The 72,089-nt window shown below is 34.6% G+C and overlaps 5 protein-coding genes and 1 long non-coding RNA gene across 6 annotated transcripts; all 6 read right to left on the reverse strand.

The window, feature by feature from the left end:
* Positions 1-10,280: 10,280 nt before the first annotated feature.
* LOC120191822 lies at positions 10,281-11,695 on the reverse strand. Its single transcript, XR_005522733.1, has 4 exons — positions 11,548-11,695; positions 11,026-11,450; positions 10,834-10,913; positions 10,281-10,354 (listed from the first exon to the last, which is right to left on the reverse strand). It is a non-coding gene; the product is annotated as an uncharacterized LOC120191822 (long non-coding RNA).
* Positions 11,696-13,155: 1,460 nt separating this feature from the next.
* LOC120191819 (protein MSP1-like) lies at positions 13,156-16,686 on the reverse strand. The gene is made up of 14 exons (XM_039194725.1): positions 16,499-16,686; positions 16,159-16,221; positions 15,703-15,810; positions 15,482-15,571; positions 15,305-15,380; positions 15,127-15,220; positions 14,988-15,057; positions 14,668-14,847; positions 14,466-14,588; positions 14,298-14,381; positions 14,018-14,202; positions 13,763-13,901; positions 13,627-13,686; positions 13,156-13,535 (listed from the first exon to the last, which is right to left on the reverse strand). Exons 1-14 carry the CDS (start codon positions 16,649-16,651, stop codon positions 13,317-13,319), a joined length of 1,644 nt encoding a protein of 547 aa, XP_039050656.1. The 5' UTR covers positions 16,652-16,686; the 3' UTR covers positions 13,156-13,316.
* Positions 16,687-17,329: 643 nt separating this feature from the next.
* On the reverse strand, positions 17,330-18,973 carry LOC120192098. The gene is made up of 5 exons (XM_039194948.1): positions 18,875-18,973; positions 18,611-18,768; positions 18,015-18,136; positions 17,827-17,918; positions 17,330-17,673 (listed from the first exon to the last, which is right to left on the reverse strand). Exons 1-5 carry the CDS (start codon positions 18,971-18,973, stop codon positions 17,419-17,421), a joined length of 726 nt encoding a protein of 241 aa, XP_039050879.1. The 3' UTR covers positions 17,330-17,418.
* A 5,841-nt stretch (positions 18,974-24,814) lies between these two features.
* Positions 24,815-26,569, reverse strand: LOC120191910 (60S ribosomal protein L17-2-like). Its single transcript, XM_039194775.1, has 7 exons — positions 26,496-26,569; positions 26,355-26,391; positions 26,098-26,138; positions 25,463-25,693; positions 25,272-25,374; positions 25,114-25,181; positions 24,815-24,999 (listed from the first exon to the last, which is right to left on the reverse strand). Exons 1-7 carry the CDS (start codon positions 26,496-26,498, stop codon positions 24,937-24,939), a joined length of 546 nt encoding a protein of 181 aa, XP_039050706.1. The 5' UTR covers positions 26,499-26,569; the 3' UTR covers positions 24,815-24,936.
* A 1,169-nt stretch (positions 26,570-27,738) lies between these two features.
* Positions 27,739-33,835, reverse strand: LOC120192009. Its single transcript, XM_039194855.1, has 4 exons — positions 33,689-33,835; positions 32,680-32,724; positions 28,119-28,222; positions 27,739-27,954 (listed from the first exon to the last, which is right to left on the reverse strand). The coding sequence occupies exons 1-4, from the start codon at positions 33,807-33,809 to the stop codon at positions 27,850-27,852; spliced, it is 375 nt and encodes a 124-aa protein (XP_039050786.1). The 5' UTR covers positions 33,810-33,835; the 3' UTR covers positions 27,739-27,849.
* A 1,129-nt stretch (positions 33,836-34,964) lies between these two features.
* On the reverse strand, positions 34,965-38,159 carry LOC120191810. Its single transcript, XM_039194721.1, has 5 exons — positions 37,826-38,159; positions 36,602-36,847; positions 36,229-36,310; positions 35,413-35,491; positions 34,965-35,311 (listed from the first exon to the last, which is right to left on the reverse strand). Exons 1-5 carry the CDS (start codon positions 38,114-38,116, stop codon positions 35,260-35,262), a joined length of 750 nt encoding a protein of 249 aa, XP_039050652.1. The 5' UTR covers positions 38,117-38,159; the 3' UTR covers positions 34,965-35,259.
* Between the last annotated feature and the right edge of the window lie 33,930 nt (positions 38,160-72,089).

Genomic DNA, 72,089 nt, shown 5'->3' on the forward strand with positions numbered 1-72,089 from the left:
TGTCCGCGATCCAGTTCTCAAAGGGGGTGCGCAGGGAGGAACCCACCTTTGTGGCTTCATTGGTGGGAACTGAGCCCACAATGACCGAGGAAGTCCCGACTGAAGTGGGACAAGTATTGGCAGAGTTTAGGGATGTGATGCCAACAGAGTTGCCAAAGTGTTTGCCACCGAAGAGAGAGGTGGACCACAAGATCGAGCTCGTGCCGAATGCGGAGCCTCCCGCCAAGGCACCGTACCGTATGGCCCCACCGGAGTTAGAGGAGCTTCGCAGACAGTTGAAAGAGCTCCTAGATGCGGGGTATATCCGACCGTCGAAGGCACCCTTTGGTGCACCGGTGCTATTCCAGAAGAAGCATGATGGCTCCCTTCGAATGTGCATCGACTACCGAGCTTTAAACAAGCTCACTGTGAAGAACAAGTACCCAATCCCATTGATTGCCGACTTGTTTGATCAACTTGGTGGTGCAAGGTGGTTCACCAAGTTGGATTTGCGGTCCGGATACTACCAAGTCAGGATAGCCGAAGGTGATGAACCGAAGACTACTTGTGTGACGCGCTACGGTTCATATGAGTTCCTAGTGATGCCCTTTGGCCTCACAAATGCCCCTGCTACCTTCTGCACATTGATGAATAAGGTACTACAACCCTTTCTTGATCGTTTCGTTGTAGTTTACCTTGATGACATTGTGGTGTATAGTAAGACCTTGGAGGAACACGTTGAGCACTTGAGAAAGGTGTTCCAAGTCTTACGGGAGAACGAGCTCTATGTCAAGGAGGAAAAGTGCTCGTTTGCGCAGAAGGAGGTGCCGTTCCTAGGCCATATCGTTGGAGGAGGCAAGCTCCAGATGGATAGGGACAAGATTCGGGCGATTGATGAGTGGAAGCCACCCACCAAGACGACCGAGATGAGAGCATTCTTGGGACTAGCCAACTACTACCGACGGTTCGTGAAGGGCTATTCCAAGATTGCCACACCTTTGACCGAGTTGCTCAAGAAGGACAAGGTGTGGGATTGGAGCACAGAGTGCCAGGAGGCTTTTGAAAAGATCAAGGAAGCCATGGTGAGTGAGCCCGTGTTGGTGTTGCCAGACTACACCAAGCCTTTTGTTGTTTTCACCGATGCATCCGACGTCGCCATCGGTGGAGTCCTAATGCAAGAGGGACATCCGGTTGCATATGAGAGCCGGAAGCTCAATGAGACCGAGAGGAGGTACTCGGTTCATGAGAAGGAGATGACTGCAGTGGTGCACTGCTTGCGCACTTGGCGTCACTATTTGCTTGGTTCCAGGTTTGTGGTCTTTACCGACAACGTTGCAAATAGTTATTTTCTCACCCAAAAGAAGCTTTCTCCCAAGCAGGCTCGTTGGCAAGAGTTTCTTGCCGAGTTCGACTTTTCCATGGAGTACAAGCCAGGGAAGGTGAACTGTGTTGCAGATGGCTTAAGCCGGAGATATGCCATCGAGACTGTGGAAGGTACTTTGCTCGAGAGGATCAAAGAAGGGTTGCCCCATGACCCTGTGGCTGAGAGAATCATTGATGGAGCTAAGGAGGGGCGAACCAGGGAGTTTTGGCTCGAGGGGGAGTTGCTTTACTATCGAGGACATCGTCTCTTTGTACCTCGATATGGAAAGCTGCGCAAGGAGCTCATGAAGGAATGCCATGATTCCAAGTGGGCGGGACATCCGGGAGTTGATCGAACCTTGGCATTACTTTCGGAGCAGTACTATTGGCCACACATGACTGAGGATGTGCAGGCCTATGTGAAGACTTGTCTTGTGTGCCAACAAGACAAAATCGAGGCAAAGAAACCGGCGGGACTGTTACAACCTTTGCCCATTCCTGAGCGCCCATGGGAGAGTATTTCCATGGATTTTATCATTGGTTTGCCCAAGACTGATGGACTTTCGAGTATTATGGTTGTGGTTGACAGGTTTTCAAAGTATGCGACATTCATTCCAGCGTCCAAGGTATGTCCAGCCGTGGAGGCGGCTCGACTTTTCCTCAAGCATGTGGTGAAGTTTTGGGGGATGCCGAAAACCATCATTAGTGACCGGGACACACGGTTCACAGGAAGGTTCTGGACGGAGTTGTTCAAGTTGATGGGATCAAGCTTGAACTTTTCCACCGCAGTTCATCCACAAACCGACGGGCAAACTGAGCGAGTGAATGCTTTATTAGAGATTTATCTGAGGCACTATGTGAGTGCCAACCAACGTGACTGGCCGAAGTTGTTGGATGTGGCCCAGTTTTCCTACAACTTGCAACGGAGCGAGGCAACAAACCAGAGTCCGTTCGAGATCGTGACCGGGCAACAACCGTTGACACCCAACACGGTTGTTACTAAGTATGAGGGGCCAAATCCATCAGCGCACAATGTTGCCAAGGAGTGGCATGAGCAGCATGACTTAGCCCGAGCTTGTTTGCACAAGGCGGGGAAGCGGACCAAGAAGTGGGCCGACCGAAAGCGTAGGGACGTGAACTTTGAAGTTGGTGATCTTGTCCTTGCGAAACTGGCCAACATTTTGCGCCATGCAGATGTGCACAAGGGACTTGTGCGGAGGTATGAGGGTCCGTTCCGAGTTGTGAAGCGGGTAGGCACCATGGCCTACAAGTTGGAGTTACCTCCAACCATCCGAGCGCATCCCGTCATCCATGTGAGTCTACTCAAACCGTACCATCAGGATGCGGAGGATCCAGATCGAGGCAAGTCACACCGAGCACCAGTCGGAGTTGCGGTCTCCTATGACAAGGAGATCCAAGACATACAGGCGGAGAGAGTAATTCGACGACCAGGACACCGCCCAAGGCATGAGTACTTTGTTCTGTGGAAGGGACAACCCGAGTGTGAAGGGAGTTGGGAGCATGCCGAGGGACTTTGGCAATTCAAGACCAGGATAGACCAGTTTCATGCGAGACGAGTGACGAGGGCGTCACCGGAACCAGTGGGGGAGGGTGTCACGGACCGCGAGCCCACAACCAGGGTTAACACACGAGGAGTAGGCCAAGAGCACTTATGTGGCGTGTTGGACCTTTCTGAACCCATGAAGACTGGCCCATTCCATGGAGATGAAGAGCCTTACACGTTTATGGCAGGAGAATCCTTGGTTTAATGCAAAATCCTCATGATTCTTTCCATAAACTTTGTAATCTTTTATCTAAGGCAACATATAGCTAGCTTGATAGAGTTTCCTTAGTTAAGAGAGATTTTGTAATCATAATCCCTTGATTTGTGGGATTTAGGAGATTGTTTTTAATCTAGGCCGTCGATGTACTTAGATCTTAGCCGTTCATTGAGGGGAGCTTCCACTATAAATAGAGGCCTCTCCTCCTCATTTGTACTCACTTCTTCATTTTTGAGAAATCACAGAGCATTCTCTCAAAGTTCTCTTGTCTTGCTTATTGTGCTAAGTTCTCTTGTTTTTGCTTCCGTTGGGAATCTAAGCATCTTTGCTTGGGTTGTTTTCAGGCTGACTTAGCCGCAATCACAAAGAAGGCGACTAAGGCCGCACGTTCGAGGTGTTTAAGTTCCAAGGGCGTGACAATATACATATAATCATATATTCATTCATTAAACATAGGAAATAGACTTGTCACAAGTCTTGTTTCCATTTAGCACCATAAATGAATTAATATGCACTCACCTGGCCTCACTAGTCCATTTCAATCTCTTATCTTCCCTTTTTATCGATCTTACTTGTCAATGATTCCGGAACTCGTTTAGGCTCTGAATCTACATAATTATACAATTTAAGACAATAATTAGATACCTACACCTTTTAATTGGATACTAACAACTTAAACGAACTTATTAAACCAATATTAACATTTTCCTTTAGGGGGGAATCGGTTCCCTCCTGTGGGGGTATCGGTTCCCCTCTGGCATTCTGGAATTCTGTCGTTTGAAGGGGTATCGGTTCCCCTTGAATGGGTACCGATTCCCCTTGCCCAGAAATCATATTTTTAGCTCGAAAATCACTTCATTTTCTCTCAAACACTTCATATATCATCCCCTTTTCATTCTTAACTCTAGTACACATACTTAAACCAATCTATATTCATTTATTTCATCTTAAACCTCAAAATCCTATCATCCATATAAGATTCAAAAATCATACCAAATTTTCAATGTGTTCTAAATCAAATTCTATCACTCCAAATCTCTTAATTTAACCATTGACAAGTCAAATTTAACTTCAAATTCTACTTATCAATTCTTTTCCAAAGTTTCATATAAAAACTCCAAATCTTTAATCTCTCTTAACTCCTTCATTCTTTGATTTTTACTGTAACCCAAGCTTTCCTTATGTTTATCCATCAACTAAAGATCAAAACCAAGCTTAAAATTCAAATAATAATCAACTAATAAAACTCTCACCTTTGCCTTGCTCTCCCACGCATGAAGAAGAAGAAAGGAGAAGAGAACTCTGGATATTTCTCCCATTTCCCACGTGTATATAATTCCTTAAATGATCAAATGACCATTTTACCCTTTATTTCCTTTAACAATTACAAAATAACCTTCATCATATGTATCCACTAATCATTGAACTATTTCATTCTTATACTTTAGTCACCAAATTCTGAAACTTTACAATTTAGTCACTAACCCGATATTGAGGATGTTACACCCATCTTCCAGAAGAAACCAGATAAAATGATATCGCAATTGTATGTACTTCGTTCTGGAATGAAAAGACGGATTATTCGCTAGATGGATAACACTTTGACTATCGCAATACAAGACATTGTTTTCTTATTTATTGCCTAACTCTTCCAAGAAACTTTAGAGTCAAACCATCTTCTTGCTAGCTTCCGTATCAGCGACATATTCTGCTTCAGTTGTGGAGAGAGCAGCTATCTTCTGTAGTTGAGAAACCCAACTCACTGCGGTACCTCTTAGAGTATAGACATACCCTGTAATGCTTCTTCTGATGTCAACATTTCCGTCTAAGTCAACATCTACATAGCCTGTCAGTATCGTATATCCACCTTTAAAACAAAGTGTTTTGTTTGTGATACCCCACAGATATATGAGGATTCATTTGACTGCTTCCCAGTGTACATTGTCTGGATTATTCATGTACCTGCTAACAACACTCACTGCTTGAGCAATATCTGATCTAGTACAAACCATTACATACATCAGACTTCCAATTGCTGAGGCATATGACACCTTTATCATGTGTGCACGTTCTTCCTCCGTCTTTGGTGGCTGTTCTTTGGAGAGTCTAAAATGAACACCTAAAGGTGTACTTACTGATTTAGTATCTTGTATGTTGAACCTGGAGATTACTTTGTTAATGTATTCAGCCTGTGATAACATCAAAGTCCCCGACTTTGTGTCCCTCTTAATCCTCATCCCAATAATCTGTTTTGCATCGCCCAAATCTTTCATTGCAAACTGCTTCGACAATTTTTGCTTCAAGTTTATAATCTCTTGCATGTCTGAGTCTGCAACGAGCATGTCATCAACGTACAACAATAAAATAATAAAGATGTTGTCAAACTTCTTGATGTAACAACAATGATCTGCTTGACATCTGGTAAAACCATTGCTACCCATGAAGCTATCGAACTTCTTGTACCACTGTCTAGGAGCTTGTTTTAAACCATACAAGCTCTTCTTCAACCTGCATACCAGGTTTTTCTTGTCTACCTTTATGAAGCCTTATGGTTATGGCTGCCTCATATAGATTTCTTCCTCCAAATCACCATGAAGGAAAACTGTCTTCACATCTAACTACTCATGATGTAGATTCTCTGTAGCTATAATTTTCAACACCAGTCTGATTATAGACAGTTTCACGACTGGAGAGAAAATTTCATTGTAGTCAATACCTTCTTTTTGCTGAAAACCTTTGACAACCAATCTTGCTTTGGAGCGTTTGCTCCCATCGTGCTCTTCTTTGATCCTATAAACCCACTTGTTATGGAGCGCTTTCTTGCCTGGTGGTAATTCAGCTAATTCCCACAACATATTTGACATAAGCGAGTCTATCTCATCTTTCATGGAAGACTCCCACTTGACTGAATCCTTCACCTGCATTGCTTCATCATAACATTCTGGTTCACCATTGTCAGTCAGCAACAAGTAGTGCAAAGAAGGCGAATAACGCTGGGTTGATTTAGGAATTCTAGAGGAGCGTCTCAGTTCTGGTGTGCTTGATTCTTCTTGAACTGCTTCAGGACTGATCTAAACATCATTTCCATAAATCTCCTCAAACTCAGCAAATTCATTTGTTTCAGCTTCAGTATTGGATCTACTTGATTCTATGGTTGATCTTTGTACATCACATTCTCATTGAAAATGACATCTCTTCTTTTGATGATCTTTCGATTTTCATAGTCCCAAAAACGGTAACCAAACTCATCACCACCATAACCAACAAAGACACATTTGTTGGAATTAACATCAAGTTTACTTCTTTCAGCAGAATTTATGTGTACATAAGAAATACAACCAAATACTCTTAAGTGTGAAAGGTTTATTTCTTTTCTGCTCCAAACTTCCTCTGGTATTCCGCCATCCAAGAGAACTGAGGGCCCACGGTTGATCAGGTAAGCTGCAGTGTTGATAGCTTCAGCTCATAGCAATTTGGGCAAGCCGACATGTATCCTCATGCTTCTGGCACGTTCATTCAGAGTTCTGTTCATGCGTTCTGCTACGCCATGGGAACTATTGTCTCCATCTTGATCCCATTGTTTGTGCAAAATTATCTGAATCTACTATTTCTGTACTCTCCTCCATTATCAGACCTCAACCGCTTGACTTTCAAATCAGTCTCATTTTCCATCACGACCTTCCATTTTCTGAAGATATCAAAGACTTCTGATTTCATCTTCAGAAAATAAACCCACACATTCCTTGTAGAATCATCGATGAAGGTGACATAATATAGTGAGCCTGCAAGAGATGAAACTGGAGATGGTCCCCATACATCAGTATGAACAAACTATAACTTTTCAGCCTTGGGTGTCTTGCCAATTTTTGCAAAACTGACTTTCTTTTGTTTGTCAAAGATGCAATCCTTACATATTCCGACATCTATACTCTTTAGATCCGACACCTTCCCTTTTGAAAAAAGTGTCTTCATCCCTTTCTCGCTCATATGGCCAAGCCTTTGGTGTCATAGGTTTGATTTTCCATCAACATCTGCTACTGCAATGATATTCTTCAAATTTGAAGTTGCATAGAGAGTATCAGTCTTCTTACCACGAGTAATGACGAGTGTTCCTTTGGTAATCTTTCATTCACAGTCTGAAAAGGTTGTAAAATATCCTTCTCCATCAAGCTTTCCAACAGAAATCAAATTTCTTTTGAGGACACGAATATGTCTCACTCCTTTCAGCTTCTAGGTGGTATGGTTTGGAAACTTTAATCGAATATCTCTTTTTCCAACGATCTTCAAAGTTTCATCATCAGCTAGATGAACCTTCCCAAAATCACCACTGATATAATTCTCCATGATTTCTTGGCATGGGGTGGAGTGGAAAGATGCCCCTGAATCCAAGATCCATGATTCAATCGAACTGTTGACGCTTAGAATTATGGCATCACTTGTTTCCTCTGTCACGTTGACAGATTCCTGTGCGCCAGTATCTTTCTTCGGTGCTCGACAATCTTTTTTAAAATGACACTTCTTGCCGCAATTATAACAATTAAAATATTTTTCATGTTCTTGATTTTTTCCTTTTAGATTTCGATCTGCCACGATTTGGATTTCTTTCTGAAGTTCTCCCTCTAGACTTCGTGTGCAAGGCTGAGGAGCTTGATGCTTCACCCGATTCTCTCGATCGAATTTTTTCACTTAATACCAGATCCCGAACATCGTCGAATTTCAATTTAATGTTTCCCGACGAGCTGCTGACTGTTATAACAGTAGCATTTCAACTGTCTGGTAGAGATGATAAGAGAATTAAAACTCGAACTTCATCATCGAATTCAATTTCCACGGAACTCAACTGGGTTGTGATTGTGTTGAGTTCATTTAGGTGTTGAGCCACTGATACCCCTTCCGCCATCCGCAAATTAAATAATCTCCACATCAAGTGAACTTTGTTTGAGGCCGATAGCTTCTCATACATACTGGGGAGAGCCGCGCCATAAGACCCGCCGTGGTCTTTTTATTTGCTATGTTGAAAGCAACATTACGGGATAACTTCAGTCGAATAACTCCGAGGGCTTGTCTGTCGAGAAGAGCCCAATCTTCATTCTTCATGCCCTCTGGTTGCTTTCCTAAGATAGGTTGATATAGATTTTTCTGGTACAGAAAATCTTCAATCTGTATCTTCCAAAAGCCAAAACCCGCACCATCGAACTTCTCAATTTTCACATTCCCTTCGTCTGCAGCCATTACTCCCACTCGAATCTGGCTTCTTTTGGATCGTTTCTAACAATTCTTGCGAACCACCGTGTATTAGAACACCTCCGTCGACAAACTCATATCGCTGACCAAATTTTACTATTCACGAAATTCACTATTCACGTAAATAGTAACCTCGCAGAAAACTGATAAAATTCACCACGAAAAGCTATTGATATCAGTTGTTGGGAAATTAAACGAGTAATTTCCCCATAACCAGATTAGTGAGAATGCGAAATAAAAGCAGAAAAATAATATCCGAAATTGATAACGGAGTTCGCCCAATTTTGCGTACGTCTCCAGACTGCTGCAGATCTTTTACTAAAGAGAGAAAATTTACAGGTGTTTACAAAACACTCACAACCCACAAGAAAACTCTCTAAACTCTTTAGTATTGAGAGAAAAAAATGATTTGGGATGATTTTGAAGCTAAATGGGTTAAGGTATTTATAGTTGAAGCTTATAGACTAATCTTGTAAATACCCTAAAGTACAGAGGCTAAATTTATAATTTTTCCATTACAATTTTTCAACAAAAATCTGTCAAACTTTGAACCATGCACCATTCAATGTCAAACTTTGAACCATGCACCATTTGGTGCCAAACTTTGAACTTTCAACATCTATTTGGTGTAGATGCATGATTTTTCTGCATTGATTCCACCCTTCAGCAGCTCTGTTTCCTCTGAAGACAAATCCCACAACATATTTATAATCATTGACCAACTTATGAGCCTTTAGTATCTTGACTTGTGAAGCAATAATATGCTTACAGTGAAACTGAACAACAAATGGAGGAAGAACGCAATGATGTTGACAATCAAATTGCTCAAAAAATATCAATCTCTCACACCCGAAAAAGCATGGCTATTAAAATTGAGCAATTTCGCCCCAAAATAATTAGCAAGTGCCTTTGCCAACGTCTCCTGATATATCTCAGACCCTGCATAAACATTTGAAGTAAAAAAAATGAAAAACAGAACCCTTAATTTAGCAGTTTAATGCCACAGATACAAAAAAATACATTGTATTGACAAAACAGACCTGCAGGACCAAAGAGTAAAATCCTCGGATTCAAGAGGTTAGCTCTGAAGTATAATTAGCATGCTTTTTGTGCTTGAGGTAAATAAATGAAGCTGCTATCAGCACATTTGTTTGTATTTTCACGGGAAAGATAGAAATTCACCAATTAATGATGCATCATTATGCAAATAAATAACCAAACAACTCTGATCATTTTGAATTATTTGGAGGAAAGTTCAGAATGCATAGAAGAAAAGATAGCATAAAGTTCACTAGTTAAACAATAATAAGAACAGTGCACAATCTGCATAAAGACAAAACAATCTCGAATTACTACTCATCACAGGTTGAATTAAACTTAAATAGCCTGTACCAGAACCATCAGATATGCTATCATCACATGCCTAGATGGTAGCAGACACATTGAAGAAAGGTAATTAAAGTGCCTAATTTATTTATCACTCTTCCTTTCCTTGCCTAATAGTCTCTCATGCTCAATAACAGAGTTCCGCTACTAGATTCAAACCAGAGCACGATTTGGTACCTAATTTAGCTTCTGGCAAGGGGTAAAATATTTCTTTAATAAAAAAGAGACACATGCACAAAGTTCTAGTATACCTCAAATAATATGTGAAGTTTTCAAACGACACTTCTAATTTTCGGCCATCAAGAATTCCTGCATGAAGTTTCGCTTTGAATACTGCTTTGCAGGATGAAGCAATTATTGGTGATGCTGGTTGTGAATCCTTTGTCCCATCATTTCGTTCGTTGAATACCTGTTTACAGATACTTCTGCAAAATTTCAGATCACAACTAGTTGTTGGAGAAAACATCCTCCAGAAATGTCATGGTAAATCATTCAGCCAGAGAGTTACAGGATGCCTGCCTCTGCTTCTGTTCCAGATGGCAATATGTTGGCCCCAGTAACAGCTGTTGGATCTCCTGCATTCAGGACCTTTGCATCCTTAACTGCAACAAAATTCCTGAGTAGCTGAAATATCTAAATCGAGAGAATCAAATCAAGGAGATGACAAAAATAAGCATAGACAAAGAAACACATAATCAGCAACATGAAGATTAAAAGGACAAGCAATAGATTGACTTTAATAAATTGCCAAAAAGGATACATATGCATATTACACCGACAACCCGAAGACAACCTCATCACCCGAGTTAAGCATGCAAGTAGATTACTGCCTTTGCACTGATTATGTCAACAAAAAATGAGTACTCATACTGCATGTACATAATGAGTCTATCTTCAAAAAGCATACATACACACAAATATAAAAATTGAAAGAAAAAAAAGCAGGAAGAAAGAAACACAAAATGTGAAACCCTAAATCCACAGAGAAAAAGCACGAATTCCTCTTGTATGCAGAATCATTCTTGATTTTGTAGCAATCCGACAAAAAGCAACAAATGGAATGTAAAAATTTGGGTGATACCTGAATGTGTTTGATCGTAAAAAGAAGTTGACTAACTGCCTGGTCCATATGTAATTGGAAATTGCAAAGTCCACTCGAGCCTATTGCGAATTTTCATGTGCAAATGAGAACATTAGGGTTCTGCAGGGATATCCAACTCATTACAAATAATAAAATAACTTTTATTTAAGTTAAATATATATGCATACATACAAGTATATATACACAGAGAGAAGATTCTTATCCAAAAGATGATGTTTCAATACCAGCCGAGACTGTGACAAAAGCACGCACCAAGGTATAGGTCTATAACCAACTGGCTGAGAAACTTTAAAAACAAGATTATCCAAATTCAGTATAAAAAAAAAGTTCCACAAAAGCAAATGAACATCCAAACATAACTCGAACACACTTAAGTTCAATAAAAGATATGACGCATCTCAAAACTCTCAAATTCAAATCCAAATTCAAATAACGTAAGGTGCAACAGCCGATGATGCCTCTTCCTTTCTGGCATTCACACTGTCTTCGGCGATCTGAGCCTGGGAGCTGTCACGATCTCCGGGATCCACAACTGGAGTCGTACACTTTTCTTTCGCACTCTCCTCTTCCGCCGTCGGTCTCTCCTCGTTGTTCACCTGATAAAAAAAGGAGCCAAAAAGGTCAATAACTAACTACTCGAATCAGGCATTCTCAAAAAAAAAAAAAAGATTTTGGTGCGTTTCATGCCAACACCTTTTGCCGTTTTCGAGACTTATCTTCAGAAGAAGAATCCGTACTACTGTCACGAGAGCTTAATTTATTTTTTCTTAGTGAGAGAGGTTTATATAGCAATTGAGTTGACTGATCACATTTCTTGATTTTCTTGCTTTCCTTTTCTAAAGAAAATAGAAATGAAAAATTACAAGAAAAAAAGGGGGGGTGGTACTGGTGTGTGATATTATCAAGCGTAAGGGCCAAAATTTATTTTTAATAGATTTTCATTTTTTATGTAGATATAGAAGAGGATAATTATTTAAAATTAATTATAAGAAAATTATTAATATAATAAAAAGGGTAAACTACTCGTTTAGTATATAAATTATCAGTTTTAATCTATTTTAGTACTTAAACTTTCTATTTTTTTAAAAATCATACCTAACATTTAATTTTTATTTCATTTTAGTATTCGTCGTAAAAAACTTAACGCTCACACCCGGACATTCATGGTACTCGAATCTGAGACTTCAAGAAATAACCACAATTCTTTTACCACCAAAATTATTTGCTTTGCGCTATAAAATATTTTTTTTGAAAATTAGAAATGCTGTGGAATGGGTTTCACAGGAATTTACTTCATTTAACATCTTATTAAACGGGATCATACAGATTTTATGAGTGGTGAACGAGGATGAGAATAAAAGTTAAACCAGTCGTGGGTGATAGGTCAAACTTGAATCGTTGTTTGTATCATTACAAATGGAGGTGGAGGATTATGTTAAAACCTGATCAGTTAGAGTGCTAATAAAGATCTTAAACAAGGCTTAAAATTAAAGTAAAACAAAGAGAACATCATTAATAAGTGTATATAATATATCATGTTTTAAATTGGGAAGATTAATTATGATTCATGGGTTAAACTCTGCATGTGAGGTACCAAGAAAATTAGGGTTTGGATTTTATAAAGCTACTCTCTTCTTAGAAAATTCGAGTTATAAAATTATCGAATCGATTTTCAGTTTAGATCATTTAAATATGATATGAGATTCAAATTCTCTCAAATTAAATTAGATTATATTTAAATTTTAAATTTGAATCATATTATATCGATTAAGTTGGAATTAATCATAATTTATAGATTGATCTTTGTTTCTTCTCTGTATTCACCTGAAAGTTAGTTGAGCCATGTGTAAGATTTCTTAATTCTCTCTGTGATTGATGTAGCTAGGACATTGTTTAGGTAGCATAGATGAGATTCAAGGAATGAAGTATATGGTAAGTTTTTAACTATGTCGATCATATATAAAAATGATAAAATATTGAATGGTTGGGTCTGATTGATTTTATTTTTGAAAACAAATCGGTCGAGTTAGTTTAGGATGAAAAATCTTCAATTCGAATCAAAATAATAGGAAAAATAATTATTATAGTACCTCTCTCTATAATAATTTATAAATTAAATATCTTTTTTATCGAATAAAAATATTTTTTCACATTTTTGTTAGATTAAATCGAATGCAGATTTTTACCATAAAATTCGAGTCAAGTTTTTTATATCAGTTAACTATGAGTGAAAAAAATTAAAATAACATATTAAATTCGACTTCGAATTAAACTCAAATTGCATGAACAAATTCTCCCCCAATGAAATTTGTTGTTTCACAAATCCCTTTAGCTGAACTTGGCTAGCGAAGTGAAATGTATGTATATGTAACTGAAAACTCATTTTTTACAGACAAAAATCACTTTCTTGGATGCATTTACAAGTAGAGCATAGTTTTTAGGAAGATATACGAAGAAGGCCTTCAGACGAAGTAGCTGGGAGCCTCCTTTCGTCTCAAACCACACTCGCCGTAGAGCTCGTTCCATTGACGCAGAGTTCTCATGTTCACAGACTCCGACCATATGCTGACATGTACTCTTTCATGAGCATTTTTAAAGTCCTCCATGTTTAAAGGGCGTAGGTCGGAAGTCTTGCTCGAAGGTGGTGCAGGTTTGCCTTCGGCTCGAGCAGCGGCTTGTTCCTGCCATCAATGTTGAAAACAAAGTCGGTTTGACATAAACAACCCGATTGCAATTCCTAATTACTAATTTCATTGACTCAACCTTCATTACCTTTTCCTCCTTTTCAAGAATCTCTTGAATTGGACAGTGCGCAGCAGTCACACACAGATTCTGCAACAAAAAACAAGTAAACAATCAGTCATCTAAATCATCATAAGGAAAAAAGCAGTCTGGAGTTTAATGTAACCTTAAGGTCGCTCCCGGAATATCCGTCCGTCATACTCGCAATAGCATCCAAATCAACATCAGAGGACACGTCCTCTTTTTCTAGAATAGCATTGAGTATCTTTGCTCTATTTGCGCCATTCGGCAGGTCCACCATCAATCTACCAAAATTGAGGAACTATTAGTATATGGTACCCATCAAATTAAAAGAGCAATGTTTAACTCAAAGGTGAATGTCTGTTTCTTTTATCAAAGAAGAACCGAAATGATACTTCACCTGCGTGGCAGCCTTCGAATGACAGCCTCATCGAGGTCATAAGGCCTATTAGTGGCAGCAAGTACAAGAACCCGTTCGGTGTCTTTTGTAAGTAGACCATCCCAATTCATCATGAATTCATTTTTCATCTTACGCATGGCTTCATGCTCCTGGGAAATATCCCTCTGCTTCAACATGCTATCAACCTATATAGTTCAGTGCAGGGATGAGAGGAAAACCACAATGACTTTGGGATAACCCCCGGAATTAAAATTTGAATCAAGTATCACGAATAACCAACCTCGTCAATAAATATGACACAGGGAGCGATTTTACTAGCTAGGGAAAAAACAGCTTTAACATATTTCTCACCATCACCATACCACTGCAGAAAAAGAGATAAAAGTTTCATATAAGATATGACACCATGGGAAAAGAAAATCAGTCGAAAAGGAACAACAAAATCAACCTTCGATGTGAGGCTTGACATTGATATACTGATGAAGTTTGCACCAGCTTCCGTAGCAACGGCCTTTGCCAGCATGGTCTTTCCGGTTCCGGGAGGTCCAAACAAGAGTATGCCCTTGCAAGGCTGATTATTTTTACATAAAAATCAACAAATGACATAAAAAATTGAAATGCAGAAGCGTATTGCTATATGGTAAATAAACCTTGGTTAGCTGCCCCTTGCAGAAGAGTTCAGGCCTCTGTAAAGGAAGCATGACCAACTCCTTTAATGTATCCTTCACCTTTTCAAGTGCTCCAATATTGTTAAAGGTAACTCCAATGTCATCCGGTGGAACGACATCAGCTAAAAGCTTCCTCTCGAATTCATTTTCAGTTACGACATTCTGTTATGAGCAAAACAACCACGATGAAGATTTAATGGTCGGTCACATTCTAGTCAAAGAATACACCATAATTTTGAAATGAAAAGACAAATGAGACTCGATATTGTGCATCTCATTTCGAAGGCAGGTACAAAGAGGACCTTAAGTGACTTCTTCAAGCTTTTAGATTCATTCTTGATAGCCTGGAATATTCCGATGCCATACTGGATGCTGCCAGAATAACAATTAACTATGCAGATAAAAACATTATAACAGAAATGAGAAGATTTTTTCAGGTACCTTTCATAAGATAAAACAAGCCTCGAGTTAGCATCAGCTTCCGGATTCTGCTTTAGATGGTGACTTAGAGCCCATCCAACTACCTTCTCGGCGACTGCAAGGCATACCAAAATATAAAATTTATTGACAATTCCATACTGTTCTGCATTAGATGATGATATGTCAAAAGAAAACTTACTTTTATCTGTAAGGGTCAGATCCTTGATGCACAAACTTTCAAGCCCTTGACATTCCATACTATTCTGAACCAAAACCTACATGAATAACCAAAAGTATTAATTTCACTCAGAGATCTCCTGGGGACATTAAAGCCCCAAATAGAAGATAAAAAGCAACAAAAACGAATGTTGCTAACAGTTCGTAGGAGATCTAAGTTTGTCTTCATTTTCAGAGTTGCTGCATCATGATCCAATTGGAGCTTCCAAGATGTGAGCAGGGGTGCATCCTGCAGTAATACATAAGCTTCCATAGTATGTTCGATTTAAACATAAGCTTCGACAGTATGCTCGAGTTAAAACACATGTACAAGCAGTGCCACACAAACAGAATTTCTTATTTGGGATACACCAAACAAACCTGTGGCTTGCGAATGGTCACTTTGTTTGGAAAAAGCACAGCCAATATTTTTTTTTCCTTTGAAACTTCCTTCCCCTTGTCATGCCCCTTAGCACAGACAAAACGATCCTGAAAATTCCAAAAGAGTAAAAATGCCACGTATGCATTGAGGAAAAAACATATTTGCTAGCATAAAACTGAAAGTAGTATACAGATGAAAGAGCTTAATAAAACTGAAAGTGGACATTCATGTTTGATCCCAAGAACAACATATTATCTATAGACTCCAAATTTAATTCTCATAAGAGAATTGCCAAGAATATTAACTTCGAATTTCATGTAACATGCTCTGGAATCAGATAAATTAAATCCAAAATTTCTTCGACAAGAAAATACCAACCCCATCATTTGAAAACCACCCACATTCGTCATTAGTAAAAAAAAAAAAAAAACTATCTGTAAAGATTGAACCATTACCGGCAATGACAATCCAAAGTGACCAGTTTGAAGTATGTTGCAAGTCAAACCACCAGGATGTGACTACAAGGATAAAATGCCACAACATAAGATACTTCTAAATCTTTTAACGTTTAAATGAATACAAGTCATACTAAAAACACGAAATTGATAAGTTGTCATTAACCACTGATATAGTCTGCTTGCAATTTTGATTTCCAATTCTTTCAGGCATTAATTCTACTATTTTTTTTTTCACACCCAAAAAACAAAAAAACAAGGCGAATTTCCTTACCTTATGTTCAAAAGATTGAGCACGAGAACAAGTCAAAAGAGTTAACAACACAAAAAGCAAATGTACCTTCTCTTTATGATTGTCAGAATGAGTGTGAGAACCAATTACGATGACATTGTCGGGAAGCTTTTCAAGTTTTTCCTTAAACGTGTTACAAGAGTCATTTTCTGCGATAAACTCCTCATCATATTTTGCGAGAAACTTCTCAGCATCTTTCATAAACAAAATAAAAGGCGAAGTTCTGCTCTCATTGTGCACAACCTGATAAAAAAAGAAAGGTTTAGTTATAAAGAAACAAAAAATGGAAGCAAACCGCAAAATCAAGAATGTCACCTCAAACAATGCTTTAATATGTCTTTTGCCAAAGCCCGAGTTCTTCAAACAAAGAAGATCAGAACCTAGAGAGAAATGGAGAAAGACCCTTAATAATTAGAGGTAAGAAAAGCTTAAACATTGGACACAGTCATCAAAATGCGTATAGAACATCACCATTGCAGAAATACCCATAGCCTGGCTCACAATTTTGTCCAAGGTCAACACCGTCGGGAACGGGTTTATCAAACTGTACACCAATTTTTGAGAAAGGATTGTTCTTAAAAAGTAACACGACCCACCCACGAATCCCATAAGGTGGACCGCTGTAGATTGAATTGATAAAGAATGAATTAGAGAGTTGCAAAAAAAAAAAAAAAAAAATACGATAAGAACATGTGAGATAGGATCAAACCAAGAAAACCATATGCCTGTGTCATTGAGATCAGGTGGAAATGCATTTTCATTATAACCTTAAAAGAGAGATTACAAGGGAATTTAAAGGAATTAATTTAAGAACTTGTAAGATGGAAAGAGATTGCAGTACCTAGATGGAGACGCTGCTGGATTCATAAACTTTACTCTGTCACCTGGACGTTCCATGTTAGGGTAATAGTCGAAAAGTAAAAACTTATAAAATGTTAATAACACAAAAACCTTAAGTGAAAGGTCTTTCAGAAACTGTAAATACCTATATTAAACATTTGATTCTTAGATGTCCTAGATGAGGAAGGCATGGTAATAGCTTCTGTCATTGGTTGAGATTCCAGCACACACGCAGGGGCGGCCACAGGGCTTGAAGTTACTGCTTCAACAGTTGGCAAACCCTCGGCCAAATCAGTCGGTCCAGGGCTCTGTTTGGTGTAGATACATGATTTTTCTGCATTGATTCCATCCTTCAGCAGCTGTGTTTCCTCCGCAGACAAATCCTACAACATATTTATAATCATCAATTGACCAACTTATGAGCCTTTAGTATCTTGACTTGTGAAGCAATAATATGCTAACAGTGAAACTGAACAACGGAGGAAGAATGCAATGATGTTGACAATCAACTTGATCATAAAATATCAATCCCTTACACCCGAAAAAGCATGACTGCTAAAAATGAGCAATTTCGCCCCAAAATAATTAGCAAGTGCCTTTGTCAACATCTCCTGATATATCTCAGACCCTGCATAAACATTTGAAGTAAAAAATGAAACTCCCCCCTTAATTTAGCATTTTAATGCCACAAATACAAACAATACATTGTATCGACACAACAGACCTGCAGGACCAGAGAGTAAAATCCTCGGATTAACAGATGTTAGCTCTGAAGTATACTTGGCATGCTTTTTGTGCTTGAGGTGAATAAATGAAGCTTCTATCAGCACATTTTTTGTATTTTCACTGGAAAGATAGAAATTCACCAATTAATGATGCATCATTACAAAAATAAATAACCAAACAACTCTGATCACTTCGAATTATTTGGGGGGAAAGTTCAGAATGCATAGAAGAAAAGATAGCATAAGTTCACTAGTTAAACAATAATAAGAACAGTTCACAATCTGCATATAGACAAAACAATCTCGAATTACTACTCATCACAGGTTGAGTTAAAATTAAATAGTCTGTAGCGGAACAATCAGTTATGCTATCATCACATGCCTAGATGGTAGCAGATACAATTAAGAAAGGTAATTAAAGTGCCTAATTTACTTATTACTCTTCCTTTCCTTGCCTAACAGTCTCCCATGTTCACTAACAGAGTTCCGTTTCTAGATTCAAACCAGATCATGATTCAGTACCTAATTTAGCTTCTGTCAAGGGGTAAAATATTTCTTTAATAAAAAAGAGGCGCATGCACAAAGTTCAGTATACCTCAAATAATATGGGAAGTTATCAAATGACACTTCTAAGTTTTGGCCATCAAGAATTCCTTCATGAAGTTTCGCTTTGAATACTGCTTTGCAGAATGAAGCAATTATTGGTGACGCTGGCTGTGAATCCTTTGTCCCATCGTTTCGTTCCTTGAATTCCTGTTTACAGAAACTTTTTCAAAATTTCAGATCACAAGTAGTTTTTGGAGCAAACATCCTCCAGAAAGGTCATCGTAAATCATTCACCCAGAGAGTTCTAGGATGCCTGCCTTTGCCTCTGTGCCGGATGAAAATATGGTGGCCCCAGTAACAGTTGATGGATCTCCTGCATTCTGGACCTTTGCAACCTTAAATTCAACCACATCTATGAGTAGCTGAAATATCTAAATCGAGAGAATCAAATTAAGGAAATGACAAACATAAGCATAGACAAAGAAACACATAACCAGCAACATGAAGATTGAAATGACAATAGTAACACTGGCAATAGATTGACTTTAAAAAGTTGCCATCGAGCCCAAGAAAAGGATACATATGCATGATTCACCGACAACCCGAAGACAACCTCATCACCCGAGTAAAGCATGCAAGTAGATTTTATCTTCACCACAGTCCCATTTACTTGCACCGATCCCTTGCTCCCGATGCTTTCTAACATGGCTACTGAACTGCCTTCGCGCTGATTATGTCAACAAAAAATGAGCACTAATACTGCATGTGCATAATAATGAGTCTATCTCCAAAAAGCATACATACGCACAAATCTAAAAATTGAAAAAAAAAACAGGAAAAAAAAACAGAAAACCCTAAATCCACAGAGAAGAAACACGAATTCCTCATCTATGCAGAAGCATTCTTGATTTTGTAGCAATCCGACAAAAAGCAACGAATTGAATGTAAAAATTTGGGCGATACCTTAATGCGTTTGATCGTAAAAAGAAGTTCACTGACTGTCTGGTCCTTTTCTAATTGGAAATCGCATAGTCCACTCGAGCCAATTGCGAAATTTCGCGTGCTAATGGGAACATTAGGGTTCTGCAGTAATAACATAATTTTTATTTAAGTTAAATATACATACATACAAGTATATATATACACAGAGAATATTCTTATCCAAAAGATGATGTTTTCAATACCAGCGCAGACTGTGACATAAGCACGCACCAAGGTATAGGTCTATAACCAACTGGCAGAGAACCTTTAAAACAACAATAAGATTCCAATTCAGTAAAAAAGAAAGTTCCACAAAAGCAAAAGATATGCAAGAATTGAAGTAAACAAACAATGAAAAGATATGATGCGTCTCAAAACTCTCAAATGCAAATCCAAATTCAAATAACCTAATGTGCCAATCACGGAAAGTTGAAAAACTAACAACTGACCCTTAGAGTCAGGGCACTTAACGGGAGGTGCAGCAGCCGATGATACCTCTTCCTTCCCGGCATTCACACTATCTCCGACGATCTGAGCCTCGGTGTTGTCACGATCTGCGGGATCCACAACTAGCTTGGTACACTTTTCTTTCGCACTCTCCACTTCCCCATTCGGCTTCTCCTCATTTTCCACCTGATAAGAAAAAGGAGCCAAAAAGGTCAATAACTAACTGCTCGAATCCGTCAATCTCAAAACCAAAAAAAAAAAAAGCGAATTCGGATGCTTTTCATGCTAACACCTTTTGCCGTTTTGTAGACTCATCTTCAGAAGAAGAATCCGTACTATTGCCGCCAGAGATAGATTGATTTCGTTTCGTTGAAACCATGGCTGTCTGCTACCCAATATTTTTTTTTCTTGTGGGGGAGATTGAATTTATAAAATCGTCAGGTATTTATATAAAAACTGATTTGACTAATGATATTTCTTGATTTTCTTTTTTCTTTCTTCAAAAAAAAAATGAAAATGAAAAATAAAAGGGTTTTTGGTGGAGGGAAGTTTAACGGTATTCACTTTGAGCTTTTAGAGAAATGATACGCCGTCGTACTGGTATGCGATATTATCAAGCGTAAGCGCCAAAATTCAAACGAAGACGAGAGTATGGATATTACAGGAATATCGCCTTGAAAATATGGATTTGTTTGTTTCATATAAAATATTTTTTTGATTTTTTTTTATTTTTTAGTGTTTAGTCGGAGAAAAATAGATTGATTAATGTAAAATATTTTTCTGATCAACAGAACCTCATTTGCATTTTTTAAAAAATGAATTACGGTTTGATTTTTCGTAAGTCATTTTTCGAACTTTTTACTTCAAAGCATAAATACTCAAAATAATATTATTTTATATATTTAATATTAATATAATATTTTAGTATTATTTTAATAAAAATATTAAATATTAACGTATTTAAAATATATTTATTAATATTTTTAAGAACATAATATATAATAATAATATTATTATATAGTTAGTTAAATTATAATAATATATGATATTATTATATTCTTATTTTAATAATATATAATAAATTAATAATAAAAGTTATATTATTTATTAATTTCTTAAAAAATATTATTATATTAATATTAATAATAAATAATAATATTATTTATGTATTTAATATTGATATAATAGTCTAGTAATATTTTAATAAAAATACTTAAAATATATTTATTAATAATTTTAAAAATATAATACATTATTCTTGTTTTAATAAATCTTTAATATAATTTATAATTTATAATTTTTTAATTTTAATATAATATACTAATCTTAACATTTTTATTTATAAAATTTTAGAAATAATATTTTAATAATAATATTAGCATAAATAATATTACATGAATTATTCTAATATTTTTAAAATAATAATATTACATTTTTATAATAAATAATATTATTTATTATATTTCATATTTGAATAAATAATTTCTACAAAATTTATCAACTAGTGGAGATGATTTACACATCTTCCAAACACCGTAAAATGTTTTTTAAAAAATATTTTTCAAAAGATGTAATTCATTTTACGAAAAACATTTTCCAAAAAATGATATCATCATTTAATCATTGACGTAATAAAAATAATATTTATAAAAAATGATATCATCGAGTTACTGAAGTATTGATTAAATTATTTTTCATCACATGGCTAAAAATGATATCATCATTTATTCATTTACATAATAAAAAATTAATCTTAAATGTTTATAAATTTTATCAATTTAGTTTATAATTATAAACTATTTAATATTTTTGTGTTAAATTTTATCATCAATCTTTATATTATGTGTAAATTACAGTTTTAATCTCTAAAATCTAATTTGATCAATTTTAAATTTTATATTTTTATATAAAATTTAAAATTGCGATTAAAAACAAAATAATAATTAAATTAAATTAAATTTTAAAAAATAAAAATGATAAAATTTGAAAATAAATACCAAATCTATAACTTTAATGCAATAACTAATAATAAATTTAACTTTGTAAATTTAACAACAGTGATTGAATTACGATTGAAAATTGAAAATTTATTATAATGTAAGGAGTAGTGACCAAACTTCAGGTGGGAATTGCAACCCATAAATCTAAAAATCTAAAGTTTAATTATATTAGGTTTCACATAGGAATTATTGTTTAAGATGAATTCAACGGATTTTGACTCGATCGATTTTATAAGATGATTTTTTTTATAAAAAAGAATTAAATTTAAATCGGATCAAGTTTTGTGAAAGATAAGATTAAATCAGGTCGTGTTTAAATTTACAGTAAAAATCTTTATTTATAATTTTTCTTTATATATTTAAAGATAATTACAATAATACATTTCTTTTTAATTTTTTAAAATAGATCTCTATTTTATCAAATAATTTTTTTTAATATTTATGTCGCAACAGTCAGATGCAGATTTTTAATAAAAAAACTCAAAATGATTGAACAAATCATTCATCGTCTTTATATTATTATTCTCCATGAGCAATTTGTTGTTTCACAAATCTTTTACCATCGAGCAAGAGTTTCGAAATAAGACGCCCTATGTAATTTTTACAGACAAAAGAATGTAGCTTCTTAGTGAGCAGACAGACAAAATCACTTTCTTGCATGCATTTACGAAGAAGGCCTTCACACGAAGTAGCCGGGAGCCTCCTTTCGTCTCAAACCACGCTCGTTGTAGAGCTCGTTCCATTGATGCAGAGTGCTCATGTTTACGGACGCCGACCATATGCTGGAACGTACCCTTTCATGAGCATTTTTAAAGTCCTTCATGTTTAAAGAGCGTAAATAGCAACTCATGCTCGGAGTTGGTGCAGTGCAGGTTTGCCTTCGGCTCGAGCAGCAGCTTGTTCCTGCCATCAATGCCGAAAACGGTCAGTTCGATACTAAACAACACGGTTGCAATTCCGACTTATGTACTAATTTCATCAAGTCTTCCTTCATTACCTGTCTCTCCTTTCAGGAATCTCTTGAATTGGACCGTGCGCAGCAGTCACATACAGATTCTGCAACAAAAAACAAGTAACAATCAGTCATCTAAATCATCAGAAGGAAAAAAGCAATCCAAGTCTAATGTAACCTTAAGGTCTCTCCCGGAATATCCGTCCGTCATACTCGCAATAGCATCAAAATCGACATCAGAAGACACGACCTCTTTTTCTAGAAAAAGATTGAGTATCTTTGCTCTATTTGCAGCATCCGGTAGGTCCACCAGCAATCTACCAAAATTGCAGAACTATTAGTATACGGTACCAGCAAGTTTAAAGAAGCACATCTGTAACTCAAAGGTGAATGTCGAATACAGGAAATCAACCAAGAAGAACCGAAATGATACTTCACCTGCATGGCAGCCTTCGAATGACAGCCTCATCGAGGTTGTAAGGCCGATTAGTAGCAGCAAGTACAAGAACCCGTCGGTGTCTTTTGTACATAGAACATCCCAGTTCATCATGAATTCATTTTTTCATCTTGCGCATGGCTTCATGCTTCTGGGAATTCTCCCTCTGGCTCAACATGCTATCAACCTATATAGTTCAGCACAGGGATGAAAGCAAAATCACAATAACTTTGGCATAGCCCCGAAATTAAAATTCGAATAGAGTTTCACGAATAACCAACCTCGCCAACAAATACGACACATGGAGCGATTTTACTAGCTAGGGAAAAAACAGCTTTAACATATTTCTCAGCCTTACCAAACCAAAAGAGATATAAAAGTTCCATAGAAGATATCACAGAATCTGATATTATTGTAATTATTCCTAAATATATAAGATAAAATTATATATATTTTTTCGACCGGGTCGAATATTTTTCACCATAAACCTAAATCCGACCCGAACATCACATTAAAAAAACCCGACTCAACCCAAAACCCGAATTTTTTAAAAAAATTGACTCGATCGGGTCGGAACCCGTCGGGTTTGAGTCCTATGCCCATCCCTAAGTATCAATGTAAGTAAAAAGAAAATATCATACTTATTTTTCAAATGAAACTTTTAAGTATCCGCCATCAAACAATACAAAAAATTATCAAATGACACTCGATACTTAGAAGTGTCATTTGATAACTTTCGGTATCATTTGATGGGTGATACTTGAAAGTTTCATTTGAGAAATAAGTATGATTTTCTCTTTTCACCGATACTAGAGAAAATCTTCTAGTATACCTCGAGCCCAAGAAAAGGACAGGGCCTCATTGTGATCCAACCTCTTTAACCATCCTTCACCGAGACCGAGTTGGTGGTCTTCGCGTGTTTGTTGACCATGGAATGGCGTTCGATTACCCCGAATTTCGAAGGGTTCGTCGTTAACATCGGAGACAACTTCATGGTAACATACTCTGTTCATTTAATCCATAACATCTTTGAACTGTAAAAATGCTTTGGTCTGATGATTAAGTCCTTCAGGCTTTGTCAAATGGAAGATACAAAAGTTGCTTGCACCGGGCGGTTGTGAACAGCCACACCACAAGAAAATCACTTGCTTTCTTCTTGTGTCCAAAGGGTGATCAAGTGGTTACATGGCCTATGCTGCTTGAATTCACACAAAAGCACTACAGAGCCGACATGAATACTCTTAAAGCATTCTCAAGATGGGTTCAACAGGAAAGCCACTGAACCCACTGTCTTGTAAGGAAAAAAAACCAGACATTGACATGTCAAATAATTTGTTTCATGCACTTGGTATAAAAATTTAACTCAAACATTTAAACACAAGTCCATATTAATATAAGTTAGGAGACCCAATGAACGCAAGTTTCACATACTTCAGGTGGGAATAAACTTCAACATAGATTTAAATAGACACCACGCAATCTCCATCAACAAACTTGAGTCTTGAGCACCTCACAAAAACAATGAAAGAAAAACATGATAGTTTCCGAATTGTGATCCATCACTCAGCACTGCTTCGTATGGATTGACCCTTTGCTTTCCTCGGAGCCAACTGAGTCTCCGGCTGCAAAAACGAAAATCAAATATTATGCAATGCGATGTCACAACTACAACCAATAACACTAATGAAGATTCCTAGCGATACCAATGAAGCTAATTTTCTACTTGAAATGTTTACCTCTTTCTTGACAGGTTCCTCTTTCTCAGACAAAATCAGTTCAATGTGGCACGGTGAAGACATGTAAGCTGCAAAGGAAAAACGACATCAACACAACTCGGAAAATTTAAAACCACAACCCACAAGTAATATAAAGGCTGGTCAAAGAAGTCACTAACGGTTAATTCTTCCGTGTGCACGATATGTTCGACGCCTTTGCTTCTGAGCTTGATTGACTTGAATGTGAGATATGAACAGCGAATCTACATCCAAGCCTTTCACCTAAGAAAAAGTGGAATGACGATGAGACAAGTTCAAAAGTTAGCAATGTGGCCGGAATAGAGTAAAACACATATTCATTGATAGATACCTCAGCATTGCTCTCCGCATTTTTTAGCAAATCAAGAATGAATTTTGCAGATTTCACAGGCCATCGACCTTGTCCATTTGAATGACGATTCTTAGCCTGTGCGGTTCGCCCAACTCCACGACAGAAGCGCCGGAATGGTATAGCTTGCTTGTGCACGATGACATCCTCCAAGTACCTTTTAGCCTTAGTCAAAGGTAGCTTTTGGATTGCAAAGGCAGTTTCCCGTGTATTCTGTTAGATATAAAGTATAAATCATTATTACTGCCGATATATTTGGCACGACGATCGGGTGCCGTCATTGTAATTAGTCATCTTACTAACACCTTAACCATCCTAGGCCCAAGCTATTGGCACCACAAGCCACAGCTACAACCATACTTGTTATCTATAACAGTTATGTACTACTAAAAATGCTTACCTAATACTTAAATTATTTTTCCATACGACCAACCGGTTAAGCCTCGGCAGATCGATCTCCAGTCGAATTTTTAAAACATCGACGTGTCACAGTTAAAGAATAAAGCAAGTAAAGCCGTCTTGTTAACTCCACAATTTAGCAGAAGCATGAATTTTACTAATCTAAATGTAAATTGTTTAAAATTTCACAGATAATCACTAAAATGAGATAAACATACCTTAAAATGAACACGAAGATCTGAGCCCCTAGCTTTGCAAGCTGAAAACACATGTTATAAAATAACCAACAATCAAGCTCCAATCTTATCCAAAGAACTAAACTAACTGCAATAAATGATTTTAAAACAGAAACGAGAACAAAAAATAAAATCGAGTATTGCATTTAGGTTTCCTGCAGTTTTCCCGGCTACCAAATAGAAGATAAAACCTGATCTTAAGTGAAACTGATAAATAAACAACGAAAACAAGAACTTACACTTGGTGGGGTTGTCTGGTTCTCTCGAATACTTCACCTAAGAAAAGGAGAGAAAATGGAAACGGATTTTTTTTTGGAATTAAAGTTGAATATTTCTAAAGAAAAACGGAATATAAGCAATAATGAGGAAGATTGACGAACCATGGCTGCTGCTCCTCTTGAGTGTAACAGTTCCCTGCTATACTACAAGAAAAGAAATGCTGTGTTAGGGTTTCTTTAACAAATAAAAGGATACGAGTTTCTATAGGGCCTCATCTTCTACTCCATATATTAAACCCAATTTTTCTTAATTTATTGGGCAAATTTCAAGACCCTCTATTTATCACCAAAACTAATTTAGATATTTTTATCATTCATATTATGATTGATATTTTTATAGATATATAATTATTTTCAATTATAATTTAATTTAAACATTTTTTGTTAGAAATGTAACAACTGTTTATTCAAAATATAACAATATAATAGCTTTTTTATTTAGTAAAGTGGTTAAGTAAATAAAGAAACTTCTTCTGAATAGTCTCGGGTATAAATGATAAAATTTAACAATGCACAAACACACTACAAACATAGCTTCTTGAACTCAAAACTTTTAAGTAGAACAACATTCTTTTTTACCATTGAGATCTTTTCATGAGTTCATCAGATAATGATTTCTATCCAAAATAGATTATTTTGACTAAAATTAAAATTTTAAGTGTTCATAAAATAAAAAAATTACTCAAACAAACATTTTTAATGAATTTCTTATCTTAGAATTATTCTTAAAATAAAAGATTACATCAAATTAATTAAAATAAGTGGGTTATGTTCAAAAGGTTTTAGCATTCATAATTCTTATATTTATTATAAATTAATCCATTTAAAAAGATAATAAATTTAATATAAGTAAATAATTATTGATTGAACCTGAATTGACATACAAGAGATTTTAAATTTAAATTCGTCAATTTCCTTTAATTTAAAGGTTGAATGGAATTATGACCAATTTCTGTGGGGCCCACACGCTATGGGCTAAAAGAAATATATCTTTTAGTAAAACTCATCAAAGGTCATGACACAATTATCATAGATCTTAAATTAGTTTTTAGGCTGACGTATAAACCTAAATAATTATCCCAACATCAATATTGGGCTAATTTTCCCGTAAATTGTATCTTAAAAAACAATTAAATATTTTATTAATATCAAAATTTGTTTTTTGGTTAATTTTAAATCACCCAAATAGCGAAACTTAACATGACCCTAAAGTAAAATTATCCAATCTAAATCACTTGATTTGAGCTTAAAACGGCCCAAATAAAAAATCGAGCAAAATCCGAAGTCGACATGATTCGAAAATTTTAAAATCATATTAACGAAAACCGGCCCGACGTGCCGATTTAACCGTCAGGCTCAAAGTAATTACACAATCACTGCCCTGAAGAAATTCTAAAATTTCTGGATTAAGCTCCTATTATATACATAGTAAACCATTATTCATTCTTACAAGTTCTCAAAGTTCTAACTCTTCCCTTTTTAGGCCACAACGATTGCTGCTGCATCGATCCAACTCTCGAGCTGATTCGTTAACACATTTCAAGCGCGCAATCAGCTCGTCCTGCATTTAATTAATTAGCTAAGCATGTATTGAGAATGTAGCTTCATTGCACCTAAAAGCAATATGAAGTACGACACGCACCAGTACACCTAAACTTGATCACGATGCTTAAAATATAAAGAAGAATTTAGGAAGCATCAAAGAAAGGTTTCACTAGAACATGCCTTCTTTCCTTTGGGTGAAAGTCCTCTTTCCTTAAGAAGGGCACGAAGCCTCTCAACAGTCAAACTATGGTAGTCCTTATAAGTTGCGCTACTGCTCAATCCCTCTGCATGTTTTCGTGTATTTAGGGGAATTTAAGATAATAATTCTCAGTAGAATCAAAGAGACTGACTTTTAACAGATCATCAACATAATGTTGTTAATCAACTACATGAGGCACAACAGATGGGCCAAGGCTGACATAAAATACAAAGAACAAAATGCACCACTGTTAATTACCATTATGTAGGACAATCGTTACTCGTAGAGAGAATTGTACTATAAACTCATTTTAAGCATGTCAATCGAAATACCAGCTATAAATGACCACGGCGACATTCTAGTTTCTCGGCAATGTTTACTCTCTACAGTGAACCACGCATGTGCAAACACATACATGCTACTAGGACAAAACATCTATTGACTGTGAGAAATACTTCTTGTATTGTCTTTCTTTGCTGAAGTACTGCTATCCATGACTTTTTCAACAGCCCTGAGGGAAAAAATTGGCAGGGACAAAACAATCTAGCCTAGACATCACGTATGACCACATATAAGAAGATGCCTTTTGTTCTAGATCCTACCGGAATGCAATAGAATATGATGCAATCTATGAATGAAGCTACAAAGGATGCTTAGATCCCTATCCCCAAATAAGGATAAAAGGGAATAACAAGACAATTAACCAAATTGTAACAAGCCAAATTAAATACCATTCACTCGAGAAAGATGAAATCAACACCTCTCTCTAGGACCCTCAGCAGCGGCTTTTGAATCCTTTGAACTAGAATCACCCTTCTTGTTATTAAGCATGTGTGACCTAATTAGGGATGGCAACGGGGCAATTTCGAGCCGGGGATTGGTCCCCTCGTCCTCGTCTCCGTTTAAAAAACTCGTACCCACTTAAAAAAGGGCGAGGATTTAAACGGGGATCCCCTTCGAGTAATCGGGGAAAACAGCGGGGAAACAGGTATCCTCGTTTAAATAACCATTTACCTTAGATGGTTATTTTTCACCGCGGGGATCTTCGTTACTGTTTAAATTTCACACGATGACACGAGTTATTTAAAAAATAATGTCATTATCGGATCTAAACTTACTTGAAACGCCAAACACCACCAAATGCATCCAAAATATAAAAACAAAACAATTCAAATAGACATATATAATGACAATGACTAATAATATAATGTTTCAACTTTCATAAACGAAATCATTCTTCCAAAGTTCCAACTTCCAAGTCACGTCAACGACACCACCACTGTCATCAAACAATTGTGACCCCTTGATTGCTACAATTACACAAAAAAAATTATAAAACACCAAAATTTATATAAAAAAGTTAATGATATCATGTATAACTTGTATATTAATTTAGTACCTCGTCACCATCATCACGATCATATTCGATGCTTTTACAATATGCTTCGGACTCTTGTGAACAAGTTGTACTTATTAATTTATATAACATATCATATCAACAATACAATTATATTTTTTTAATTTAAATTAAATTTATTAATATTATATATATATAATAATTATTTTTAATATTTATTGGGCCGAGTATCAGGGCAGGGATTACTAAACCCGTCCTCATCCCCGTTTAAAAAATTCGGTTTTTCCCCGTCCCCTTTATCATCCCCGAACCCGACCCGTTTAATTCGATTTTCGATTTTCCCCAACAGGTTCAGTTTTTTTTGCCATCCCTAGACCTAATAAGAATGTTCTGTTGGCCCGTCTTTATGCGCTGGCTCTCTGGATATACAAGGAAGAGTAAAACCATCTAGCTTGTAAATAAGAAAAATCTCACGGCTATTTTCTTGCGCTCTTCTCATCTTGTTGGGAACCCAAAAGATAACAAGAAGAAAAATGCATGCATGTTCAAATTATAAAACAAGAGGGTGTAATCGAGTTATTGGAAGTTTCCTTTTGCGCATTTATGCATAAAACATAAAGCTATAACATAGAACATTGAAATCAAATTATGATAGAAATTCAATTCCCACTAAACTGGTTAGATGAAAGTTCATTATAAATTCAAGATATAAGTTGAAATAAAAACCAAGTTTCCCTCAAGACATACTTTTTTTTATAGAAATTGGAGGCTTCATTAAAAACTCTCTTCGTATTCGTCCACATACTAAGAAGTATGTTAACGAACATTGAAAGGAAGAAAAGAGTACCTCATAGCTTATTAATAATAGTAACAAATACATATGGAAACACCGAATATTCTCAAATGGAGAAATACACCATTACAACAAACCAGAAACACCTAAATCTCTCACTTCCTTAACCAGAAAATCCCATCGACAATCATCCTGTTTCTACTTTACACCTCCAGCAAAAGGAACAAACCAACGCAAAAGAGCAAAACACAAAAGAAAACCAACACCTGCAACCATTAAAGTAAATCAAAGCCCCAATTGAAGAAAAGAGATCTAATGAGTATCGACTTTGTCAAGGACCCAAGAATTTGGTTTGAAGGAAGGCTCAATTTCATGCACCATGATTTTGAATGAGTTAGCACCGACTTTCAACTCCAACGACTCGTCAATTCTCAATTTTGCCTTTGTGAGGATTTGAATTTTTGCCCGATCAAAAGATGATGGTGATTGACAGCTTTCGTCGATTGCTAATAAATTACCCCACTTGTCTGCAATGTTTTTGAAAATATTCCAATTCCAAGCGTGAAAAGGCACTCCCTCGCAAACTAACCACACTCGATGACATTCCACCACCAGACTTTCTGACCAGGCTTCAACTCTGGAGAACCACTTAGTGAGAGTCTGTAATCCATCATTCTTCACACTTCTCAGTGAAAAAGAGTCTTCAAAAATCATAAGTACTGCATTTCCAACAGCCCTCATCAATGAGAAACCAGTGAGTCCATTGGCTTGCATTTGACTAGCGAGATTACCGATTTTGATAAAGTCCTTGCACCAACCCACTAGACATTTACTCAACACGTGGAGTTTATCCTCGTCCATAACACCTTCAACTTCACTATGAATATTTCTCGAAACAACTTCCATCCCCGACTTATGGTGAATAGTTGTAGAGGACTTTCTAAAAAAAAAATGTCAAGGTTTAAATTTAGCCAAAGAAACACCAATTTTGGTTCCTTCAATATAGGAGACATTCATTTATGAGATTGCTTTCCTTGATTCTTTGATTTTTGCAAAACAAATGAACCCAAAACGAACGCCTTTTGATTTTTTTTTTTGGAATGAAAGCATCAATAATCAGATCGTGGATGCAAAAAAAAGATCCAAACCTCTTCCAATGGATCTTCTCTGGTAAGTTTTCGATAAATAACGTGTAACAACCACTTTTGTACCCATTACGTTTTTTCAGTTGGCCTTCCTTCCACCAATTGTGAAACTCGATTCTCCTCCTTCTTACTTCTTCAGACGACTTTTCATCGGAATACCCCTTCGAATGCATTTCCCCACTTGATCTCGACTTAAACTGACCCCTTCTATCTCCACCACTCAGCGACTGCTTCCGATTACCACCATTAACAATTTCCTTCTCAACAGGAGTATCCTGCCATTCACGGCCCTCGGCGAGACGATTTTTCGGCTGTGATTGGGTAACTCGTTGTCACCCCTACCCTTCATCTTTGAGCCAGAACTCTCGGGCAAAACCATTAATCGAAATCTGACCTCTCCGTTGGCAAAACCCAAAGGTGAGAAGGCCTTATATAACCTCGGAACCAACCTACCTCGGATCCGAGACGATCCAGTGGCTACCGAAGGAGAATACATTATAAGTCGAACTGATGTCGTCCGATTTAAGGAGAAGGAACCCAAGCTCAGAACTGAATTACTGTAGTCAGAAATAGTAATCGTCAACGGCGACAGTATTGAAGAAACACTCGGCTTAGGTTCACTGTGGAAGCCTATCCTTGATGCTGGCGTCGAAGCGAGCAAACCAGGAAGTCCCGGTGTTCAATTGCGGAAGAGAAGGACGGAAAGTAGGATGCCGTCAGGGAAAAGGCTGAAGTAGTGATAATTGGAAAATAGGTTTGGGTTAGCAGTGAAATGGAGGAGGAGGTTGCGTCGGTCGGTGGTGGATAATCTTCTCACAAAGCAACAAACTTGTTTCTTCAGGAAAAGCGGCTGGCAGAATCAACAATCTTCCTCTAGATCTACAACGATCTAATTCAATTTTGAAAAAACCAGTGTCCGATCCATGCTTGGGGTGAAGAGAGGATTCAAATGGTATATTTTCCTTCTTTTTCCGATGCCGGCGAGCGACGGTTGGAGACTATTGACAGTGACTGTTGCGGCAGTGAAGTGGTGGCCGACCACTGGGTTATGAATAGAGTGACGTCGGGGAGTGTGTATGAGATTTTCAAAGAAAGAACTTTTTTGAAAACGCCTGATTTTTAGAGAGAAGCTGGAGCTTCTCTCACTACACCTTTTTGACTTTTTTTACAGTCACTTTCAAATTTCCCTCAAGACATTCTGAAATTAGAAAGTCCATAAACCATAATAAGATGAGGTTTACAAATACCTGGAGGAGAAGTACTGTGCTCACAAATATAAACTCGCAGCCCCCCTGCAAAATTTTGCAATATAAGCAAAACTATTTTTGATCCTGATGGAGAAGTATAGGTTATTGCAATAATTCAAGATTACTTTCGCACATAATTATCCCAAATCAAAACTAAGATCCCCAACAAAGAAATTTACTGAAGACAACCGAAAAAGGTAATTCCAAAGATATCATACTTTGAACCATATCTCTACATACAAACCGTGGCACTGTCTTGAAATAACATATTTCACTCATGAATAATTTTATTAGCTCAAGTTACTAATTGCTCTCCCATGCTCAATTTGATAACAAAACAAAGTCAATGATTGCTCTCTACATTCCATGTCAAATGTTACGACACAAAACATGCTTACAAGAGAACGCTAAACAGGAAAACATGACACTCTATTCGATTGGTACATTCAAATGTTTGCCAAAACTCCCACCCCAAAATGAAACTAAGATCCCCAAAAAGAATTTTACTGAAGACAACTGAAAACGGTAATTCCAAAGATATCATACTTTAAAACACATCCCTAAGCACACACCCTAGCATTGTTTTAAAACGATTTTCACTCGTAAAGAATTTTCATCAGCTCAAGTTACTAATTGCTCTCTACTTGTCAAATGTTCCACTGTAAAATTTTAGCAAACCATCAATCAAACATAAATTTGATCACATTTGTAGTATTCCTCCATAAACAAACTAGTCAAGATAGCCTAAACCCTTGATTTAGAACCCTAATTCATTTTTTTCCATCTGCTAACATCATACGATCCTACTTTAAGATTAATATCCGAAAATAATAATAATAATAACTCATGGCCGGATTCAATTAAACTATATTAATCTCCTAAGCTATTAATAACTCATGGCTAGATTCGGTAAAACTACTCCCACTAACACACAATTTCACACTTATAAATTTTCTCAGCAACATCAACAATAATAATAGGGGATTAAAGATAAGATAAACGGGGGAACCAGATTGGAGGAGATGACGGTGGTAGAGAGGGGTGGCCATGAGAGGGAGGTTAGAGAGGAACTTGGAAGCGCCGGGAGCCGTTTGACCGTGATCAAAGGGCTGAGAAGACGAGCCCTCCATTGGCCTCCATTGAAGGACACCGAACCCTGCCCCGCTACTTCTTTTCTTTTCCCACTATATATATCCAGGAATTTTCATTAGATAATTATATGGACAGTTTGGCTTCTTTGAGAATTTGAACGGAAAAAAACGGGAAATAGATATGAAAACTGGAACGAACCAAACAGGACATTAATTATGCAACTTGATTTATTATATAGAGTAAACTATATATTTAGTACATAAATTATTTCTTTTATTCCGTTTTAGTACTCAAACTTTATTTTTTTAAACTATATCAAACATTTAATTTATGTTTCAATTTGGTACTAACCCTTAAAAATTTAACGATAATGTCAAAGTATCAACATAAGGTAATGTCACGTTATCAATAAAAAATTAAAGAATATCGTATCAACAATTTTGTTAGTTTTTTAGCGGTGATGTATCAAATTGAAACCTAAACATTAGGTATGATTTTGAAAAAAAAATAGAATTTGGTACTAAAATGGAACAAAAGTAATAGTTTAGGTGCTAAATGTGTACTTTACCCTATTATATATTTAATTTTAGATATTCTCCAAGTCACTGTACTCTTCTTACATTTGTAATTTAACCCTTCTAAAATTCATATTTAAAAATCCATGCACAACTAATAACACCATTAACATTATTTCGTTAAATAAAGTGATGTGACATTTTAAAATTAAAAAAAACTTAAAAACTGTGTAGATAAAAATATGATATTGTAGGTAGTAGACTTGAATTTCGTAAGAGAATTTACATTCATTTTACGTTTAAATACTGTATACACAAATGATTATAATTATATTTATATTTCAAATATATATAATTAAAATCATATGTGCAATTGAATCACGAATGTATTAGTAAAGCAATATGGCATACTTTCAATACCAAAAATATAAACGCAATTAGTTGATATACTACAGAACCACAGCCTTTTGTTATGAGGGTATGTATACTCACGCTACTCCGACTCTTCATTTTTCTAAACTTCCTGCATCGAATACGTATACGAGGGCATCCCCACATGATATGAGGATATGATGCATATATTTGGAGGATCATATTCAATACTCAAGTTCAAAATTGTACTAGATATGAGTGTCCGACACGAATACTTCAAGAAATCGGTAGTTCTACTGCCCTCACTAGGTAATCCAGCCACTCAAAAGTGATTTCCGTTTGCCAGATGCATTAGCAGCCATTGTTAAATCGAGCCAGAATCAGTGATGGAGCATGAAAGGTAGAACAATGGCGAACAATGAAGTAAATCTCGAAACAATTGCGGAACAGAGATCATTGCATAATATTCCTAAGCAGTAATATTTGCACATAAAATGCATGAATTAAAATCACCATAGTCTAATAAATCACAAGCAAAATCTATACCTAATGCTGTAGAAGAAAAGGTTATCAGTACAGCATGGAGTAGCTGTATCCGGGTTCATTTCTTCCTTGAAAACACAGGTGCAAGCTTTTTCTCCAACTCTAGTAAGCTGAAATTTCAATACAACTATTACCGAACAGACCGAGAAAATATTCTTTTACATCGTAAAGGTTCGGCTAAAACAACAGAAAATAAAATAAAATGACTCACATCTCATATTTACGCCTAGCTTCATTCCGTTTTGCTATGTAGAGGTCACTATCTTTAGGTAAATTGTTCAAAGGATTGCCTACATAAATATGAGAAAAAGAGATTTAGACTGAAGTAACAGATAACATGCTCATTGTTCATATTCTATTACATGTTACATAAAGGAAACATATTCTAGCTTTTTTCTCATTTATCATGAAATATGATCCTTTCTTTTCTTTTCTACTTCAATACGAAAATTCCAGAAAAATCAAAGGAAGAAAGCAAGTGTAAAAGCAACAAACTACAAAAAGAAGCCTTCAAAACAGTGCAGAGCTCATAAGTTAGCATCTAAGCATCAATATAGCCATTAAAACTCATCATCGTAGATTATGACACAAAATCTGTGAAGAGAGGGAAACAAGAAAAGAACATCCCACTAAATTTTAGTTAATAGTTATAACGGTATGATTATAAATCGTTACCGTTTGATTTGAACTAAATTGAAGAGTTTGTGAACATTGATTTAATCAAAATTGCCATTTCAAATTTCATACACGCAGAGGAAGGTTTGCACTTGTGGAGGTGTATGTCTCGACAATGATTCTGTCTTTAGTCTCCTCTCAGACACCGGTGGATCCAAAAATATTTTTTAGGGTGAGCACACATATGATAATAACACAAAATTTTTGTATGCAGGTAGCAACAAATATAAAGAAATTCAGATTTCAGGGAGGGCAAATGTGGATCCGCCAGTGCTCTCAAGAAAGACACTCTTTCGGTATTTAACATCAACCTGCCCTATACATCAATAAAACCAACAGAAATCAGGCATACTTGGAACTGGTGCTGGTTTTTTTGCCATTACATCCTTCCGAACTTTCAAAACGCTTTCTTTATTCAACGGCTGCGATACAACCTGTTCAAGTAAAGGCAATCACACTAATCTGATTAGTACAAAAGCAGTGAAGTATTAGCTGAAATCTGCAATCAACCAAGCGAAATAGATGAAGCTGATCCTTAGTGAGTTCAATGCTATGAAATGAGTATTTACGGCCATGGATATGATAAGTAAAACATAAAGCAAAGATATTTATCCGGACACATATTCCGACTAAATTCACATTCCGTACACTAAAAGATCAAAACATTAAGTAGAACATGAAATATCAATTGCAGCACCTACATTAAAAGTGAGAAGAATCGTTACCTTCTTTTCCCTCCTCTTTAATATCTTTAAATGGCACTTTTTTATATAGTGCATCAAATGATACCGAGAATGTCTAGAGCACAAATGGTCCTTGACTTGTTGGTTATTGTTTAACCAATCCGAAATGTCTTTAGATTTGACCGGTTCATCGGTATCCAAAGATTCTAACCAAGAATAGACTGGTATCCACTGATCGGTGCGCTGAAACCGAGCCGGCGGAAGTTCATGCTGACTTGGTTCTCTGTCCTACCAAAAGAGACAGTACAAAAAAGGATAAGCACAAAGAACATAAAACTTCAACCTCAACCTCAACAGTCCAGAAGAAACAATAACAACAAAATAACCCAGAAAATTTACGGACAAATTTGAAGAAAGCAAATAAGTAATTTTCATTTTATTGCATCCTTATTCAAATCGTATTCAGTCTATCTGTACAGATATCCCCAAAGCAAGAATTAAAGAAACACTCCTTTTAACTTACAAGCACTGAACCTCTCCCCATGTTTTGAACTCTCTACTTGACAAAATCACATTCCAAGCATCCGAAACAGTAAGTAAATAAATAAAATAGAAACCCCAAAATTATTTATTAATTAATTTCTGGAACCATTTCTTTCCATTTTTGACCTATGACTAGTAGGGGTGAACAAAACTAGACAAAATTCGAAAAAAATGAATTTTTCAACTTGATTTGTCGTTAAAAAACTTGATTCGATTTGACTTAATTCGTAATTTCATAAACTTGACTCGACTAAAAAAATTTCAAATAAAGTTTGAATTATAAAATAATACCCGAATAACTCAAAATTTTTAGTAATTAGTAGATTAATTAGTACCATAAACTCGAATAAGTCATATATGATTATAAAAAACTGTTTAAATCAGTATCAATTAGTAGTATAATATTATAAATATTTATAATTAAATTTAAACATAAACTCAAACAACTCGATTTAAATTTTATAAACTACACTCGACTTAGAAAATTCTCAAATGAAGATTTAATTATAAAATAATAATTACGAACTCGACTAACTCGAATTTTTTTTAACTCGCAAATACTCACCCCTAATGACTAGAATATCCAAGCAATTAATAATACAGTGATCGGGCTATTAAATTAAATCTGCATATTAAAAACTGAGATTGATATACCATATATTATACTAAAAGAAAACCACTGTAGTAAATGCTGAAAAAAGAGAGTGAAAGTGAAATTAAAACCTGGGTCTGGGAGGGAAATCTGAGGTAATTATGGATTGAAAGGAGTCTTTTGATGAGCTCAGATCGTGGCATGGATTGGAGATCGGCTGGTAACGAGCCGAAGTTGGAGTCGATCCAGACTTCGACTTGGCTCACGGTCACTGCTTTTGATTCTGGAAAAGATCTCACCCAGGCTCGAGCCAGGGTCTCCCATTCTTGAGTCTGTTGTTGCTCTTCAAGGAGCTGATTTTTATGGCTCCGACTGGACGGTCTAAGTTCGTCGTCTAGGGTTTGCTCCGTTGATTTCGACATCTCGTCCGGTGCGGCCAATTTTTTTTTCCCTAACGGAGAAACTTTTGGTTTTTGTTTTCTGTTTTTGAGAGTTTCCTTTGTCTTTGGAGCACAATGGAAACGGCGACGTTTTGGTTTCATTCTCGCATTTCCCTCGAAATTATTTAGGGTAAACTACAAGTTTAGTACTTAATCTGTTGCTTTTGTTTTGATTTGGTACCTAAACTTTATTTTTTAAAATCATATCTAACATTTAGTTCATGTTTCATTTTGATACTCACCGTTAAAAACTGAACGATGATATTGACATGTCACCATAAGACAATATCACATCAATATTGAAAAATAAAATAAAATAATATCACATCAACAGTTCTATTAATTTTTTAATGATGAGTGCCAAATTGAAATATAAATTAAATGTGAGATGTGATTTTATTAACTTGCTATAAAAATAATAAGATTTAACAAATCCAAATTGATTTTTATTTTCTAAAAGTTATAATCTTTTAATAGTTTGGGGTAATTATAAAATACAGTATTTGTTCATAATTTTTCTTAATTATTGATAATATACATATCCTACAGACGCAACTATTAGAACTCAAAATCTCAAAGGACACGATCAGATATCTCGAGGAAGAACTAAGATGCTACCGTATGAAATAGAACTACATTGTTTTTGCTGCATATTGAACACAAGCAGACAGTTCAAATATAATGCTTATTGTAACACCCCCAACCCGTACTCGACCCGAATACGAATCTGAGGTGTCACATTGACATTTCAAAACATTTACTTATACAAAATAGTGAATACTTTTAAAACTTTTATTAACACACAACTATATTTACATAAATTACAATCATATGATTTTACAAAACCGATTAGAGCGTATCAGATTCAAACCTTTATTTACATGCCAACTACAATCAATATTATAAAATACATACTATTCATTTCTCTTCTGATCTGACCTTCAGTAAGGAGAAACTGACCTGTCTTGCTCTTCATCGTTCCATAAGCTTGTCAAAACCTACGTGTGAAACACTCACACGCTAAGTCGTTGACTTAGTGAGACATATAAAACATATAATTTAAACTCTTACTTATAACAATGCATGTACAATTAATACTATCATATCATGCAAAACCATATATCATTTCATATAATCCAATATATTCATATACATAACTCATCCTTTCCATATTTACCTCATTCCATTATCATTTATATATTTTAGTCATTCTTAATTAAACAATACACACAAAACAACTTATATTCTATCACGCATAGCATCATATAATCCTTGTAATCCATTCCTAATAACATGTCACACATACACATATCACATATAATATATTTATATTATTGCTTGATTAGCCCATGTATACTGTTGAGAACTTAAGGTATGTGAGTACATTGAGATTGTGCACAAACGTTGTCACCACAGCTCGTATAAATGCAATGAAGTGCCACGTAGAATTTGCACTAAAGTGCCGCGTAGAAATGCACCGTAGTGCCATATAAGATTATCCATAAGGACCACATAGAAATTCCTTAAGAATCATATACATATACCAAGGATCAAGTAGGTGTCTCAAAAGACCTCATACATGTTCCAAAGAATACATATATGTCTCGAAGGACCACATAGAATTATCCCGAAGGACCGCGTAGACCCTCGACTCTTGGCATGCCAACTATACCTCTAGATCTCATGACATATAACATGGGCATTATCTTTATACTTATCATTTCACATAACACGTAGTTCACTTCCATATATCACATAGCTTATGTCACAAAACTTGGATCACATATACATATAATCACGTAGATCACTTTTACATAGCTTATATTTTATTATTATGACTTCTCAAAGTCATAACATTCATATGTTCATTTTCTTCTTCTCATAATCCCATCCAGTCACGTAGTTCATTTCCATATAATTCATATACCTATATTATTTTTCATATAATCACATAGTCGTATAATATTTCATATGACCTCATATATCACACCACATAGATACATACTCCAATACTCATAGGTACATATCTCTTAAATTATTCCTATTTACATTATTCAGGGTCATATAGATTCTATCACAAAGTCACTTATTTTTATAAACACATAACCTATGTCATATTTATAAAAATATATCTTATATTATATATGCATATCATCACTTTGTATTCAAGTTCCCTAAGTGTTATATTATTCTCAGTTCATTCTATAATTCAATCTTCTCTAGTTTTCTTCAATTCTCCATAAATCATATAACTCTAATGCACTAATTCTCATAATTGATCACACCACTATGTACTTGTCTTATCCATGTTTCTATTATTTGTATAACCTTTACAAATGTTTACTTAGTTCCTATTGTTCTCAGGAATTATCTTTCATCATATTCTCATATTATTACACACTTTATTGTTGAATGATGTTTGTTATAACAAATTTAAGGAAAGAAACATTTTTATGAATAGTACTATATGATATGAACAATACCGTGAACAGTACTGTGAATAGTACTGTGAACAGTACCGAATGCTAAAATTTTCCAGAATGCTACAGGGGTATCGATGCCCTGCTACAGTGTACTGATACCCTGCTACAGTAATTTCGGCAAAACATGTATAAAACTCATAAAATTTAAACTTTTCATCACAATAAATTATCATTTACATAAATACGATTAAAACATTACGAAACTCCATAATATAATTTATATTTATTCTCTTATAACTCATCATACTCATATATTTTCATTTTCATTTATCACATAGATTTTATCACATGACTTATCTTTTATACTCACATAAAACACATACCACATACCATAACCTATCAACTCATATAATCAAGCATACATACAAATCATGTCATTCACATACTTATAATCATAAATTCATGCATTCTAATATAGGAAATAGACTTATCGCAAGTCTTAATTCCATAGCATAACTTACCTGATGCGATCATGCCAAGGACCAAACTTCTTCAACACATGATCACTTCATGGACATTCTACCTTGTTGATTCTAAGGGAGTCTTACCTTATTTTATTATTTATTTACTCATTTATGCATTACATGTCACGTGAATATGTTTATCTTATTCTTAATTTTTTCTTGAATATTATATGCTGTCATTTATATGTATAATATATGATATTCATGCATGACTTATTAATTCACATCTTTATATAACTCATTCAATGCATATGCATTCATAGTTACCTCATTTGCATTATTAACATAGGTGGAAGCATGCATTCATAAATATCATAGTTCAATTCCTATCTAATTATTTGTTTACATACTTTGTCTAGGTTCATTGGATGCTAAGAAGACTAAAGGCAATTGAAGAGTTGGTTGGACAGTTCACGTCAGTCAGTTTGATATACATTTTTGAACATATTACAAGCCATCTTTGGGTGATGAAGTCTTCTTAACATTTAATCCCCTATCTCTTATATTTCCAACGCATTTTGAATCACATCAATCCGATAGCGGGAGCTTGAGATATGCCCAGATTACTGAACACAGTGCAGGCTGGAAAAAAGTACCGGATTTGCAACCATTCATCTCCTTCAAAGGATTTGTGCATGAGAGGCATTAATGGAGACATGCATGGACGAGAAAAGAGTATTAAAATGAATCAGAACATTTTTTTAAGGTGCAAGGTTTCATCCAAAGGCTTTTAAGTTCATCCATTCATGCATATTCATGCAAGAAGCCAAATAGTCATGTTCACACAAGGGGAGAAGAATTTCAGCCAAGATACATTCATGAACATTCATCCATAGAAGACAAATCAAACATGTTCACACATGGGAGGAAGGATTCAGCCATGAAGATACATTCATGAAGATTTATTCATTAATTCATCATACATTCACCATTGACCGTACATTGTATTTCCTAAGGGATGAATATTCATCCATGAATGTTCAATCATTAAATCTTGTATGTGCATCCTAGACATCTCTTTGGCCTATAAATAGATTTCCATTTCATTTGTAAGAACCAATTCACTTTGTTTAATCAAATATTTATGAGAGTTTCTCTCTTTAGTTCTTAAGTGAACTTTATCGACTTATCAAGCTTATGCTTGTGGCGTCACCCCTATCTATGTCACCCTGATACTTCTGGTTCCTATCTCTTTATAGATAGTGGGTCAAAGTCCTTGTTTACCATCCCTTAAAGAAGCAATATAAAGTTTGGGTCTTTGTTCTTTAACATTGGTTATTCTTTGAGTCTTCTTTGAGATACTACTTTTTATATTCATCTCCATCACCTTCATTCTACTTCCATTACCATACTTATCATTTCCTTAAACATATCACCACTATATATATATTCCGCTGCCATATTTATTTTTCCATTTCATTATTTCCATTTAACTATATTTTTGAGCTTTCTTATTTGTGCAGGATCCTTGTTGCTTTCCTAGATCGAAACAATCAAAGGTACAACCTTAACTTCACCATCCATCCAAGTGAGGCTAGGTTGAACTGTATCATTACCCTTATTATCATGTACTCACCTTAGCTACTTGCCAATACCAATTCTTGTTCTCTCTTGAATCTTACTCTGATGACCCATCTGAACGTTACTGTCGTTTTAGAACTTGCTTGTACTCAATATCTACACAATCATACATTTTTAAGGTAATTATCATATATCTACACCTTGTAATTTGTTGCTAATAACTTAAACGAATTTAATAGACCCATATTCACTTTTCCTTTAGGGGGTATTGATACACTCCTTAAGGTATCGGCACCCTTATTGCATTTTGAAATTTTTTGTTCAAGAGGGTATCGGTACACATACATAGGGTACCGATACACTTTGCCCAAAAACAGGTTTTTTCACCCAAAAATTCATCATTTTCAGCTTAAATTCTTCATGTTTCATTCCCTTTTCTATTCTTAACTCAAGTACATATACTTAAACTAATTTCTACTAATTCAATACATCCTTAACCTCAAAATTCAATCTTTTATATGGAAATCAATAATCATACCAAATTTTCAAGATGCTCTAAATCCAATTCTATCACTTCATTTCTTTTAATTAAGTTGATGACAAGTTAAATTTAGTTTCAAATTCAACTTATCAAGTATTTTCCAGAAATTCACTTAAAAACTCATTCTCTTTAATCTTTCATAACTGCTTTATCTTTTGATTTTAAGATAACTTAAACTTTCCTTAAGCTTAATTATCATCTAATGATCAAAACCCAACTTAAATTTCAGCTAATAATCAACAACAAAGAAATCTTACCTTTGCCTGGCTTTCACGGGGAGAAGGAAGAAGAAGGGAGAAGAAGAAGGGAGAAGAAGAAGGGAGAAGAAGAAGGGAGAAGAATAAGGGAGTTTTCCAGATTGCTCTCCCCATACGTGTTCTCTCCTATTAAAGGGGAAAAATATATTTCATGTCAAATGACCTATTTGCCCTTTACTTCATTTAATAATTACTAACAACTTTCAGGAAATATTTCCAAATAAATCATTGAACTATTCAACTTTTCTACTTTAATCACCAACTTCTGAAATTTTTACAATTTAGTCACTAACTCGGTATTGAGGATGTTACACTTATGATGAAGATCCTTGTGCAAAGGAGTTTGGAATAAAAATTAGTGAACAACTCGCTTCAGTTTATGGTATGTCGTATCATATTGATCATTTATTGCTCTAATTTTGTAAGATAAATACATTATTCATCTGTGCTGATATGCGCTTAAGGTAACTCCTTAAACCGTGCCCCTTGAGTAATGATCTCAACATTGTAGTAGTGTATTGAATCTCGACATGTTTCTACTTTTTCAGGTGATCTCAAGCGAATTTCTGAACAATATATGGCTAATGTGGCCCTTAAGATCAATGTTAAGGTGACTAATATGTGCTTTCTGAGACTTTTTTTCACAATATTTGGCTAATGTGGCCCTTGTAAATATTTCTGACATGCATGCTACTCATATTCGACACTCAATCCTGAGTTCGAGTAAATATTTCTGACATGCTACTCATATTCGACATTTAATCCTGAATCCGGGGTGCAGCCGTTGCCAGCCTTGAAGGAGAATGTGAAGTGAGTAATATTCTACTGTTAGAATGACACCAGTGGAAAGTGATATAGGAGATGCAGCAATTATTTACGGCTTTTTCATGTCATAGTTTTCATTTCACAGTTGCTAACGGTTCGTGCATTGTCGCACGAAAGGTCTTCGAAATATAGGTCGTGGTCGGAGATTAGATAGCCGGTCCGAGAACCTTTAGATCAGCTTTCATTGATGAAGAGAATGTAAAAAGAAAATGGAGGAATGACTAAGAAGACATTTGATTGATAGAAATGTTAAAAGCATGTATATGTAAAGCTACGTTTATTTAGAATCAAATGTTAGATGTAGGAAATTTTGGTTGGGACCTGCCACAATCTCATATCCTTTCTTTCAATCTTTTTGTAATCAAAGTTAAAACGGATTTCCATACATCTTTTAGCTTTCTCATGAAGCCCTTTTAAGGATGTTCATGGTCCGATTTAAGAGGACATTACCTTACTCAAAATTTGATCCCATTTTTTGGATAAAAATCCACACACATATATATTCATTTTTATTATGTAAAGTGAGAATCTAATTGACAAAAATAATATACAAAGAGGAGTATTATTGTATTTATATATAAATAAATCCGATTTGATCTAGTTCTTAAAAAGTTTCTGACTTGACTTGATCCTTACATGAACTTAAAAAAAAGACTTGATCAGTCCAGATCAAACCAAAATCCATTGGATTCGGGTGAAACACACATTCCTAAGCACCACTAACATCCACATAAATGCAACATTATATGGTCATATTGTATAAGGTGCAACCTCCCCTTGTTCTGCATGGCCCATGCATTGCTACTATTAAGAGACAAGAGATGGAGATATATAACACGCGAGAGACCACATTATTGTACTAAATAACCTTATAAGCATCTTTTTATTTGTTAGATAGGTGCTAAAAATCTCTGATTGGTGCCAGATGGAAAATACATTTATTTCATTTTATGTTTAAAACATTTTTATTTAAACAATCATGATAAATTTGGATTCGATCAATACTTATCAATAAATCAAGTTTATTTTGAATCAAAATTTATAATTTTTGTAAATCAGTTAATTATTTTAACTTAAATATTTCATTTATTTTAGTTAATCACTTTCATATTTTGTTAGAGTCAAACTCAATTAAAATGATTGAATAAAATAGATGAAGTATTGTGAACGAAAAATTAAAAATAAATGAAGAATGAGAGATTGATAAGAAATAAGTGGAAACGGATGGGCTTTAATGCGATAATATGCTTCAAATGTGTAAGTTGATATATTCAGGTCGGAGTGAAGAATCTCAATGTTTAAAATAAATATTTTATTTTTAAGATTTTGAATTCGAATAATTTTGTATGTAGGATATATTTTCGTTGTCAATGATTAAAAAATATTATAAATAGATACTACCTTTATAATTAGTTCCTATTTAAACTTGAACGGTCCAAATATTTCAGTCGCATGTATCGTGTGGGTGCGCCTCAAATCTCAGAGATTAATTTATGAGCGCAAAAGAGAGCCCCGTGATTTGCACATTCATTAACAAATATACTAGTGTTCTACCTTATAAACTATCATGTGGGGGCGCCTCAAATCTCAGAGATTAACTTATGAGTTCAAAAGAGAGCCTCCTGACTTGCACATTCATTAGCAAATATATTGGTGTTCTACCTTATAAACTATCACGTGGGTGCGCCTCAAATCTCAGAGATTAATTATGAGCGCAAAAGAGAGCCTGGTGACTTGCACATTCATTAGCAAATATTGTAACACTCCCAACCCATATTCGATCCGAATCCGAATCTGAGGTGTCACATTAACTTTTTAAAACGCTTTTCTTTACAAATTGGTAAAATTTGCAAATTAAGAAAGTATTCACTTACATTAATTAAAATCAATTGGTTTACAAAACCTATCAGAGCATCTTCAATTCAAATCTATTAAAACATTCCAACTATATTTACTATAACAAAATACATATGATTCAAACACATTTCTGATCTGAACCGTGGAAAGGAGAATCTGACCTGTCCTGCTCCTCTTAGCTTCTCTTCTTGCTTTCCGGAACCTACCTGTGAAACACTCACACGCTAAGTCTATGACTTAGTGAGACATATAAAACTTATAAGATAATCGTGACTTCTAACAATGAATGCATGCTTTAATATTAAGCCACCTCATATACACTTCCACATAATGAACCTATACATACCAATTATCATATCATACATATATTTATATACTTTTTCATGTCCATATAATCCTATATATTTACCCCACTCAGTTTATATCGCATTTTTCCTATTATCATTTAAATCCTTTCTTTTATAAAATTCTTAATCATATAATTTCTTTCCCAAATTTACATAATTTATCTCTTATTTACATGTTCTCTTATTTATCATATAACCCATAAATTCTTGTTATATGTTCTATTAGCTCATTTCTCATCTAATTTGTCACATAAACACATATATTTTATTCATTTTTTAATTTAATTCCTATAATATTATCATATGACTTCCTTTCCTAAATCCTTGTACTATATTTCATATCAACTAAGAATTTAACAGGTTTTAGATCATAATTTCATCGAAACATATAGCTCTTCCTATACAAATAATCTCATATATTCTTATTCTTATTCCTATACATGTTTCCTATTTGGTATACTATTTCTTTTATCTCTATTATAATATAATTATGTTATAAGGTTTCTTTCCCAAATTATATTCTCGTAGTATAATTATAATTATTCTATTCATATAATTCTGTAGTTCACCATTTCCTTACATATACCTATACTTATGGAGTTTTCAACATTTTTCATGAAACTACTTGTAACATATCATATAAGTTCATTTTATTCTCTTATATTCAAATATATCACACAAACATATTTCTGCATATATAATATAACATATGAAACACGTGCAACCAATATACTCATATTCAAGCGCTCAATCAAATATAACAATCATTTCAAGTTTACTTATTATATCTTTATTAGCCCATGTACATATGTGAAAACTATAGATATGCGAGTACATTTAGGTTGTGCACTATGCTGTCACAATAGCTCGTATAAGTCCCACTAAGTGGCATGTGAAATTTGTCCCGAATGACCTATATATGTCCCGAATAACCTCTTTATGTCCCGAAGGACCTATAAACCCTCGACTCTTGGCATGCAAAATATACCTCTAGCCCTCATGACATATAACATGGGCATTATTATTGATCATTTAACATTTTCATATAAACATATCACATATTCATATAAGCATATCACATATTCATATAAGCATATCACATATTCATATAAGCTCATAGCTTCGTTCACATATACATGTAATCAAGTAGTTTCTTTTCACGTAGTTCATGTCAATTCTCATATTCATATGTCACATAGCTCATATCACTTTGCATGGTCTCACATATATTTTCCATATAACTCATATCATATTATTCATATCTTATTCTTATTTCATCATATATATCATTTATGTTTATTCACTTAATCTCTTATGTTCATAGATATCATCTAAGTTCTTTAACTTATAGTTTAAATCACATGTTCAATCTCTTTCATATAATTTATTTCATATTCTTATATTATCATTTAGGTCAACTCTACTTAGTTTATCTCTCTTAAATCTAATTCATATAATTGATACATTATCATCCTACCATTACTTATACCCATTGCACATGAAATCACATATAACACCTATGACTATATTCATGTATTCATGCATACATAATAATTATATCACCCATATTAACATTCATAAAATCATGCAATCAAATATTGGAAATAGACTCATCGCGAGTCTTTTCCATACACATCATGTACCAATGCCTATACACTCACATTGGCCTCACTAAATTCCAAATCCACTTCAATGATTTCCTTTCTTTCGATCGAATCTTAACTCGGTGGTTGTTCTGAAACTTGTTTGCTCTCGATGTCTACATAATCATATATTGATACACATTAGTATTCTAAAAGGGCATACTCTTATCTTTTCTTTCTCAAACTAAAGAAAAGGTGAATTTTAATTCTTATTTAAAGTAGGTATCAGTACCCTCTATAGGGTATCGGTACATCCCTTAACTGAGGTATCAGTACCATGCCTAGGTATCAATACCCATATTGCATTCTGTAATTTTTCATTCAAGATGGTATCGATACCTTCCTTAAGGTATTGGTACCCCTGGATATCGATATTGTTCTTCAAGGTATTGGTACCCCTTGAATTCCTTCCTCAATTTTACTTTTGAGGTATCAGTACCTGTTGAATGGGTACCGATACCCCTAACCCAGAAATCACATTTTAAGCACGAAAATTACTTCATTTCAACTCAAACACTTCATATTTCATCCCTTCACATACTCTTAACTCACATACTCATACTTAAACTCATTAATACTCATTTGTCACATCTTTAACCTCAAAATCCTATCATCTCTTTGTAATTCAAGAATTACACCAACTTTGCAACATGTTCTAATTCCAATTCAAACACTTCATATTTCTTAATTAGGTTGATGACAAGTCAAATTTAACTTCTAATTCTAATTATGAACTCCATTCCAAGTTTTCATTCGAAAACTCCAAATCTTTTAATCTCTCATAACTCCTTAATCATTTGATTTAAAGTTAACTTAAGCCTTCCTTGGTTTAAGTAGCACCTAGGGATCATAAACCTAACTTAAACTTAACAAATAATTCAATTAACAAGAACTTACCTTTTCCCCTTAAGGCTCACGGTTGAAGATGATGAAGAAAGCTGAAGAAGTCTCTAGACTTCTTTCTCTCATTTCCCACGTGATTTATAGCCTAAACAAAGAAAGATAAAAATCTTTCTGGTCAAATGCCCATTTTACCCTTTATTTCCTTTAATAATTACCAACAATCATCCACTAAATATTCCAATTTAGTCCTTGAACTTTTAAATATTTCAAAATCAGACATCAAAGTTTCTATTTTAGTCACTAGCCTTGATTTTGGGATATTACAAATATTTCATTCTTTAAAGAAAATTCGTCCTCGAATTTTCATTGCACATACCGATAAGAACATATCTTCTAACGTTCTCATGTTGCCTCATTTACTTAATATTTCCTTCCTTTAGTTATTCAACTACATTTTTCCTTTATACATTCATCGACTGTCGCTTATTATATACACAGTAACCAGTAACCTCAATCCATTTCTGTCTTTTCTCTCATTCGATTATGCATTTTCCTTTGACCTTTCTAAAATCCATATAATGTCACTCATTACGTAGATGTAACACCCATTTTCATCACTCAACATCATAAATCTATCTCTAATTACCTTATAATAATAACCCAAACTCTTATTCCATCATCATTTGACTAAGAACACAACCTTAAATCTTCATCAAATGTGATTAAACATATACTTCACAGAATCAAACAATCTTTTCACATCAGCTTACACATTTTTCTTACTTCTATATCAAACTTATCATCTACACTTCCATATAATCTTTATCATATCTGATCCTTTAAACTCAATCTTTTTAATTTCTTTATCCATTCTTAATTCCTTTATTACCTCACATTTTCATACTCAGAATACACCACCATATCCAAATCCATATCATACTTGGTTAACTTACCCTAACATCATCTTCTAATTCTTTAACTCTAATATACTTACTATCACATAATTTAGTCAGCCAGCACCAATACTTTCAATCTAGAGAGCAAACTTTCCTCGAACCATTAATATACATTCTTTCCAGTCAGAATTAATCCATCAATAATTTACTTAGCTTATTAAACCCACATTCTTACTCATACACTATGCAATTTCCTTTACTCAAACACAACTTTCCAACTTCCTTTGTCTTGTAGGCTAATCACTGATGTACACATTCTGAAACTCTTCCGAAATAATATTCACATTACTTGATCCATTTTAAATACTTTTTCTTTTTCAATTTACATCATTTCTAACAGAACTCTTAATTTATTCCCCCACTTTTATCTTAACTTCATATATATCTTTAACTCCTTATTTACTTTTCCAGTATCAGACTCTACTACTTAAGTGAGTCTGACTTTCATCAAATTTGATCTTTCAGCATGGAATACAAATGATTCAAACTGAGTCTGTAGTGGAAGAGTCCTAATCTCTGTCTCTCTCTTCAATAGTATTGATTCTATGAAATACTAATTCTTTTAATCATTTTGAGCTCTCTCTAGAATTTTAGCACAACTCTTCCGCAAACTACTTGTGTACATCATTTTCCTTTAGATTAACTTAACAACTATTCACTCAACTTATCAAACTGTATTCTTATCCATACACATTACGATTCCCCTGTTTCAAACTTATAAGCTTCGTCTTTATATATATCTTATACACTTGTCACTGATTCACTTATTCTTGAACTCTTCTACACTTCTCACTACATCATTTGATCTTTTTAACGTTCTTATAGTGACAATTGTTCACCATATTCTATCTTATCCACGCAATAACAAAACTACTTCATATCACTTTTCCGATTTAAAACTGTGAAAACCTTCTATCACTATTTTGGTATGTTTTCAACTCTTAGAAATCAACCTTTAATCTTACAAGGCACTTCCTGAGGTGTCCGCTCTTCATCTTGCCTGGCCAGGGCAGGTGAATTGCTACCACCATCAGGTTCACCTCTCACTTTTTATCGTAAATTCTCATAATCAAATTTCTACTATATCATACTAATCTTATTTTATTAGCAAGACAACATACTCCTTACATTATCATATTAGAATTTTTTTCACTTTGGGTTGGCATGTACACATTTCAAAACTCATTCAACTTCGGTTTAAGCCTAGAATCGGCTAAACCTTAGCTCTGATACAATTAAATGTAACACCCCCAACCCATATCCAACCCGAATCCGAGTCTAAGGTGTCACATTGACTTTTTAAAACGTTTTTCTTTACAAATTGGTAAAATTTGCAAATTAAGAAAGTATTCACTTACATTAATTAAAATCAATTGGTTTACAAAACCTATCAGAACATCTTCAATTCAAATATATTAATACATGTCAACTACATTTACTATAACAAAATACATATGATTTAAACATATTTCTGATCTGAATTGTGGAAAGGAGAATCTGACCTTTCTTGCTCCTCGTAGTTTTTCTTCTTGTTTTCCGGAACCTACATATGAAACACTCACACGCTAAGTCTACGACTTAGTGAGGCATATAAAACTTATAAGATAATCGTGACTTCTAACAATGAATGCATGCTTTCTACTATCATATTAAGCCACCTCATATACACTTCCGCATAATGAACCTATACATACCAATCATCATATCATACATATATTTATATACTTTTTTAAGTCCATATAATCATGTATATTTACCCCACTCAGTTTATATCACATTTTTCCTATTTTTATTTAAATCATTTCTTTTATAAAATTTTTAATCATATAATTTCTTTCCCAAATTTACATAATTTATCTCTTATTTACATGTGCTTTTATTTATCATATAACCCCATAAATTCTTGTTATATGTTCTATTAACTCATTTCTCATCTAATTTGTCACATAAACACATATATTTTATTCACTTTTTATAATTTAATTCTTATGATATTTTCATATGACTTCCTTTCCTAAATCCTTGTACTATATTTCATATAAACTAAGAATTTAACAGGTTTTAGATCATAATTTCATTGAAACATATAGCCCTTCCTATACAAATAATCTCATATATTCTTATTCTTATTCCTATACATGTTTCCTATTTGGTATACTATTTCTTTTATCTCTATTATAATATAATTATGTTATACAGTTTCTTTCCCAAATTATTTTCTCGTAGTATAATTATAATTATTCTATTCATATAATTCTATAGTTCACCATTTCCTTACATATACCTATACTTATGGAGTTCACAACATTTTTCATGTAATTACTTGTAACATATCATATAAGTTCATTTTATTCTCTTATATTTAACTATATCACACAAAGATATTTTCGCATAGATAATATAACATATGAAACACATGCAACAAACATACTCATATTCAAGCGCTCAATCAAATATACCAATCATTTTAAGTTTACTTATTATATCTTTATTAGCCCATGTACACATGTGAGAACTATAGATATACGAGTACATTGAGGTTGTACACTATACTCTCACCACAACTCGTATAAGTCCCACTGAGTGGCATGTGAAATTTGTCCCGAAGAACCTATGTATGTCCCGAAGGACCTATGTATGTCCCGAAGGACCTCTGTATGTCCCGAAGGACCTCTGTATGTCCTGAAAGACCTATGAACCCTCAACTCTTAGCATGCCAACTATATCTCTAGCCCTCATGACATATAACATAGGCATTATTATTTATCATTTCACATTTTCATATAAACATATCACATATTCATATAAGTTCATAGCTTCGTTCACATATACATGTATGTAATCACGTAGTTTCTTTTCATGTAGTTCATGTCAATTCTCATATTCATATGTCACATAGCTCATATCACTTTGCATGGTATCACATATATTTTCCGTCTCATATATATTCATTCATATTATCATCTGTTCATTATGTTCTTATGTCATAGATATCATCTAATTTCTTTAACTTATAGTTTAAATCACATGTTCAATCTCTTTCATATAATTTATTTCATATTATTATATTATCATTTAGGTCAACTCTACTTAGTTTATCTCTCTTAAATCTAATTCATATAATTAATACATTATCATCCTACCATTACCTATACCCATTGCACATGAAATCACATATAACACCTATGACTATATTCATGTATTCATGCATACATAATAATCATATCACCCATATTAACATTCATAAAATCATGCAATCAAATATTGGAAATAGACTGATCGCAAGTCTTTTTCCATACACATCATGTACCAATGCTTATGCACTCACCTTGGTCTCACTAAATTCCAAATCCACTTCAACGATTTCCTTTCTTTTGATCGAATCTTAATTCGGTGGTTTTTTCGAAACTTGTTTGCTCTCGATGTCTACATAATCATACATTGATGCACATCAGTATTCCAAAAAGGCATACTCTAATCTTTCGTTTCTCAAACTAAAGAAAAGGCGAATTTCATTTCTTATTTAAAGTAGGTATCGGTACCCTTTATAGGGTATCGGTACCCTCTATAGGGTATCGATACATCCCTTAACTGAGGTATCGGTACCATGCCTAGGTATCGATACCCATATTGCATTTTGTAATATTTCATTCAAGATGGTATTGATACCTTCCTTAAGGTATCGATACCCCATGAATTCCTTCCTTAATTTTACTCTTGAGGTATCGATACCTGTTGAATGGGTACCGATACCCCTAACCCATAAATCACATTTTAAGCACAAAATTACTTTATTTCAACTCAATCACTTCATATTTCATCCCTTCACATATTCTTAACTCACATACTCATACTTAAACTCATTAATACTCATTTGTCACATCTTTAACCTCAAAATCCTATCCTCCCTATGCAATTCAAGAATTACACCAACTTTGCAACATGTTCTAATTCTAATTCTAACACTTCATATTTCTTAATTAGGTTGATGACAAGTCAAATTTAACTTCCAATTCTAATTATGAACTTCATTCCAAGTTTTCATTCGAAAACTCCTAATCTTTAATCTCTCATAACTCCTTAATCATTTGATTTAAAGTTAACTTAAACCTTCCTTAGGCTTAAGTAACACCTAAGGATCATAAACCCAACTTAAACTTAACAAATAATTCAATTAACAAGAACTTACCTTTTCCCCTTAAGGCTCATGGTTGAAGAGGATGAAGAAAGCTGAAGAAGTCTCTGGACTTCTCTTTCTCTCATTTCCCACGTGATTTATAGCCTAAACAAAAAGAGATAAAAATCTTTCTAGTCAAATGACCATTTTACCCTTTATTTCCTTTAATAATTACCAACAATCATCCACTAAATATTCCAATTTAGTCCCTAAACTTTTAAATATTTCAAAATCAGACCTTAAAGTTTCAAATTTTCTATTTTAGTCACTAGCCCTGATTTTGGGATATTACAAATATACTGATGTGCTACCTTATAAACTATCGTGTGGGTGCGCCTCAAATCTCAGAGATTAACTTATGAGTGCAAAAGAGAGCCTCTTGACTTGCACATTCATTAGCAAATATATTGGTGTTCTACCTTATAAACACTTTCTAATCCCTAATTTCTTTTTCCTCAATACCATTTGCATGTAGCTTACTTTGAGCATCAATTTCTTATTCATTACTTGATCATTTTTGAGCATATTATATATCAAAGATCTCATGAAATAGAATATAAAACCATAATTTTATTATTCAATCACCTGGTTATTTCAATAAATAATATTTCCTCAATACCATTTGCATGTAGCTTACTTTGAGCATCAATTTCTTATTCATTACTTGATCATTTTGAGCATATTATATATCAAAGATCTCATGAAATAGAATATAAAACCATAATTTTATTATTCAATCACCTGGTTATTTCAATAAATAATATATCTTAAAAGTTGGTTTGATTAGTCTTGAAGGTTAAAGGGTGGGGTTGTTGCCATCTAAATGGATGTCTTGCTGAAGTAGGTATGGGGGTGAGTTTAGCTTGTTGTTTGTTGTGCTGGATGGCTATAGAAGCATGAAGTTTTGTGCCCATGTTCTGTGGGTTAGGCAGTTTAGTTTGAGCTCTACAACATTTGTTGGCAGTTTATTTCTATGTAGTGTGTTGTAATTTGAAAGTCGAGTTTATAGTTTGGAGTAGGCTTCTGTTTTTAGTTCGAGTTATATGTACTCTCTTCCTCTATTTAGTTAAAGGGAGATTTTTAATGAGACATACAATTTGGATATAATTCGTTCAATTTTAATAAAATCGTCTTGTTGATCAAATATATATATATATATATATATCTCAAAGTTTCAGAATATCCATTATTTTTCAATCATTTATTATGTAACGATTCTCTTAAATAAATTTATTTGATTTATAATATTAAGTTTAAAATCATTGACTTTATTTAGCAAATTTAATATTTTTTTTTGCTCAGCAAAATATGTTTTATTATGGATATGAAAAAGCGAAACCCAAGACCTAAGTTGTGTGCCTCATTAAAAACCTCCCTATACCTAATTGGAGGAAAAGAGTACAACAAAACTAGGAAAAGTTACAACTCAACAACTGATTTCTACGGACTATCATCTAAAAATCGATTGAACCAAACAATTAAAAAATGCAGCATATCGCAATTACAAACCCGACCAATTCTCTGCCGATAAAGTTTTCATAAAGAGATTCAAATCCATCTTCTCAAGTCACACTTCACCCCATTCTCCAAATAAGCTTAATGCTCACCAACTACCCAAAGATACCTACATAATCAAAACTCAAAACACCAGCGACAGCATCCAGCGCAGACAGAAAACATACAACACCAACCAAAACTCAATTCAGCATGAAAACACACAAACCCCAACTCAATTCAGTATAAAAACACACAAAACCAACATCCAACAGCAAAAACTACAAAAAACTCCCCCTCAGCCTTCTAGTTACGGAGAGAGAATGATGGAATAAGTTTAAAACAAGATCAACAAAAACCAATAGAGCAAAAGAGCGTCTCTGTCAACAGAACAACAGAAAAAGTTTACAAGGTGGAGATGCCGGACGTAGATGAGGTCATTATACTTGTGGATAAGAAACGTAGACCTTCTCCAATTAGATTGAACAGAAACAAAAGCATTAAGATTACCAAGCAATATGCCAAATAGCCACCCACAGTCCTGTCGGAACATCTCCATAACCACTCAGTCCTGTCGGAACATCTCCATAACCACTCAGTCCCGATATAGTAAACCTACAGCCTGCAAACTTCTTCTTCGACTGAAATTTTCTAAACCCGAAATTTTACTCCCTGCAATTCAACTAAAAGGCAATGGATTGGGATTGGGATACTCCTTCCGATGCCTCGCTAGCCAAAATTTCCCGAACCAAAATCTCTTCTGAACCTTTAAATTCTATTCCTAATTCTCTTCCAATCTGTAAAGTTTTCATCGCTTCTCTCTTTTGGATCATCCATCTTGCTTGAAGATCAGAATTGGATAAAGATCTTCTTTCTAATTCAGTCGAATATTCCTCACACTCTACCTTCTTCTTATTTTTCTTTATTCGACATCTTTTATTCTTCCTTGGGATGTTTGTAAATTTATCCTGAATGCTTTGTAAAGAATTGTATTTTTTGTTTTTCCCCGCTTTTGCTTTTTTTTTCTGTCTGGCTTTGCAAAATAGAATATCCTCATTCAAATAGGTTGAAACATTGAATCTCTGTTCCAGATCCTCCCACTCTTTCCCTGAATTGGGCTTTCCCCCTATTTGATCTGCTATTACCCTATCCTCTTTGCCTTCCTCCCCCTTACTTTTTTTATTAACACCTATATAATTAAGGCCCATACAAAACACATCCTCCACTTCCCGAGTATCTGATTGTCCTTCCCAAAAATACAACTCTTCTAACTTATCTTTTATATCTTCGTTGACACATATTGGATTAAATAACTTCTTACTAACTTCTAATTCCTCTCTCTCCTCATGGCCCACCGCAACATTACTTTGCTTCTGAACAATCCCAACTTCATCATCATTGTTTCTCAGACCCTTAATTGCTTCCTCACCAATATTTCTTTCCGCTGCCTCCTCACCCGACAAACAACCGCCTCTAAGTATATTTCCCATGCAACTTAATTGAATTTTGGCTTCCTCAATCCACCTTTCGTTGCTTTTTTCCTCCGATAAGACCTTGGTTCTTCCTGACGATAACTCTGAATCAACAACCACCGGACACTCTTTTTCTTCTTGCTTTCGAACAATTGTAACACCTCTGCACATCATTTGTTCCAGAACTCTAACTTTAAATATGTCTCTACCAACTTCAAGATCGATAACTTCATCTATTGACTCTCTCATGTTCGTTGCAATGAGAATCGTCATCTCCTCACAGCCCATTACTTGAAAAGCATTTTCTCCCATTGCTAAATATTCACCCCATTGAGTTGTGATCCTTCATGATCCTGTATAAGTCTTCATCCTCTATCTCAATTAAGAAGTTTCTCCCTCCCAGAAATTTGGTCCTTATTTCTCCTAAGCCACATGCGCTTAACCTATCTTCCACCTGACTTGAAGAACAAACTGTCGCCATCGTTCCTACCAGGCATTTCTGAAGCTTGCGAACAACGTCTTCATCTATATCCCCCTGTATAATTCTAATGCTCCTTCTTCCTTTCTCCATCAAACTTGCTCGAGTAATACTATTGTGTTCATGTTCTATCGAGTTTGTTACTTTGGAAGTGAATGGTCTAACCGTTTTCCAGCTCTGGCTCTTAGCTCTATACCGAGCTTCTTTGACTGATAAGCGATACCCAAATATCCAGAATCCATTTAATCTTTGGGTTGCTCTAACTGCATCGTTTCTGTTGGAAAATCTAACGAACCCAAAATGTTTCCCTACTCTATCATTTTTCCTTGCTATATAGGAGCTAACCACATCTCCATGCCTGCCGAAAAGTTGTCTCAACCCACTCCAATGGTATCTAGTAATAAAGTAACCAACTGATAGTATTAACAGATTCTTCTCTTATACACCTAAACGCTCATTCAGACATTTTGACAAACAATATATACGCTTACGAGGAAAACGGTTCTTAAGCTTTAACACAAATGCAGAATAACCTCAATGATCTCCAAACTCTTGTTACCAAAGCAGCATATTCTCTTAAAACTAAAAAATCATAGTGGCCGGAAAAGTGAAAATAATACCTGTAAGCAGATGAATACTCAAACTTTACTTGCTTTGGGATGCCAATGACAATTACGGGTCGTTCTGCGGTGCGGCGCCTAAAAAACGGCTAATATACGGTGTGACCGGTTAAACAAGTGACCGGTTAAAATTTAGACCGGTTATGTTATATTATTTAACCGGAAATATTATAAAGTACAATAACATACTAGGTAGCGCTTATATAATGTAATAGGTAGCGCTTATATTTACCTATTTTATAAGTAAACCAGTATATTTATACCGATAGCATTGCAAATTTACCTATTACATTATATTATATTGAAAGTGTCCATACTTTTTATAAAAAGGATCGATACTTTAACAGTGTTTCATGTTTTCCACCTACAATATTGATTTAATAATTTCATTTGCACAAAAAATTATTTGATTGTTTTGATATTTTATAAAATATTATTTAGAATTTTAATTTAATAATAATATATACCGTAACGTAAAAAATAATCATTAGACGCCTATAATTACTAAATTAATATCTTAAAACTCACTCAAAAGATAACCTTAAATTAATGTTTTCCACAGTGAAAAAGTATGGACACTTTTATAAAAGGATAGCACTTTACAATATAACCACTACCTATTGCTTGGCATCATATGAGATTTGGATTTTGATTTCCTTTTGCTTGGCACCAAATGAGCTTTGGATTTTGATGAGCATCGGAAGTATTTCAGACTTATGATTTGGGTGGTACTCAACTTATGATTTTAGTTGCTATTTGTTACATTTCTTGTATACCACCCAGATCATACGCCCGAAACGTTTCTGACGCTTTAAAGTGACCAAAAATAAAATGGTCGGGATTTCCCTCGCGTTTATACGTTGGAAAAAAACAATGGAAATTAGGAATAATCAATGATAACATGCATATTGGCTTGGGCTAATATTTATAGTGGAGCCGAAATATATGAAATTCAAACTCAAATTGAAATTTAAATTCAAACTCCAATTACATATGAAATGAATTTGAAATGCAGTGTTAAATTGAACATGAAAATTGCATAATTGATTCATACTGTTCAAGTAACATGCTTTATGAACCATCAAGCTAAAAGACAATATTGATTGAGTTCAAAGTTGAGTTGTGAGTTGATGGAGTTGTCACACTTGTCACATGGTTGGAATAAAGTACTCACATGCGAGATAGATACCTATTACATTATATAAACGATACCTATTACATTATATAAGGGCTACCTATTACATCATATGTTTACCTATTATATTGAAAGTGTCCATACTTTTTATAAAAGGATCGATACTTTTTTTAAAACTTATGTAATTTATGTTTCAATTTTTTTAACAGTGTTTCATGTTTTCCACCTACAATATTGATTTAATAATTTCATTTGCACAAAAAAATTTGATTGTTTTTATATTTATAAAATATTATTTAGAATTTTTAATTTAATAATAATATATACCGTAACGTAAAAATAAATCATTAGACGCCTATAATTACTAATTAATATCTTAAACTCACTCAAAAGATAACCTTAAATTAATGTTTTCCACAGTGAAAAAGTATGGACACTTTTATAAAAAGGATAGACACTTTACAATATAACCATTACCTATTACATTATATAAACGATACCTATTACATATATAAGGGCTACCTATTACATCATATGTTTACCTATTATATTGAAAGTGTCCATACTTTTTATAAAAGGATCGATACTTTTTTAAAACTTATGTAATTTATGTTTCAATTTTTTTAACAGTGTTCATGTTTTCCACCTACAATTGATTTAATAATTTCATTTGCACAAAAAATTATTTGATTGTTTTTTATTTTATAAAATATTATTAGAATTTTTAATTTAATAAATATACCGTACGTAAAAAATAAATCATTAGACCCTATAATTACTAAATTAATATCTTAAAACTCACTCAAAAGATAACCTTAAATTAATGTTTTCCACAGTGAAAAAAGTATGGACACTTTTATAAAAAGGATAGACACTTTACAATATAACCATTACCTATTACATTATAAACGATACCTATTACATTAATAAGGGCTACCTATTCATCATAGTTTACCTAATATATTGAAAGTGTCCATACTTTTTATAAAAAGGATCGATACTTTTTTTAAAACTTATGTAATTTATGTTTCAATTTTTTTAACAGTGTACTGCGAATTTAAAATGATAATATACTTGTAGTTATTGTACATACCTAAATATGTACTGCGAATTTAATGTTGTACCCACCCTTTAACTACAGAAACATGTTCAAAATGAACCTTCGTTACATATCCATCAACTCCTGGAGCACTGAACTTGCACAACAAATTTTTGCCATGGATAATACTGATGTAGACAATGTTAAGCCAACCGAGGAATGCCATGAAGTACATAATGTTGATGAATCTGACAGATTGGTTGGTCAGCTCTTCTGTTCACGTGATCAAGCTTGGCACTTTTACAAGGGATTCGCACGGGAACATGGGTTTAGTGCACGTAAGGGAACAACACGGCTTGACGTGGAAGGGAATGTGAAGACACAAGAATTTTGTTGTTCCAAAGAAGGGTTTCGAGTATCAAAAGTCAATACTGTTGATCGTCAACGTGCTCATACGCCAGTCACAAGAACAGGATGTAAGGCTAGAGTCGTAGTTACAGCAACAATACAAACGATCAGTGGGTTATAAGTAAGTCTGATCAGAAACATAATCATGCATTGTGCACATCTGCTATGACACCATTTATGCGTTCTAATCGAGCTGTAAGTAAGGCTGATATCGATGAGGCAAACATTGAAAGAGGTCGGTGTTGGCACGTCACAAGTAATGAACTATTTAACGCAGCAGGCAGGGGCTATCATAATGTTGGATTTACACATAAAGACCTCTACAATGCACTTCAAAGAGGTAAGCAAAGGAAATCGTCGATGGGGATGTGAATGCGCTTATTGCCTACTTTGATTATAAGAAACATGATGATCCGGGTTTTTTATGACATACTCGGTAGACGAATCGGGGCATGTATAATCTTATTGGTCGGATTCTACATCGAGATCGGATTACACATGCTTCGGTGATGTAATTGCGTTCGACACAACGTACAAAGATAATTTGTATGGTCGACCAATTATGCCTATTGTTGGTGTCAATCATCACCATAACACAATTGTGTTTGCCACTGCCATAATCGCTGACGAAACGTCTCAATCTTTCGAGTGGGTGCTACAGAATTTTTTAGAAGCCATGATGAATAAATCACCTATTTCTGTTGTAACCGATGGGGATAGGGCAATGCAGAGGGCTATCAAATCTGTTATCCCTTATGCTAAGCACAGATTATGTTCTTGGCATCTTTCTCGCAATGCACAAGCTAACATTGGTGACCCAAAGTTTACAGCAGCATTCTCAAAATGCATGGCTTCCTGGTGGACAACCAAGGAATTTGATATTCAATGGCGTTCGATTGTTTCAGAATTCAACGTCCAAAAGCATCCATGGGTGATTGAGAAGGGAAATACACGACACTTATGGGCACAAGCATATCTAACCGGTCATTTCTTTGCCAATATTCGCTCAACACAAAGGTGCGAGTCTATGAATGCTTCACTAGCTATTGCACTGAAACACAAGAAGACATATTTAGATGTTGTTCGTGCAATTGAAGATGGAATTAGTAGAATGCGTATGAACGAGTTGAAAGCGGATTACTTAAGTTCCCATACGAAGCCCTTCCAGATCACAAAACTGGTCGACCTTGAAAGCCATGCCGCTGCGATTTTTACCCGCGAATCTTTTCGTGTGTTCCAAGATGAACTTACACGGGAGACATTGTACCGGATTGAGGCAGAGATTAAGTCCTTATCAGATGAATGTCAACATTATATTTTGTCAAAGTACGCAGAAAAAAATAGGAAATTTGAAATTAGTTTTGATTCTCGTACGAAAACTCTAATTTGCTCCTGCAAAAAATTCGAGACCGTTGGACTTCCGTGTCGCCATCAACTTCACATTTTGAAGCAATTGGACTACACATATTGCCCGGGACTTTGATTCAAAGTAGGTGGACTAATGATGCGAAGGCTTCTGCACCCAGCTATGTTGATTTGAATGTGTCTCCAGAAGTGATGCAAATGGCAAGGTTCGCTGCTCTACGTTCAACGTCAAGTAGGTTATGCTACATTGCATCAAAGACAGACGAGTCTTCAAAACCGCAAGAGATGAGATGAAAAACTAATAGAAGAATTAGAAAACTCGTTTGGTTTGAATCATTCAGTCAACCAGAGCATTGTAGTAAACAATGTTCGTGACCCTCAACGAAAACAACGCAAGCGAAAAGAATTGCCGAAGAACAAGGTCGATAAGCAAATTAGGCGATGTGGGTACTGCAACGGTGAGGGGCATAACAAACTAACATGTCCTCAAGTCAAGCTTAGTTTGAGTACAAGCACACAGCCTACATCAACTGATTTTTTCGAAGACGGAATGGAATGACAACGATCTCCATATAATATATCGTAAGTATCAACATCACTCCTATTGTATGTACATATAAATATTTTGAATGAAGGAAGAAAAACCGCGTTACTTCAAATTACCGACACTTTTTTAAATGGTATGGACATAAAGTACTGACACAATATTATAAAGTGTCGATATAGGTTGTAGACCTATTCGCTCATAAAACCGGTATATTATACCGGTTATATTACAAAATTATCTATTACATTATAATTATGGGTTCCGATGTGTAAAATGTCGACACTTTTTTAAATCGTATCGACACATTTTTCTTCCAATATGGACATAAAGTACCGACACAATATTAAAAGTGTCGATATAGGTTGTAGACCTATTCGCGCATAGACCGGTATATTTATACCGGTTATATTACAAAATTATCTATTACATTATAATTATGGGTTCCGATGTGTAAAATGTCGACACTTTTTTAAATCGTATCGACACATTTTTCTTCCAATATGGACATAAAGTACCGACACAATATTAAAAAGTGTCGATATAGGTTGTAGACCTATTCGCGCATAAGACCGGTATATTTATACCGGTTATATTACAAAATTATCTATTACATTATATTATGGGTTCCGATGTGTAAAATGTCGACACTTTTTTAAATTGTATCGACACATTTTTCTTCCAATATGGACATAAAGTACCGACACAATATTAAAAAGTGTCGATATAGGTTGTAGACCTATTGGCTCATAAACCGGTATATTTATACCGGTTATATTACAAAATTATCTATTACATTATAATTATGGGTTTCGATGTGTAAAATGTCGACACTTTTTTAAATCGTATCGACACATTTTTCTTCCAATATGGACATAAAGTACCGACACAATATTAAAAAGTGTCGATATAGGTTGTAGACCTATTCGCGCATAAGACCGTATATTTATACCGGTTATATTACAAAATTATCTATTTTATTATAATATGTTGAAAGTGTCCATACTTTTTATAAAAAGGATCGATACTTTTTTTAAAGATATGTAATTTATGTTTCAATATTTTTTAAGTATGTTTCATGTTTTCCACCTACAATATTAATTTAATAATTTCATTTGCACAAAAATTAGTTGATTGTGTTGATATTTTATAAAATAATATTAAGAATTTTTAATTTAACAATAATATATACCGTAACGTAAAAAATTAATCATTAGACGCCTATAATTACTAAATTAATATCTTAAAACTCACTCAAAAGATAACCTTAAATTAATGTTTTCCACAGTGAAAAAAGTATAGACACTTTTATAAAAAGGATAGATACTTTACAATATATAAAAAAGTATAGACACTCAAATGTATATGTACACATAGAAGCAAATATGGAATAATTAATGAAAATATACATACAATATCACACCAAAATTTAAATACACAAGAATGTTCAAATAATGTACCGAAAAACAAAATTAATCCGATGAAAAGGGTTGTTTCTAACGAAGTCCGGAACATTAGAGGCCTTCAACAAATTTTCCAAATACTCTCGTATGTTTCCGCCTTTTTCTGAGGACATACATAAATAATTTCAATTATCAAACTAATGAGGTGCAATTTTACTAACAATAAATTAAATTCGCATAAGCATGAATAAATTTGTGTCATACCTAGAGCTTTGTCGTTCGAATGGGAAGCAGCGTCAAAGGTATGTGGACATATGTAATTGTATTTCTATATAAACATAAGTTGTTAAAATAATCAATGTCTGAACACCTGTTCAACTGATCAGAAACATATTGCATAAATGCAACCTACCGGATTATAAATCATTTTTTCCGCTGAATCATCGACCAAAAGTGTATTTAGCTCGTTAAAATCTGGACACGCGTTCCAAACATCATTGAGATCTTTACAATAGGTAACAGAATCGTATGTTTTGCATTTTTTTGATCCTGTTCACAAACAGTCGAACATAAATATGTAGGAATCATAGACAAGGAAAAGTCAGCAAACTGTAATGACATTCATCTTACCCACACGAATAGAAAATGCTCGGAAAATACAGGTAGTTTCTCAAGTACACGGTCGACGTTATGCCTGAGATTGTAATCAAGTTTGAATGTTAACATTCAAATGTATATTAACGATTTTGACTACAGTAATTCAATTGCCTCAAACATGTTCTAACCTCATCTTTGAAGACCAAAGGCAACAACAAAATTGTCGACACAAAATTGCATAAATTCAAATAATCCTCTTCTGAGGACAACATCTACAACATGAAGAAAATGAGATTAAAGTTCTACGCTTATATGTTAAAATAATGGATACAAAAGAATAGAATTAAAACCTGCCGGCAGTCTTGGGATGTAGGCAAGGACACCATTGAGATCAAAAATTAAAAGTTTTCTTGAAGGCGGCGTTGCAGACACGATATACTTGTTTGGATCATCATCTTCATCATCATCATCATCGTCATCATCTTCATCGCCAGCTTCATCGTCATCATCATCATCATCGTCATCTTCATCGTCAGCTTCATCTTCTGCGACCGATTGGTTGTCCACATCTGTTAAAAGAAAATAAAATAAAGTTCAGAACGTGTAAATGTTAAGAAACATAGATAATGAATTACCTAACTCGTTTGATGTCGTTGACGTAATTCGTTACGCAACATGGAGACTTCACGTTGCAATGATGAAATATCGGATCGCATTCCACTCACAAGGGAATCAATATGCTCCCGAAAATTGACCATGTATTCCATCACGGTCTTAATTGTGACATCCTCTGCAACTGTTGCTTCTTCCATCATTGCGTCTCCACTTGGTTGCTCTTCTTCATGGCCAACGGGGTCCATTTCCTCCCTCTCTTGATCTAATCCAACCTCCTTGACACGCTTCCAACCGAGTTTTTCAACAAAATCATATCCCGCTTTTTTAATAAATACCATGTCAATCTTGCGGGTTAATCGAACAGGGGCGTCATGCGAAAAATCAACTTCCTTCTTCTTCAACAGATGGGTGATGACACATCCATATGGTAGTGTAGTTGAAATTGTTGCTCCCTTTGTGACCATATATACAATTGTATTAAATATGAGTTTTGCAATGTTTGGAGCCGTTTTGGATTTATACTTTGCTATCCACCAATAATCGCTGTCTCGAAGCGTTGAATGTTTTCCCCCACTAGGCCGGATATACCATGTGAGCATTTTGTGAAACACTCTCGACTCTACATCGAGGTGAATTGGGCTATTTCTAGTAACCCGTTTAATTGTAGACCAATCTACACCATTTTCATCTGAATCCCCTGTATTCGCTACACCTAAACCCTCCGCAATAGTTTCTGGAGATATATATATCCTTCCCCATGACATGTGTATTAATTCCTATTATATTAGTCTTATTAGGCTCGTGCTGTAAGGAAGCATTGTTGTAGAAGACTCTAACTAGGTTGGGATAATATCTTGGTTCTACACCAAGGAATTCAAGCCAACCCCAAGATGTAAATGTGGATTTAAAACTAAATGCATATTTATCATCAAACAAGAACCCAGGTCAATGACACGTTCGGGACGAATCTTCCTTACTTTAAAACTCGTCTGCCATCTTTGTTTCTCCATGTCGGATCTAAAGTTCAGAGTTTCGAAGGACCTGATTTCCTCAGAAGAATCGTTTGTTACAGAAGGAGGTGGTTGAGAAGAACTGGGTTGAGAAGAGCTTTGAGAAAGACCTCGCTTCTGACGCTGACGTTTTGGAGCCATTTTGGTTGGATGCTACCCCTATTACAATGGAACACAAACACATTCAGGATAAAAACTCCAATATAGAAATCAATCAAACCCATAAAATATCGATAAATTTACCTGAATATCTGATCGTCACTTATGATAACGGTAGAAGGAAGAAAGAGGAAGATCTGCCTGCTTGCATTTATGTTTAGGGTTTCTCGATTAAGAGTACTATATAAACGGTGGAAAACACTTGATATTTAAATTAGTATCGACACAAAATATATTAGTGTCGACACATTATTTAGACATATTCTCTCATAAAACCGGTATAATTGTACCGGTTAGATTGAAAAATTACATATTACATTATACTTTTGGGTTCGATGATTTTGGGATCGACACTTTTTAAATATGGATCGACACTTTATTGGTGCACCTTGTTTTTAATTCATTCTGGGAAAAAAATATCGACACAAACTATATTAGTGTCGACACATTATTTAGACTTATTCTCTCATAAAACCGGTATAATTGTACCGGTTAGATTAAAAAATTACATATTACATTATACTTTTGGGTTCGATGATTTTGGGATCGACACTTTTTTATATATGGATCGACACTTTATGGGTGCACCTTGTTTTTAATTCATTCTGGGAAAAAAAATATCGACACAAACTATATTAGTGTCGACACATTATTTAGACTTATTCTCTCATAAAACCGGTATAATTGTACCGGTTAGATTGAAAAATTACATATTACATTATACTTTTGGGTTCGATGATTTTGGGATCGACACTTTTTTATATATGGATCGACACTTTATGGGTACACCTTGTTTTTAATTCATTCTGGGAAAAAAAATATCGACACAAACTATATTAGTGTCGACACATTATTTAGACTTATTCTCTCATAAAACCGGTATAATTGTACCGGTTAGATTGAAAAATTACATATTACATTATACTTTTGGGTTCGATGATTTTGGGATCGACACTTTTTATATATGGATCGACACTTTATTGGTGCACCTTGTTTTTAATTCATTCTGGAAAAAAAATATCGACACAAACTATATTAGTGTCGACACATTATTTAGACTTATTCTCTCATAAAACCGGTATAATTGTACCGGTTAGATTAAAAAATTACATATTACATTATACTTTTGGGTTCGATGATTTTGGGATCGACACTTTTTATATATGGATCGACACTTTATTGATGCACCTTGTTTTTAATTCATTCTGGAAAAAAAATATCGACACAAACTATATTAGTATCGACACATTATTTAGACTTATTCTCTCATAAAACCGGTATAATTGTACCGGTTAGATTGAAAAATTACAGATTACATTATACTTTTGGTTTCGATGATTTTGGGATCGACACTTTTTATATATGGATCGACACTTTATTGATGCACCTTGTTTTTAATTCATTCTGGAAAAAAATATCCACACAAACTATATTAGTGTCGACACATTATTTAGACTTATTCTCTCATAAAACCGGTATAATTGTACCGGTTAGATTAAAAAATTACATATTACATTATACTTTTGGGTTCGATGATTTGGGATCGACACTTTTTATATATGGATCGACACTTTATTGGTGCACCTTGTTTTTAATTCATTCTGGAAAAAAAATATCGACACAAACTATATTAGTATCGACATGACCCTTAATGTGTATAAGAAACATGTACAACAACATACTGCTAACTTTTCTCATCTCATTCATAATTATTCACATAAAAAAATATAAATCGTATACAAAATTATAAATCTTATACAAAATTAACTCGACATTTACATCATTGCATCCTTTTGTTATTCTTATGTAATATTGCAGCTTTTGTTATCTCCTGTCTTCGTTCATTTTGATTGTGGCTTACGAGATCATTTAATACTCGCGATCGATCCCAGTCTCCAACAACCTATATTCAAATTGTCAGAACGTTAAGTATTGTCAACTACAGCATTCAATCTATGACTTTTAACAATTTTACCACAAACAATTTTTCTATCCACTTACAAAATCACCAGTTGCCCCTGTAGAACCGATCGATTCCATCCACATCATCACATACATGCCGCAATCATATCTGTTACAAAATTTGAAAACCACACATGTCAATTATGATGAATACTGCATAAATTAAGCTTTCTATTTGTGATAACATCTCATACCCATTCAATTGCTTATTCTTCTTATGCTCCACAAATTTGAAGTTTTTCAAGGGATACTTTCCTAGAGATCCACATGACTCAACCCAAATGCGTTTCTTATTATAAGAATCTAATATTTTAATCTGCATTAAAATAGAAGAAGTTATGCACCAAAAAAATTATGCATTATAATTTACATAATGTCCTTTCATACATACATACATACCAATCTCTTAGCATCCTTCACTCTCTGTTTAGCTGCTTCAGTTGTAAACATACTATCATATATTGTTACAACATGATCTACCATATCCAACACCAACAGATACCAGTGTGAATTATGGTAGTTTATTGTGATCATTATCTGCAACAAATTTCACACCCAATTTGACAAAATTCAACATTCTATATCCGAAAACATCATTTGCAATTGGTATGGTGTCTTACCTTCTCACAGTCGGTGAATTTCACATAGTTATCCAATATGACACCCCAGAAGGTAGAAATATTCTCAACACTTTCTTTATTGTTGGCTTCCAACGCCTGTTGCTGTAATTACGCAACAAACATTATTAATTTACCGTCTATAACACTACTTTTCAATATTTATTAATTTAACTCACCACTAAGAGGTATGGAAGGTAGCCAATCCTCCGGTGTGACTTTTGAGAATCGTAGCATATGGTCCAGGCGAGCAAATCGATAACCTAACAAAATTAATTACACAATCAGAACATATTCAATAAGTTTTATTTATTTTCTACTTTCTACTTACCACACCGCCAACCCATTCTGTAGGCTTCAACGTTGCAACGTCGTATACAGTAGCGAATTGATTTCCCATTGATATTACAGAATATCTGTATGAATCATTAGGATTAATATCTTGTCATGAAATATTTAAATATCACTCACAAAACAATATATTTCACTTACCCCGATTCTAACTCGCTATTCCATAAATAATCACAAATTGCAGCTTCGATGTCATCAATTCCGGTTGGAATGTCCGCTTTTTCAACCTACAATTTTGCATACAAATTTTTGTCACAACATAATAAAAATCAAATTAAGTATTCTTTTATTAAACTTACCTTCTGTTTCTTCTTCTGGGGTGCAGGACATTCCGAATCCAAAACTGCTGCTATAACACTCTCCGTGTATAAATGACATCGACTTCCTTCCTCCTCATTTCTTCCATCTCTTCTTCTTCCTCCTCCCTCTTTTCTTCTTCATATTTTTTCAGTTCATCGTACTTTTTTTCTACATAGCTCTTCATATCTTTTATTTCACCCTTCAATTGAGCTCCTTCATCCGAGTATTTATCAACCACCCCCTTCACCCCCGTAAGTTCACTCCTCAAATCAACAACCTCCTTCACCACTCCCTCAAATTTTTCTCCCGTCACCATCTTAATATCACCCCTTAACACCGAAACTTCTTTCACCACTTCACCCCTCAACACCTCTACTTCTTTCACCACTCCATCTATTTTTCCTTCCACTACCCCCTTATGCCTCTCGAGTTTCTCTACGACTTGATCAAGTTTCTCTTCGACTCTTGATTGTCTTTGCATGATTTCAAATTGGATTTTTTTGATATCAGCCAATTCAGACATCAAAATGTCGAAGTTACTCTGTTTTGCTTCACCGTCGTCCCACTCACCTTCATCCCCCAATACAACCATCCCTCCTTTCTTCTCCTCTGCCTCCACTGCCTCCTCTACATCCTTGCCAATAACCTTCAAAAAATTAAATTACAATATTAAGACATTGATTATATTCTTAATATTATTAATTACATTTATTACCATTTCTTGCTTCTTCCCTCTATCCAACTTCAACTTCACCATCACTCTAACCACCTCTTCCTTCCCCCATGCACGGATGCGTGCCACTCCGGTTCTTTCATAAGCCGTCACTGCCTCACAGCCCGACCAAAAATCGAACAGTGCAACCTGCATTTATAATAAATTAGAATTTTTATATAAAAACACAAAAAGTGATTCAACTCATTTACCTCTAAGATTGCTATGCACCCTTTGAGGTATCTCTGGCTGCCCTTTTTAAAGGTGATAATTGATTCAATCAATCTCGAATGGATATATTCAGCCCAATTGAATTCACCCTTCAAGCCTTCATCGCAAATGAGCTTCATATATTCCTTGTTCGTTGACGTATCACCCGTTGGACAAAGAAATATACCGACAAGGTACAATAGAACTCGGGCCTTCAGCTCATCCCCCAAGTAAGATCCACTTTTGATATCCTCTTCAACTTCAGTATATGTCACCTTATGATTCAAACCATATTTGGAGGCAAGTGCTTTCCAGTTCTTACTCCTACAGACTTCTATAACACTTTTGCCTTTGTTTTGTACCCCCAATACGGCTGCAGCAGTCGATACCCCCAGAGGGAATGAATAATCACCATACTTAGCCATACATTGACTGACGTCAAATTGTGCCATCAAGGATCGACACAATTCCCTCCGAATAGGTCGATCCCTTACTCCGATCAACGATCCAAAACCTATTTCTCCCAGCACATTCAACTGACCCTTCTCCTTAAGGTGTTTAATTAATAAATTCACCCTTTTAATGCTGCATCTTGTCGAAACTTCCTACATTTTTTAACAATATATAATGTTATAGTTCTTATATATTTGTATCAACGTATTTACAAGTTTAATGAATACCTTATTTTCATGTGCTTTCCTCCGTTCTTTGTATTCTTTACTATCATTCCTTGACTGTGTGATGTAAGGTTCCTTTTCAGCATCACTCATTGAATTCCATTTGGACCTCACATCTTTTTCACCTAATATTAAACATAAACGTTTCTTAATCAATACATTAACACTAAATACTAATACTACTCAATGTCAATTTCATTTTACATACCGAACCGCTCTGTGTGCCATCTCCCTTCATCCTTTTGCATTCGGCCATACTGTTAACATTTAAAATTTGTAATCAATTTAAAGTTTATCGATACTTTAATCCAATTACCATTTCAACAATAATAACAAAAAGACATTGATACTTACTAGAAGTACATATATCCACCCTTTGGTTGCTTTCGAGTCTCGGCCTCAATTTCAAAGTCATCTGCTCCACCAACAATTTTCCAACCCATTGACTCCATTTTTCCTTCATATATCAGTTTACGCAAATCAAATTATTTTGTTACATACACTTTTCAATATACAAATATAGATAACTACTCTTGTGGTAAAACGGTTTTCTTCAAAAGAATTTGAATGGCCACACCAAAATGTGTCGGCACATTTATACAACCTATAATATCATTTTCTACCTATAATATTTAATAAAAGTATCGACATTTATATTTTTCCTTGAATATCTATTTCTACCTGCAATCGGTCCCAAATGCTTCCTTACTCCAAAACCCCAAACAACACATAAAAAACCCTATCGCGATTACTGTAATAATAAAAAATTAGGGTTTCGACAACATACTTTTCGATTCGACTGCAGCAACAAACAAACAAACTTCGCTTTAGAAACGCCTTCTGAAATGCAGCAACAATTACTCTTCGATTTCA

This window comes from Hibiscus syriacus, unplaced genomic scaffold (assembly GCF_006381635.1).
Source record: "Hibiscus syriacus cultivar Baekdansim isolate YM2019G1 unplaced genomic scaffold, ASM638163v2 tig00116971_pilon, whole genome shotgun sequence".
NCBI classification, from domain to species: domain Eukaryota; kingdom Viridiplantae; phylum Streptophyta; class Magnoliopsida; order Malvales; family Malvaceae; genus Hibiscus; species Hibiscus syriacus.

What these genes read in the sequence shown, in the direction of transcription:
- LOC120192098 (XM_039194948.1), bottom strand. Translation starts at nt 18,973, where the DNA reads ATGTGGTTGAATTTAAGGTTGCAAAGGTCCAGAATGCAGGAGATCCAT. An exon ending in CGGCACAGAGGCAAAGGCAG is followed by an intron (nt 18,769 to 18,874) that starts GCATCCTAGAAC and finishes TTCTGTAAACAG; the next exon opens with GAATTCAAGGAACGAAACGA. An exon ending in TTTACTCTCTGGTCCTGCAG is followed by an intron (nt 17,919 to 18,014) that starts GTCTGTTGTGTC and finishes ATGTTTATGCAG; the next exon opens with GGTCTGAGATATATCAGGAG.
- LOC120191810 (XM_039194721.1), bottom strand. Translation starts at nt 38,116, where the DNA reads ATGTCGAAATCAACGGAGCAAACCCTAGACGACGAACTTAGACCGTCC. An exon ending in AAAACCAGCACCAGTTCCAA is followed by an intron (nt 35,492 to 36,228) that starts GTATGCCTGATT and finishes ATATTTATGTAG; the next exon opens with GCAATCCTTTGAACAATTTA. An exon ending in GCTAGGCGTAAATATGAGAT is followed by an intron (nt 35,312 to 35,412) that starts GTGAGTCATTTT and finishes TTGAAATTTCAG; the next exon opens with CTTACTAGAGTTGGAGAAAA.
- LOC120191819 (XM_039194725.1), bottom strand. Translation starts at nt 16,651, where the DNA reads ATGAAAGATGCTGAGAAGTTTCTCGCAAAATATGATGAGGAGTTTATC. An exon ending in ATTCCGGGAGCGACCTTAAG is followed by an intron (nt 13,687 to 13,762) that starts GTTACATTAAAC and finishes TTTTTGTTGCAG; the next exon opens with AATCTGTGTGTGACTGCTGC. An exon ending in TTCTTGAAAAGGAGGAAAAG is followed by an intron (nt 13,536 to 13,626) that starts GTAATGAAGGTT and finishes CATTGATGGCAG; the next exon opens with GAACAAGCCGCTGCTCGAGC.
- LOC120191910 (XM_039194775.1), bottom strand. An exon ending in ATGCGGAGAGCAATGCTGAG is followed by an intron (nt 25,375 to 25,462) that starts GTATCTATCAAT and finishes ACTTTTTCTTAG; the next exon opens with GTGAAAGGCTTGGATGTAGA. An exon ending in AGGAACCTGTCAAGAAAGAG is followed by an intron (nt 25,000 to 25,113) that starts GTAAACATTTCA and finishes TCGTTTTTGCAG; the next exon opens with CCGGAGACTCAGTTGGCTCC.
- LOC120192009 (XM_039194855.1), bottom strand. Translation starts at nt 33,809, where the DNA reads ATGGAGGGCTCGTCTTCTCAGCCCTTTGATCACGGTCAAACGGCTCCC. An exon ending in CCGTCATCTCCTCCAATCTG is followed by an intron (nt 32,725 to 33,688) that starts GTTCCCCCGTTT and finishes AAAATTTTGCAG; the next exon opens with GGGGGCTGCGAGTTTATATT. An exon ending in GCACAGTACTTCTCCTCCAG is followed by an intron (nt 28,223 to 32,679) that starts GTATTTGTAAAC and finishes GAAAACATGCAG; the next exon opens with AGGGATTGAGCAGTAGCGCA.